At 44.6% G+C, this 61990-nt stretch overlaps 1 protein-coding gene and 2 long non-coding RNA genes across 3 annotated transcripts; all 3 read right to left on the bottom strand.

Annotated features, from left to right (window-relative positions):
- Positions 1 to 1333: 1333 nt before the first annotated feature.
- On the bottom strand, positions 1334 to 10308 carry LOC128072447 (cytochrome P450 2J2-like). Its single transcript, XM_052666286.1, has 9 exons — positions 10093 to 10308; positions 8406 to 8568; positions 7657 to 7797; positions 5709 to 5869; positions 4858 to 5034; positions 4359 to 4500; positions 3686 to 3873; positions 2817 to 2955; positions 1334 to 2203 (listed from the first exon to the last, which is right to left on the bottom strand). Exons 1-9 carry the CDS (start codon positions 10291 to 10293, stop codon positions 2025 to 2027), a joined length of 1491 nt encoding a protein of 496 aa, XP_052522246.1. The 5' UTR covers positions 10294 to 10308; the 3' UTR covers positions 1334 to 2024.
- An 11052-nt stretch (positions 10309 to 21360) lies between these two features.
- Positions 21361 to 34366, bottom strand: LOC128072491 (uncharacterized). The gene is made up of 3 exons (XR_008202284.1): positions 34197 to 34366; positions 23859 to 24075; positions 21361 to 23381 (listed from the first exon to the last, which is right to left on the bottom strand). It is a non-coding gene; the product is annotated as an uncharacterized LOC128072491 (long non-coding RNA).
- A 25675-nt stretch (positions 34367 to 60041) lies between these two features.
- Positions 60042 to 61900, bottom strand: LOC128072520 (uncharacterized). Its single transcript, XR_008202323.1, has 3 exons — positions 61838 to 61900; positions 61668 to 61717; positions 60042 to 61222 (listed from the first exon to the last, which is right to left on the bottom strand). It is a non-coding gene; the product is annotated as an uncharacterized LOC128072520 (long non-coding RNA).
- Positions 61901 to 61990: the final 90 nt, after the last annotated feature.

Genomic DNA, 61990 nt, shown 5'->3' with positions numbered 1-61990 from the left:
TTTTTTTTTTTTTTTTTTTTTTTTTTTTTTTTTTTTTGTGGAGAGATCTTTAAATTATAGCTTTTCGATGTAGGTAAAGGAAGATTGCAACCATTTATTCCCTCTCAGAGGGAAGCGTGAGTATATAAGGTTCCGTTAAGGTAAGAGGAAAAGTCGATAGGAGGGAATAGAACAGCTTGTGTTTGCTCACGCAGTGCAAATAAAAGAGCTGTACCCATGCTCCAGAGGTCAGACTAGAAATGGAGAAGTCACTGTCCGCTCCAGAATGGCTTTAGAAATTCCATACGTGAAAAAAACAAAATTCCACAGATATGTCTTCTGTATCAGGAATAAAATAAACGTGCCTGTAACGGAGAAAAGTTAATTGAAAACGCAATAGGATGAGAGTTTGGAGTGCATGAATGCCGGCATGGGATGTGCAGAGGACTCTCCCCTGCGGCGCAGATCTGTCACTGCACAGCAACTGCGCGGCTGCACAGCGCTTGCCTGGGAAGGCGTCCAAGCCCAGTGGAAACGAAGCCTGATGTAATCCTGTTTTCCCGTTAGCTATCCACTATCCTACAAGAGCGCGTGTAGAAAAGTCACTTACGAAAGGTCAGAGGGAGAAATAGAAAGAAAAATATATATATTTCTCGCAAATATATTGCAAACAAGAGCAGATAGGAGGCGGCATGGGCTTTTGAAGTATTAAATTTGAGTTGCAGACTTGGAATAATCTTCAAGAGAGACCCTCACATGGGCAGAAGAGAATGTCCATCAACCGCAGCCCAGCGCTGTGCTGTGGAAATGGCCCTGACCTGCGTTGGAGGCAGATCTTGGGACTTCCCACCAAGCAGCTTCCCTTAATAACTGTTTTCAAGGTTGAAGCACAAGAAGAATAAAATTTCATCCAAAATATGTGGTGAACACCTCGAGAGCTGCAGCTCCTGCCACAGAACCACAGTGATGCATTAGTGGCACAACGAGGCCACACATCTCACTGGTTTTAAGGCTTTATTGCTCTCTCACACCTTTTTTTAAAGTTTTAATAACAATATTAAAAGCTAAAATAACTTTTGTTACTTATAGACGTTAACTGTATAATATATAAGGGTTGCTCCAAAAGTAGTGCCTCCTGCCTTAGGTCAGCCCCTGACAACAGAGGCAGCTGTTGGTGGTATGGCAGTAGAGGTTGGAGCTTCCCACCAATACCCTATTATTTTCATTGCAGTGGTTCATTCAGATGGCAGCAGAGGGGCAGTCTGCCAAAGTGGCATCTGAGATGAAAGCACATACAAAGCAAAGGTGTATCACTGAATTCCTCTTTATTCAGTGCAGCCCAGGCCAGTCAAAAGTTTGGACACCCATGGGCCAGCCCATAAGATGCTTCTACCATCTTATTTAAATTCCTATATACATATGGAAGGGGGAAAAAAAAGAAACGATGTTTATGCTTCCTCTGCAATGTATTATATCTAGGTGTTGACTTTCCATTGCAAAGCAGAAACAGTGCTTTGTGGGGAACACACGCTGCACCAACCCTGAGGTCAGGATCTGCGCTGGCAGCTAGCTGTCCATTAAAGCAATGGGCATGAGCCTAGGACTCATATGTGCAGACAGCCACCCCTAGTGAGCAGGAAGGCCCCCAAACACACAGCCCATGGCCATTCACTGTACAGCAGCATTGAGTTTTAGTGATTGCAAGGTCTCTGAGTGATGAACGTGCCCACTATAGAAGAGACACAGCAAGCACAAGTGCCCATGGCTTACAACTGACAGCCACTTCCTTGGTGTTGCTGAGGGAGAAAATGAACCAATAAGGCTTTTGAATTCATGTATTTTATCAAACTGATCAGGGAAAGGAGTAGGAGCACAAGGGGATATGTGTGTCCTAGTGCTTGTCCTCACTGAGGCGTGCAGAATGCAGCCCTCCTGCCCTCCCCACTGTCCACACACCACACAGGGCTGCCAGCTGTGAGGAGTCCCAGCACTGCAGCCTGCAACCTAATGGGACAGCTGAGAAGGGAATGCTTTCCATCTTGCCCTCAGCAGCGAGGCAGGGCGCAGAGTTGGAAGGGCTTGGGGCAGCGCGTGAGGCTGATTGTGAAGGCAAAGCTCAGCACAGTGGCAGACGGAGCCTGGAAGGTGAATTTCTGCAGCAGGGAAGTGAAGAAGATGAAGAGCTCAGTCCTGGCCAGCTGCTCACCAGGACAGGCACGCTTGCCTGGAAGAGGAGCAAAGAAAACCACATTCAGTCCAGAGTTTAAGCATCACCCTTAATTGCTATTCTCACAGATGGGAGGGTGTTGTGCAAGGGGGTAGATGGGCTCAGTGGTGCCATGGGACACAGAGAAGGACAGTGCTTGCAGAGCAAGGGCGATGGCCTGGGGTCTCTGCAGCCTCCAGGCTCCTTTCACCCATGCTGCATTGCAAAGGCTGCAGGAGCTTTTCTTCCTAGCAAGGTTAGGTGGCAATGTTCACCCACACATCGTGCAGAACACATCCCCAGAAGTTCCCAGCTCAGCAGAGAGATGAAACCGTTCGGATAAGCAAAGGGGGGACACTCAAAAGAAAAGAAAAGAAAACAAACAAACAAAAAAACCCACCCATTTACCCAACTCACGCAGGAGGAAAAAGCCTTGTTTTTCATCCTGCAATAACAAATTGATCTCCCTCCTGCCCACAGCAGTCAGTATTAACTACTAGGGGATTTTCACTGTGGGAAATGCCAGGCATGAGCTGTTATCAGACTGGGAACAGTTCTTCCCTACTCCAGTGGGGTGAAGAAAAAGCATTAAAAAAAAAAAAAAACACCATCTCCCCATTCATCTTCTTACCTGCAGAGAAGGGCAGGAAAGCCTCCCGCCTCCTGTACTGGCCGTTCTCCAGGAAGTGTTCAGGATTAAAGGTGTCTGGAGTCTCCCACACGTTTTTGTCAAACATTATTGAAGTCAGGCTGGTCAGCAGCGTGGTACCCTGAAAGGATGAGGAAACAAGAGGTTCCATGAAGAGCCAACATGCTGCCAGCCTGGGTTACTATTAGCTCTTTTCTACACACACGAAGCAAGATACTTCACTTTTTTTAAACACACAAGATGTTTTTCCAAACCAACATGGTTAAACAAGGGCAAAAGCTTGTATCTGGTTTACCTTCCTATCTTCCATTAGGAGAAATTAAAAAAAATGCTCTAATCAATGCGCAGCAAGATGCCCAGAACTTTTAATTTTTAATTTGCCAAGAAGCAACTGATCATGTCTGTGCAAGAGACTCAATCTATCCAAATCTCGTATTTGCTTTCATAATGTCAGAACAGTGTACATTCATCAATAACCATTACTTGGCATTTATCAAGGGCTATTTTAATAGATGTTCTCTAATACTCCGTGGAATTAACAAATCCAAACTGCTTGCTTTCCTGTGTTTCTTGGACCTCTGCTTCCAAAATTCATGCAAGTCATCTTCTGTAAAACCTGAGAGATAAGCCTTGAAAAAAAATATGAAAGCAATGACCAACAAAATAGAATCTCACAGTTCCCCTCCATAAAGAGGTGAGATCCAAACAGCCCTACAGCATCTGCCAGGACTACTCCACAGATGAGAGATGTTGCAAGATGCTGCAGGTTGGTGCCTCCAAGTGAGGTTTGGGATGGGGGCTGTGGAGACCCCATGCCGACAGGTGAGGGGAGGGCTGTGTCCTGGGCATACCTTGGGCACGTGGAAGCCAGCCAAGGTGGTGTCATTGGTGGACATCCTGGGCACTCCCAATGGCACGATGTTGCCCATTCGCAGCACCTCGCTCAGCACTGCACTGGTGTAGGGCATGTGCTCCTTGTCCTCCATGGTGGGCCGGCGGCACTGGCCAATCACAGCATCAATTTCAAGCTGCACTTTCTCTACAGAAACAAAAAATATATATACATACGTGTGCTCAAAATCTTCTGAATGAGAAAGCCAGGCCACAGGCACATCTGTTACAAGAAGGAAGGGCAGCAAGATGTTGTACTAAGGTGAGGGATGGGCTGCTCAGATGTAATAACAGTAGGTGTAGAAAAAGCAAAAAGAATTCACTTACCTCAGGAAGGCCCATACAGTCCTTGAATAGGCAGAGATCTCAAACAAGATGCTCTCACCTCCTCTGCCAACCCTTAAGTGAGGTCTGTGAAAGAGTGACTCCTGGCTCCACCCTTTCAAGTCACTCAGGTACATTGCATGCACCTGAGCTCCCCCGTGTTTGCCCTGCCTTCCCACCAGGTGCTCAATCAGTGGTTCAAGCAGTGACTTAGCACTTCCACTGCACATGGCCTGTGTGGTGAGCCTACAAACAACTGAGTTTTCTGTTTCACTTATCTGGTTTTGGGCTATGTGATGAAGGCCCTACCCTGAATGTGGGGATACACAGCCATGTAGAGCAGAGCCCAGCGGATGGCGGTTGCTGTTGTCTCTGTCCCAGTCAAGAAGAGGTCCAGTGTGGAGCAGAGCAGATTTTCCTCATGGAAATAGGAGTTGGTGTCATCCTTAAACTTACATAAAAAAAAAAAAAAGAAGTGCTTATTAGAGAGGGGATGCTTTCAAAAACCCAACCCAAAACCAAAACACCCTCCTGCAAATTCTCATAGGAACATGAATAAGTTCCCCTAGAGCCCTCCTATGCCAGTTGACAGAATGAGAAATAGAAGATAAAGTGTAAATACTTCCAAATGAAAAAAAAATATATAAAAATCGATGTGTTTTCAAAGCGATCAAACTCCTGCTGCTGCTAAAAAGTCAGACATGAAAGAAGTAAGGGAGGAAAAAGCTCTTCTAACAAAATTGCCTTGAGTCTTGTCTGCTCGTTTTGGTGATCAAGCTTTAAGTGGCCTTAGGTATTTCCCTCTCACCTTTTCTATTTCCTTTAAGTAACAGTCAATGTAATCTCCCAAGTCAGACTGGTCCAAGTTCTCCTTGTGTTTTGCAATCACTCCCCTCACAAAACGCTGAAGTTTCTGCCAGTGCCTGAAGATTTTCCTGAAGGGCCCTGGTAGCCATCTCATTATCAGAGGGAAAGCATTATACAGCTGGTGAGAAATCAAACAGAGCACAAAAGCACTTACTGGGGTGAAAAAAGGTCAGGTCTCACAGTTGAGATTGTAGTACAAATTGTTAGTTCCACTTGCTCAAAGGATAAATCAGTTTTGAGACGAAGGTCAATTAAGTCAATGAGGAGGAGCCCACTGGTGTTGGGGTTGGCAGAGACCATTTTGTCCGGTCCAAGGTGTGTGGCAATATGGAAGCTATGGCAGTTCCCAGAGCCATCTATTTTGGTAATAAACTTAGGATCTCATTCATCTTGTCACACAACACAAGCAGTGCAGAATTTGGTTGGGAAAGTGGTAGAAGGGAGGAGATGGGAATTTTGACTGAGTGCTACTATTTTCTTTTTGTGGAAATGTAGATGTTTAAAAGGTATTTTTTTCTTTCTTCCATTGCTCTTCTGTTCTGCTTGGTACAAGGTTGACTTTACAATCCCACAATCTTTTTTCCTCCATGTGCCTCAGTCATTTTAACTCGCTTGCTTTCTTGATGGATTTAATGGATTAACCCAGCCCCATGTAAATTAATACCCATGGTCATTTCTCTTACAACACGACTCTTTTTCTACAGGGAAAAGCAGATTACTTCAGTACCTTAGAAAATCATTTCCAAGCACTTACATGGAGCTGAAATTACAAAAGCAGCAGTCTGGTTTTACCTGGCCCCAGAAGCTTCCTATCAGCAGCAGTGTTTCTGCGAGCAAGTGCAGTAATTCCTGGAAGTTGCTGTCATGGTAGTCGAAGCGGTTCCCAAAAGTTATGGAACAGATAATATTTGAAACAGCACTATTAATTTTGTAATGAGGGTCAAATGGTTGCCCTGAGGGGAACAAAATGAAAACTGTGAGGCTCAGTCTTCAATCTCAGATATAGCACTCTGTACACAACAGATGTGAAAATGGGGTAAGGCCTCATCTACTACCTACTCATGGTGATGCTGAGACTTCACCCTTGTCTTGGGATCCCCACTACCTCTAAAAGCTAGGTGCTGTGTGCCCCAGCATCCTTTCTCCAAGGACATCCCCTTACATCTAGGCTGTGGCAGACCCCAGAGTTAGCACAGAGCTTCTGAAACAGGATCTGAGCCTTTTCCCAGTGGTAACAAGTAGTTATGGCTGTTGGGTTTGTTTGCTCCAACTCGTTATTGGAGTCCATCAAACACCAAGAGAAGGTCCCTCCAAACCTTTGCCTGGGGCAGAAAACTTAAGACCAATCACATTGCAAATATGTCATTGTATTGGCCTTTGGCCGCACATCATGGGGAATTCAAGCAGGAAAATCCAGCAATAGCTCACATGGCCAACAGACATAAATCATAGAATCATAGAATCACCAAGGTTGGAAAAGACCTAAAAGATCATCCAGTCCAACCGTTCACCTATTCCCAATAGCTCCCATTAAACTACGTCCCTCAACACAACATCCAGCCTTTCCTTGAACACCCCCAGGGTCGATGACTCCACCACCTCCCTGGGCATCCATTCCGGTGCCTGACCACCCTTTCTGAAAAGTAATACTTCCTCATGTCCAGCCTGAATCTCCCCTGCCATAGCTTGAAACCATTCCCTCTGGTCCTAATGATGCACGTTGGCTCCTAAAGGATCAAAGCATGGCGTGATGCTCATCACATCTGCTTTCCTCAGGAGAGCTATCGAGCAGAGGCTACCATCTCCCAGGGCACACTTAGAAAGCCCACATCACTACTTGCCGTGATAGGAGAGAGTAATATCTGTAATGAGTCCAGCATGGCTCTGAGCTGTGCCGGCGCAGTGGGGAGCATCATGTTGAGATGCAAGGCACCATGCACAGCACTGCTCATCTCTCCACTCTGAGAAAGTAATTAAGCTGGGCTGGTGCTCAGATACTGGAGTGATGGACAAGATCACTATTTGTCATTACTAATGGGAAGAAAGGCCCGAAACTGCAGCTTAATTAGTTTATTGATTAGGACTATAAAGGACTATAATCAATTGGCAACATGAAGTATTTGGCCTGTTCAGAGCAACTGCAATTAAAATGGAGCAAGTTCAGTATATAATTTCACAATTCCTATTTAGATCTTTCTTGTTTACTATATATAGCTCCATAGAATTAGCTAAACCCCATCTGCTTCTATTTAAAGCTGAAGTGCTACATCACCCATATACCAACATACAAATTATTCTTACTAATATCTCTCTGGCACTTCTTAAAAGCCGGACCATAAAAGAGCAAAGCACACGCTTCATCTGTGCATGATACAAAAAGAAAGCCTGACTAAACAAGTTTTAAAATACTTTGCAAAGCCAAGGACAAGCAGAGGTTAACGGAGCCTCTGAGCGAATGTGCTTGATATCATGAGAGCTGCATTTCTGCCTTTGCAGCTATAGAAAGGGCTTTCTTAGACACATAAACATACCGATTTTAATAAGCACCGAGTATACATTCGTTTAATTCTAATTAGGAAGAATTGAAATGGCAGGCCTAAAAAGCACAATCTGGAAGCCTAAGATAGAGATTTGTGCTACTGCGGAGTTGCTCTGCATATTAGGAGTCACACTGGTGTGAATTCATCTGGTAAGAGGCTGTTGAAAGCTTTGGGCACAGTGCTGCCCAAGGACCGCCTACCCTTCTCTTCCTCCATTGCCTCCACGAGGTACTGGCTCTCTTCTTGCACTTTTGACTCAAAACTGACCACAGTGTTTTTCAGCGTCGCTAAGACAAACTTTCTCTGTTGCCTCCATATGTGCCCATTTGAGGATATGAGACCTGTAGAAAAACAGACAAACAAAAGCTAGCTCTGTGTGGAACGTGAGTGACAGGATTCAGAAATGGCAATCGGTCTTAAAAACCCCAAACCAAAGCAAGTAAGAACAGCAGACATGGGGAAGCTATAGCTTCGCCTGGGAATTAAAATTCAAGGGTAATTGGCTTATGCTAAATATCTAGCTTTATGGATTTTCTTCTTTGTCACTTTGCGTGGGAAAAAAAGGTGTAAGCCAAAATACTCTGAGTACGATCACGCTGCTGGCAGAGCTGCTGCAGGAGCAGCAGAACCCGCCTCTGGAGCTACATGTAGCCAGGGAAAGAAAGTAAAGGGGAGATAAATCCAAGGGGAACACTGTTCAAGAGGCACTGGACAGCCTGCATTTGTTTCTTGTCTTTCACCTGACTCAACACATCACGTTGATCCCCGTGTTATCCCTAAATCCCAGACAGATTCAAATATATATCTGTGAGATTAGGCTGAGTTCAGTTCTTGTCTTCCTCTACAACGGGCTTTTATTGGCACAGTTACTGAGGGCTGAATTCAGCCTCCTTCGCTCTAATTGTTATCATTGCAAATAGATTGCCAAAATCTTGGAAGCTATACTTACCAAAGCCTCTAAAAATTTCTTGGAGAAGTGGAATATGCGGCCGATCTGCAAATATTTCAGCCTGGTGGACAAGAGCTTCTCTCACCATTTGGTACCCACTGACTACCACAAAAGTCAGACCTCCGAACTGCACGCTGAAGATGTTCCCATACCTTGCAGTAAGCTGAAAGAGAGTCCATTACTCTCTGAGGGCAAGAAGACAGACAAGACCCGGGATCTAACTTTGAATTTAGTTCTTGGAGCATTGGGTTGGGCTTAAGAAAAATCCAAACCCAAGTCTTCCACAGGTCCCACCCAACCTAAACTATTCTGCAAAGGCTGGAGATGGCATAAGAAATATTATAAGTGAATATAAGTGAATATAAGTGAACTGTAGTGTGGCAGGGATGATTTGCATGTTGGCTTTTACCAGGTTGTTGTGTCAATTTAACTTGAACCCAAGGACTTTTTGACTGATGGGCACCTGCTCCTTCCCTCTTCTTCACTGAAAGAGTGAAGGAGAAGAAGGCTCCACCTGGGTCACTGAGACCAGGCTCTTGCTGTTGAAAGCAAGGCACAACACAGTCTATTTCACCAACTTTGTTTAAAGTAGTGAGATTTCTTGCTCCAGCTGTCACAGTTAGAAAGTGGCTCCAACTGCTGATGCTCAGAAAACTTCCTCTAATTTTAAGCCTGAATGCATTTATAGCCAATTTATAGCCATTTTCCTTGCATGGACATTGCTAGCATTAGCCTCTCCTCTTCAGCATTTAGCTCCCTGATGTATAAGGGCAGAGGACAATTATATCCTCTCTTGGGTCCTCATTTGCCAAGGAATTCAATGTGCATGCTCCTTAGTGTGACTCTGCAGGAGAGGACATGCATGGTCACCCTGAACTCACATGGTGGCTACTGAAATGAGCCTGGGATCACATGGGCAGCTCTGCCAGTGCTTGCATGCAGATGAATGTGATTAATCTTATTAGTAATAATTATAAATGTTAAAATGACCTGAGCGTACTCTGTTCCCTTGAGGATACCCCTGCTAATGGCTGGGGTAGATGAGATGGGGCCCTCTTTTAAATTGAAGCAAGAAACTAAATGTCAATCGCCAGAAGGAAACTTGCAACCAGCACGTCAGAACCTTATCTCCCAGTCTCTCAGACAAGGTACTCCACATGTATCAATTATCACTGTTGTTGGCTTTGGTGGGAGTCAAAGAAACCTTTCTAAAGTTATCACTGCCTCTTCCTGTGACACAGAAGCAGCCACAGAGGTGTTTAACTTTGGACCTTAGTCTTTCTTTCAGATGTAATGGTGCAAATTGCAGATCTTTGGGCACAGACAACGACAATACAATTTTCAGAGGTGAAGTTCCTTGTTCAAAGTTTGTTTCCCACTATCCCTCACCCATCCTGACCCATAGCCTCCAAACCCTTTCTGGGCTGAAGCACACAATGATTGTGTTAAAATGGGAAGAAAAAGGAGGAACATGCAGACTTTCCTCTGGTACAAATTCCCTTCTGATGAAACTGTCCAACTCCTTTGGAAGAGGGGATGGTGGTAAGGGATAAACCCAATAGTTGCCTACATTGTTATTATACAGCTTGTAAAGCAGAACTAGCCTCCGTTTTGCCTTTGATAGGTGACAAAAACCACTGAAAATGTACAATATTAATAGTAGGAGAAATGTCCATGAAGATCTTACCTTCTGCATCTCAAGATGGAGAGGTTGCCTTAAATCCACGATGGTTCCCACAAGAGGAAATAGCTGTGGCCCTGGAGGGAAATTCCTGGGACGCCTCTTCCTCACAAAGTCAATAATCAAAAGAAGCATGACAAGAACCACCAAGAGCATCGAAGCGTTCAGCTTTTCCAACTGGGAAATGGGCCAAAAGCGAAACTCCATGTTGGTTGACGAACTCCCGGTTTTTCGTCCCAGGAAAGCACTTGATGCTGGTGTTAAACTCCTGTTAAACAGGAGTAAGGACAGACTAGTGAAGAAAAATAACGAGGATGCCCATGGCTCACTGGGACAGGACTTGCCACGGGCAAGCTGCTTTGCATAGACAGCTTGTGCCCAGTGCAATCTTTCAAATCTTTGGCTTTACATCTCGGTCAAGGACCTAATTTCCTTATAGAAGAAAATTCCTCCCCTCTGCCCTTAACAAGGAGCTCCTTTATACAGATACCTAACCAGGATTAGAAGCATTACAAACATTTGAGGTTAAGAGAAAGCAGCTTACTGTCACGGAGTTAACTAGATCAATCCATGCCCATGACAGGGGGCCAGTAGGCCCCTGCCCCCCTGGGCCCCACAAAATAGGAAGGAAAAGGGAAAGGGGGTAGGAAGATGGGAGCTGGGCTCAAGGAAGGGAAAAGAAACAGCGGCGATGATCTATGCAGGAAAACTTATTTTACTGCGATATCAGAACGCAAGATAACACAATATAATACAATCTAATTGAAATTGAGACTAATAAACCAAATAAAATAGGGAAGAGGGAGAGTTCCTGAGACCAGACAAACCTGAAAAGCTTGGAATGGCTAGGAAAGCATCCTCCAGCACCCACTGCCAGGCAGTAAGAGACCGCCCAAATAGGAAGGGCCAGATTCCATGACTTCTATGGCATACCTGGACAGGTACCTGGAACTGGAGCATTAACGCTTTAACTTCCAGTGCGCTACATGGTGTTACGATGTGGAACACCGAAAACCAAAAATCACAAAGCCATGACACTCACTTAGCTAATTACATATGGTGGGCCTTGCGTAAGTTAAAAAGTGTAAGGCATCTGAGGTGATGGACAGCATGCAAGTTGCCAAGGGGCTGATCCTGTTAAGCTCTAAGCACTGTCTGGGAAGGCCTAGATGCCTTCAGCATCCACCAAAGCCTGCTCAGCTTTGCTGGAGTCAGGTGAAGTTCGGACAAGGGAAGCACTGTGAGAGCTCTAGGCTCAACTTAGATGAGAGTTAAAGGAGCTTAATTCTGAGAGTGAGAACACAAGCTCATGTGCTTGTTGGCTAAAGGAGAGATTGGAACTTACTTATTTTAATCTCCCTGATTTCCTCAAAGCCCCTCTGAATAAAGCTTCATGCTGTCCAGGGGAAGGCTGCAATGGACCGACAGTGACCTTCATGTCCGTGAACCACCCTCGTGTCAGCTGCCAATATTTTAGCTTTGATGTGTTTCCACATCTTTTATATCTGTCTATCTATACGTATGTCACCACTTAAGAACTGCACTTCACAAGCCACATTTATAATGATGAAGAACTGTCAATAATGATTTTAAAATGGCTGGCCTAGAAATTATGATGAGAATGTTAGTAGAGCCTGGATCTGTTCAGCCAGGGGAAAAGAACATTGAGGGGGAATCTGATAAATGTTCATAAATATCTATGGTGGGAGGTGGGAGGCAAATGCATGAGGGCAGGCTCTTCTTGGTGGTACGTAATGATAAGACAAGGAGTAATGGTCCAAAACTTGAACATAGGAAGTTCCATGTTGACATGTGGAAGAACTTTTTTATGGTGAGGGGAATGGAGCACTGGAACAGGCTGCCCAAAGTGATGGCAGAGCCTCCTATGGAGATATTCAAGACCCATCTGGATGCCTAGCTATGTGACCTATTGTAGAGGACTGCTTCAGCAGGGGGCTGGACTTGATGATCTCTTGAGGTCTCTTCCCACCCCTGCAATTTTGGGATTCTATGTATGGTAATTTTTTATTTTCTTCAACATTTTCTAGAAGGCTTTAATTTTTTTTAGAAAAACAAAACAGCAACACAACATCACATATTCATGGGAAATAATCTTTGGGCAAAAGATGTTGATTTCTATTTCTCTTTACTGTCCATATGCTTTTCTACTTATTGACTGCTATGCTGCATACAGACTGCATGACAGATTTGCACCTTAGTTAGCACAGGATGTCTTCTTAAGGGTGATGCCTATCTGCAACCCAACACTCTTAGGTTTGAAATATCATTTACAGGTTTTGGGATTGGGCACAAACTCTGGATCCATAATGGGAGGAACATTGCACATCACTGGTTTGTACTGTACCATCTCTGTAACACAGCTGTGAGCAGTGGTGGTTGGGCACTCATTGCTTCCCCTTGCTGGTGCACCTGGGCTGATCCCTTACCTCTTTACATCACTGCACCCTCTCAGTGTGGTGCAGTGGAGGCTAAATCAGGATAGTGGGCTCGTGCTCTTCATCCTGGCATCAGGGAGATGACTCGGTTGGTGGAGGTGTCAGCCTACAGCATGCTCAAAGGGACTGTGATGATAAGGCGTCAACTTCTGCTAGCCCAGTTTCACTCCTCTGTTCTTCGCTATGCCATATGATTTGTCAGCATGCACACAGAGTGCAGATCCCTCTACCACTTGTGGCTGCTGTGAATTGGGCTACGTGCAAAGCCAAGGTGTTAATGTGTTCTTCTGGGTGGTGTTGTGGGGGTGGATGCATCGTGGTTGACAGGAGAAATGTTATTTTTAGCTGGAGGAGCACATTTTGCATGTACTCACATGTGTCTTGTCAGTCAGAAACCTCATGCCTATTACTTTGCCTTGAAGATTCCCATGTCCAAATGAATCTCTTCACAAAGTCCCTAACTTGATAGATTTATTAAAAATCAGAGAAGAATACTCCAGCATTACCATGTCTCTCCTAATCTTAGTAGGCAGTAACACCTGTAAGTTACCATTGCAATGGTGCTGTTTCAGGTCCCAGCTTTTAATCAAATCAGAGCACAGTGATGTGTAAATCCCCAGAGAACTCAGGAAATCACAGCACTACGGCGTATGGGCAAAGAAAAATTGTTGGACAATTCTTATTTCTGTAGTCTCTGCAAAACCTTGTCACCTAGAAGGTAAGCCTGTGTCCCTGGGCAGCACCACAAACACAGGAATATAAACCCTTTGTTGTCTAATAGCCAAAATGTGAATTCATGCAGGATAAGGATGGTATGCCAACACCTAATAGGGAGCAGGTTGTAAGCCCACTTTCCTCGTTTCCTCCTAGAATGCTCTTCTAACCATGGTGTAAAATTTTTGGCCATCTCACCTGAGCTCATGGGTATCGGGCAGAGAGATACACTGTGCCATATTGCATGGACACACACCCAACACTGCTTAAATATTAAGGCATCTTGATCAGCCAACAGACAGAAATTGGCCCATATGCTTTGTACCTTCTTCCCTGGCTAGATGTCTAACTGTGTGCAGAAGGTTTTGAAACACAAAGAGAAACATTCTGTTAAAAACTCAATTACCATTTGTTTTTCAAGATATAGTATCCCATTATTTTTTCCAGAGAAGTGAAATTCAATAAGGTTACAACAGAATGTAGTCCAACAGTTACCGTACTTCCAGAGCATTATTTAAGCTACAGAATTTCTTAATGATTAGAAACATATGTAGGAAAAATCACATGCAAAATGAGAATGACTGGAGACAATTTTCCCCCTGAACACTTTTTCTGCAGTCAAGTAACAGCTCTGTGGTTCCCCTTGCAGCTTGCAGGACCTCCAGGGGATGCAGGAGGTATGGGATGCCCACCTGGCCATGCCAACCAACAGGCCCCGAAAAGTCAAAGGAAGCAGGGAATATTTTGCTGCTTCTTTCTTTCTTTCTTTCTCACATCAGATCCCCAAAAAACGTTTTTGCTAGTGAAGAACTCCACTGTGTGCATGGGGTCACGTCCCAAAGGGCTTTGTGCACGCACAGCTGTCGCTTCACGATCCAACCCAGGTGAGTCCAAATGGACCCAGAGGTGATGGCGGCTTTGGACATTCATTTCCTTTTAGGATTTGTGTTATTGGAGCTGGTGAAACCTACGGGAGATTTGTAATTGCAGAAAGTGAGGAGCTGTGAGTACTGCAGCACCCGTACCTCCTGGAGCAATCTGCGGAGTATGTGCTTGAACCCAGTGCTAAAAGGAGGAAAAGCCAAAGTTCCACACTTTGGTGTGACTTCACCAGGACAAAAGCTCACCCATGGGAGCTCAGGGCTCAAATATCTCAGGGAGTCAGACTCCAAGCCCCAAAATCGGGGAAGAGAGTCCCCTCGTTACTTCTATGTGTGCATGGCAAATACTCAAACCTCCAATTTTACATCTTCCCTTTTTCCTACTTAGGAGTAGATGCAAATACTCTCCTACATACCTCTCACTTATTACCTCCGGGCTGCAGTGGAGCTTCCAGAATGGATTGAAGTTGTAAAACAGGTGGCTGTCACTGTGAATGGTTAAACTAAGGTGTTTTGAGCCTAAGCTGAACAATATGAGTATACCTATGAAGTGGCCCTTGGTGCAACCCAGGAAGGTTTCCAGAGGATGGCACATTTGGTTCCCTTCTGTAACAAACCACCATTTCCCTTTTCTGCCATAGAAGACATTTGTGCTGAAGAGCTTTTCTTCACATTTCTCAGCCAAATAATTACACACAGGTAACAGGAAGCACATGGGGACCCGTCTGTGCCTCCACACCCCAAACACCTTCACTTTTTGGTCTTCAGGACAAGATTTCGTTCATTGGTTTCGCCAGCTCCGTGCAGTGATGTGCTCACGTGGCCACTTCGAGGCAGATTTGGGGGTGCTGGACTGTGCTTAGCATCGGGTTCCCACACCAGAGCTCTTCCTTTGGCTCTCGGTAAACCTCCAAAATTCTCTCCTTCCTAAGATGCACCTTTTCAATATTCACAGAGAAGAGTATAGTCACATATTCCTCTCAAAGCCACAAGGACTTGACTAGAGCTAAAATGTCATTTATGTACATATCACAAGCGTTTTTCTAGGCACAGATGTCTTTCTGGTGCCAATATGCTGTTTATGTACTTATCTGTCACAAGCACATGTCTACATACATATGCCCTGCTGGCAGAGGCACAGAGCATTTTGAAACTCTTATTAGACTGCTAATGAATAATACGCATACAAAGGAGAAAACAGAAGGTGGATCTATCAGGAACAGCCTCTTTCTTAACTACCTTTTAATTGTAGGAGAGGAAGAAAAGAGATGAATTTTGATATGCTGGCATCTGTGAAGGCCTGCTTAGCAGCACCGAACGCCATCGTTTTAAAAGAGGATTTTTCACAGGTTTGGGTATTTGGGGGAGAGAGGGAAGGAGGGGGAGGGGGGGGGGATTTAAAAAAAAAAAAAAAACACACAAAATTTTGACACTGAGAGTATTGCAAATCCTGGTGCCAATGATGTACGATAGTGTGATTGTCACCATGGAATGCTGAAAAGCCCGAGCAGCTGTTTGGCATATTGACAGTGCGAATTCGGAGCGTTTTAAATGCAAATGACAGTATTCAATTGATCGCACGAAAACAATGGGTCATAGCCTTACCTTTCCTTGGCTGTGCTCTGAATAATCAGTCTGCAAATCCATGCACAATGGGGATATTGTAGGCGTTCTGGGGATTTTGTTCCCTGCGTGCACGGGGGTCGGTGCAACGCCTCTTTTTTGGGCAGAGCTGAAAAGAGGTTGTGCTGCCCGGTCCCGAGCATGGGGTGAGGTGGTGAAAGGGGCATAATTTGCCCCAAATCCACCACGTCCTAAGTGTCAGCCTGTTTTTCTTCACTTCTATCCTTTCCTGCTTGCCCTTTAATCATTCCCAAGGGTGGCTGGCTTTCTGCCCGACTTGTCTCCATTATACCCTGCTGCAATCAATATGGCAAGCAGAAATCAGCGGGAGAAGGCATATTCTGCTCTCAGTGAGAGCCAGTGGGAGGGAATGAGATCAGGCCAGCCAGCTGCAACCCCGGCCCAGAAGGCAAACTGAAATGTAGCCACAAAGCTGCCGCCAGGCACCTCAATCTTGCTTCTTCCACTGCATCCCCTGCCTGCGGCCAGCAGCAGGTAAAGGCCTTTCCTCTCCCAGGCCAGTGCAGTAGGGAGGATAAGCACGAAAACCTGGCCCCTTTCCACTGAAATCAGTTTATGCAGTGGTGGAAAGAAAGAGGTGAGGGGCCCTCCTGATGGGAATGGGAACCTAAAGTGTCACTATGGGCAAGGCTGGGATGTGCTGAGAAACTGATGGCTGGTTTGGGTCTCCAGGTCTGGCCATATGGTAAAAGGAAGGCAACTGCTGTCAGTCCTGAGTATCTCCATCCTGAGATTTTCTAGATCCGCTTTTCTTTAGAAATAAAGGTAAAAGAGATGCAGGAGTACCTTGGGGTGAAGACACCACCCAGGCTGTGCCCCCAGCCCATAGAGGTAGGGGTTCACAATCAGCATATGTGTGACATCTACATTGAAGAATTTTAATTTGATGAGTTTCTTCCCTTTCTTTATTTTGTTAGCCTGAGAGCGTTCTCAGAACCACAAAGCTGTGCTTTACTGTCTCTCTTTATGCCTTCACCCACTCTTTGCAGTTTTAGTCATGAGCTTTGGGAGGTCGAAGCTTTTGGATCTCCTTACCCTCTGGGTATCATTAGAGTTGGAAGGGACCTCTAAATGCTATCTTGTCCAACACCCCTGCAATGAACAGGAACACCAACCATTCCAGCAGGTGCTCAGAGCCCATTCAGCCTGATGTTCTGATGGCTGATGTTCTTTAAAACTCTGAACGGCAGTCTACACAGTGGTCTCCAGAAACCACTTCCCCTCTAACTCACCAGTTAGAAAATGTTCCACTTTAAATGGGGGGTGTTCATGAAGAGCTGGGGGCTGGGTGGTATCATCACAATTGTTTTCAGGCTTTCCTCATCTTTCCCAGCAACTTGGGACATAATGATGCACAGGTATGAAAATCAGCTGAATTCTATAAAAGGTTAAATCACACCAATTTCAGTGTTCAGCCTTTCCAACTCTGAAGGAAGGCAATGAGTAAAACCCAACATCATTATGATGTTTGCATTTCTAAGATAAATCTGTTTACCTGTAAAACAGACACATTAAAAAGCAATCAGCCAATACAAATAATTAGTTACAACGTAGGCACATGGTTTGCTTAGCCTCTGGAACAGGGCAGTTTCTTGCTTAGCTTGAACTCGTTGCTGATGGATGCTCGATGAAAGGTCTTGGAGACTCTGTGCTCAGCTAAACGCTGGGGAGAAAAAAAAATGATTACTTCAGAGAGACATTGCTCAAGTCAGCTCTGCAAGAAATTCATCACCAACAGCATTGGCACTGCACATCAGCAGCGGCGTATGGAAGCTGAGCTGCAGAAAGTAACAAAGTGAAGGAGAGGAATGCCTCGTACCATGAGCATGGGGGAGTGCATCATTACCCAAAGGGATAATGTTCTTCTTTAGAAAGCTTTTCTTTGGTTAAAGGTAATGCTCATGGGGGGATTTACTTGTGATCAGAAAGCCTTTGTTTTCTGTGAACAAAGAGAACTAAAACAACTCATATTGCTGATGGATAACCTTTTTATCAAACTATTTAAAGTTCGTTATTATATGAGCTTGCTATGAAACAGGCAGGACTGGCTTCTGGTACCCAAGAGCTCAAGAACCGAGCAGTTGTCCGTGGAAGGAAATGTGCAGCTTATCTGTGCTTAGCCCCAAGTGTCCAAAAGGACATGGTAAGACAAAGAGTAGGGGCTGCTGTGAAGGCTGCTGCCTCCATCATACATGCCTGAGCAGGATGCTGTTCAATATAAACCTTTAAAAGAAGTAGATGGCTGCATCTGGGCAGGAAGGCCAGTGCTTGGTCTGAGTCCTTCTGAGGGAAGTCCTCCTGAAGGCGAGCAGGAATTGCAATCTCCTTTGCACCAAAGTCTTTTTCTGAGACCTTTTATCTGGAAGGTGGAGTCCAGAAGTCTGCAAGGTCTCATGGACACACAAGGAAGCACTCAACTTCTTCTTGAATAAGAAAAAAACCCTCTGTTTACACATAGCTCTTCTGCTTAGCACATCTGGAGCACGAGAGAAGTTTGTGTTCAGCTAAACAGAGGGTTTGACCTCGCTCTTTCTGGAGGAGGATAACAATAAAAGCACTCCGCAGTTATTGCTTATGATAACAGGATCAGTAGAATTTTTCCAATCTTCCTGCTGCTGGCAAACGGTAGAAGGCAAAAGTCTTGTGGAGACAGAAGGAATAAAAGCAAAATTTCTTGCAGAAGACTGGAAAAGTTTCCCAAAGCATTTTTCTTTAAACTTAACCACATGATTTACAAGCTTATTATTAGTTCTTCCCCCCCCCCCGCCTCCTTTACATAAAAAGAGAAATTTAAGAAGTGTAGATTAGCACATTTTTGGATATCCTCCAAGCTCTCCATTCCCCTGCAGAAAGGGTTATTTTGACAAATCAAAGATCCCTTTTTGGGTGGCCTGGAGAGATGCAAATCTGTGCTCCGTGCGGCAGAAACGACAACTCCTCGAGGAGAGCTTCCCTGCGCCTCTCAGACACACAGAGAGACAAACGCAGTGCACCTTCTGATTGAGCTGCAATAAAACACTGCCTGGATGTTCCTGAGAACTCCTCCCATTTAAGGGCTCTGTGTCTGCAAGCACCCAAGGTCAGGCTGGAAGGGGCTCTGAGCACCCGATGGAGCTGTAAGTTTCCCTATTTGCTGCAGGGGAGTTGGAACAGATGGCTTTTAAGGTCCCTCCCAACTCGAATAATTATTTGATTCTATAAACATGGGCTGGGAACTGCCTTGGGTGCCACCCAGAAGCTAGCACAGCTTTCTCAGTAATGGAGCTCTTGGGAAGAATCGTGAGACCATCTTCAGTGGCAACCAACAATGAGAAGAATTTGTTTGGTGGCAATTTATTCTTCACTTTGTATTTATCTGCTGCTTATCACACGGTCCTAGTGTTTCTGCATTGCGTGATAACTTTCAAAGATGAGCAACACCTGGGGCACGCAGGACAAGTACATTTGGAGAAAATGCTGGTGATCGAAAGGAGTCGTTGTGAAGAGCAGCCACTGCAGCAGGGTGCGTGCTGCCGTGCTTATTCTGCTAGCAAAGTGTCCACTTTTGCAAAAAACCTTAGGTGCATACATTCACTCACCATGTTGGCCAACAGCAGTACAACTGGAAGTGCCCTGCTGTCACCCATGCCTGTGGCACCAAGGTAAAAAACCTAATGCCATCCATGGAGCATCCCAGGTTTCTCACCAGGTTTTGACCGAAGGGCCACCAGTGATCTCCATATATCCAACCATAAATCCTCATGGCCTCAAGGCATATGTTCACATCAAGGGATTAAAATGTGTATTGGAAGGCTAAATAGGTCAGTGGCAAAAGCACACAGAGGCAATGTAAGAACAAGTCAGACCACAGTGAAAGAAACAATTGTCCTGGAATGGAAAAATATGTATATTCACTCAAAGGAAATCTTCGTAAACAGGTTGAACAAGACTATGAGGCTGGAGGAACAGATGGGAAAATGGAACAAACAGATGGAAAAATTCTATTTCTGAAAAAAAAATTCTATTTGTAAAGCTATAGCTACTTTCAATGAATGCTTCAATGCTAGAGAGCTGAGGCATCAGAATATTCATAACAAGGCCACAAATTCATACATCTGAGATCAATAGAATGGCAAGTGTTTTAGATAGGTGAGTAAGGTGCTTCTCAAACAGCCACGTTCATTGTTTTTCCATACTTAATGCCTCTATCCGCACGGATGGTTCATTGTACTTACAGGACACTACTCACTTCAAGATTAAAAAATAACTGACAGCATTTCATCAACTATTACTGGGTAGAAAAGGAAGAAGATCACCCTGCTTTTTGCCACCTCACTGGAGGAGAGGAATGGATCTGAGCTCACCGACACCAGCAGAAAAGTCCTGCAGACGAGGGCAGGAGTGTGAGTCCTACAGCGTGAGTCCACCAACTTCATGGGGAGCCATTTCACTTCTAATAATGTCTGTCCTTGGGCAGTTGTCCTTGAAGTTATGGCGGGGAACACCCTGAGAAAAAGAGGGGAGATGTCTGATCGATGAGCAGCTTGAGCTGGGAAAGCAGTGTTAATGGGTGGGGGGGCTTTAATCCATCTGATTGCAGCTTCGCAGCTGTAAGAGAGGAGAGAAGTGCTCCACTCCTCACTTCGGGTCCTTTAAGTCAATGCTGGGCTTTTAAGGACTCTATCCCATATCTGGGTCTTAGCAGCTTTGCCCACATGTTTTTCTGCCGTATCTCTGGGACTCATAAAAGCGTCTTTAGTGCTGAAGTAAGTTCCCCTGTGAGGAGGGGCTGTCAAAGACGGACGCTAATGTCATTAGCAGGTTACAAGGGGGAAACAAGAGAGAATTTGCTGCAGATCCTCATTTCCATAATCTTGCCTCGCCATCCTGGTTGTCAGCTCTTAACCTCAAATCCTTCACCTCCAAATCTGTGGCACCGGTGACCTCGGGGATTTGCTTCCAAAGTGGTTTCTGGTTTTAGGGAAACTAATCGAGGCTTCGTGTGACAGAAGACAAACTTGGTCTCTGCACCCAAATGTGAAAGACGGGCCCAGAGTGCAAGCGAAATCTTGCAATCATTTTTTCAAGCCATCTGCCCATCTGCAGTCCCACAACAATATCCGTTCAGTGCTGGCTTCCCTCTCTCTCTCACAGGAATAAAGAAATTACCATAAACAAAGCAGATCAAGGGCCTGTTTAAGCCAAATGCAGCCCAGACACATTGCTTCAGAAGGGGAAAAAAGGAGCTGCAGGGGAAGTTTCTTCCTACCTGCCAGTGACTCCAGCGATGCCAGACACTGCAATTTGGACTGGATGTGTGCATGGGCACTTGGTTTCCAGGGTATTTCTGTGGCAATGGAAAGTGAGTGCCACAGAAGCCAAGAAAAAGTAAAAGGAAAAGAGAAAGAAAAAAGAAAGAGAGAAAGAGAAAGAAAGAGGAAGAAAAAGAGAAGGAAAAAAAGAAAGAAAAGAAGGGGGGGGGGGGGGGGGGGAAAGAAGAAAGTAAAAAAGGAAAAAAATAAGAGAAAGGAAAAAAAAAAAGAAAAAAAAAAAGAATAAAAGCAACTGAATGGTTTTCCAGCAGTGCAGAAGAGAGAGAAAGAGGATGAATACAAGAAAACAGGATAATTGGGATGGACACAAACAGCCTTTTGGTCTCATAACACTTTGCATTGCATACGACAGTCTAACCATTCTGAATCATTCTGTTTATTTTGGTGTGTAAATCTATTGTGAAAAAATGCATCATCTCCAAGAGTGAGCTCTGAGTTAGAGAGTCTGCAGCAAACTGGCAGGGCATCTTGGCACAAGGATGCCCTGGAGGTAGGGAGGAGCTGGACCAGTCCCTGCGTGATACCGAGAAAGGGAGGCTCCATAATTCAGTGCCTTGGTTGGAAAACATTGCCAGAAGTCATGAAACTAAATGCTTGAGCAGCCCTTCAATGGATCAGATAGCAAGTTTTGAGAGAGAAAGAGAGAAAGAGGCACGTCTGTGCAGGGAGCAGCTTGTGCAGTGGTGGCTGCTGGGGCTGTGTGTGAAGCTTCCCAGGTGCCAAGAGGGGGGACGGAGATCTGCAGGAGCCTCAGCCTCATTATTTTTATGTTCAGCTGCCTAATTACTACGTGTCAGCTGTCTGTTGGAAGGAACGATGCACCGCGGCCTTTCGTTTGGGAATTTGTAGTGACTAATGGGCCTGGAGGGAATGACTAACGAGGAAATGTTAGAATTAGTAAATATGCATCACAGTGAGATGGGTAAATGGGGGAACGTGACAAATGAGCTCGAGGATGTGAAGGATGCAAGAGCAAAGGGCCGGCCCCCCAGGAAGCCCTGGGACCCACTCAGAGGGAGGGGAGGGTGGGTGTAGCAGAGGTGCAATACCTGAGAACATCATGGGCTGGTAGCAGAGACAGAGACATCCTCCAAAACCTTCCAGCCAGTGCTGAGCAGAAATGGGGGAACAAATGCATTCCAGCACCGCAACAGGACCGCAGCCTGCATCCCTGCAGGACCACAGTTGCTTCATTTGAAGCACAGCACCAATGGTGATCCTGCATCGGCCTCAGCTCCGTCCTACATCAGGACCTCATATGTGTAGAGGTACTGCCAGACCTAAATTACTGTGATGGTTTCATTCATCCTTTTCACATGCAGAAATTGCTTTCTGTTGGCTGTTTCAAAGAATCCTCCTAATTACCAGCTTTGCTGTGCACTGGTTCAACACCTGTGCTAAGGAACACCTGCAGGTTCATTCTCACAGGCAAGAACAATGGGAGACAGCATCACAGAAGGAACTGAATTTGGGGATAGTCTCTGCTATATTGCAAGAGATACATATAATTCTCAAAAAGTACAGCTGACGGGTGTTTCTGAATGGCTGGTAGTAAGAAACTTGAAGAAAACTTACTGAAACTGGTAGAATTTTCCAGAGTCCAAAACTCATTAAAACCAGTAAAATCATCCAAAGGTAGGGGAAATAAGAAAGAAAAACAGCCCTCTTCTGTTTTTGGTTTAAAATCTCATTGAGATCATCTGGCAGTCACTGGTCTGCTGCATCTGTCCATTGCCAGCATCAGCTGTGAGACATTCTCCAAGCAGCCTGCTGAGATCCTTTGTGTCAGTGTCACTGCCTTCATAAGAATAAACTGCAGATTCAAATATTCTTGAGCAGAGGGTCAGAGAAATTGGAATCACATCTGCCAAAGGATGCTGAAATGTGGTCTCATTTGCACTTGTCCGATCAAGCCCCCCACTGCACCCAGCTTTCCCATTTTATTTAAATCACAGCAACATTATTCAAATCTCACCCAATTGAAAGATGCAGCTGCTTCTATTTTTGGTGCTCCCCTGTTAGAGAATAGGAAACAAGCAACAATCCTGCCCTGTTTTTGGTGATCAGCAACATTGTGTCTTCAAGATGGTTTTCATTCATCGGAAACTGATGGCAGGGGAGCAATAGTTCAGGTGCCTCTGTCCTTTAAACACCACAGAACAGCTGTGATGCATGCTTGCTCTACTACAGATGTTTCAGGAAGCTGGGGCAAATTTTCAGGGTGCTCAGAGCTGGATCACAGATAAGCCTAGAATTATGGAATGGATCATTTTCCTTTTCCAGCATGCCTGAATGCAAAAAGAAAAATATATTTAGGGAGAAAAAACACAGAAATCAATCAGCTAAGTTATTTGATAAGATACTAAATAATCTAAGTAACTCTTGAGTTTGTTTGTGTGATGTCTAAGTCCTGCAAGGAAGTGAGGTGAGGAAGGAGTGACACAAAGTCTTTATCATTATCATTCTGTGTAGTAGCACATCTCTGCTGGCTCTGGGTTCATCTGGAGAACTAGAAAGCCAGGTGAAAGAGATGATTTTTAAAGAGCACCAAATGCACAAACACAGGGATCAACAAATGGTCCACGTCACAGCAAGACCCCAGATAGATGGAATCTTATCTCTGAAACACCAGTATTACCATGGATCACAGAATCATAGGAAAGGCTCAGAATCATGGAAGAGACCTCTAAGACCACCAAGCCCAACTGTAACATGTCCCCACTGCCCACATCCCTCAGTGCCACATCCCCACGGCTCTTGAATACCTGCAGAGACAGCAACTCCACCAGCTCCTTGGACAGTCCACTCCAGTGCCTGATCACCCTTTCTGTGCACATCCCAGCACACAACGTGGCATCTGGAGCTGAAGTTACACGTCCACATCATGGAATCCAACCACCATGGAGCTGGGAGGACGACCTGTATCTCTTGACTTTCAGAACTGATCGTTTTACCAACGGGCACCAACTGGTTGACACTTGACTGAAACAACAAAAAACCAAAATATTTATTTTGTACAATACGTACGCCCTGATTACAATTGATTCCCTAAGAAAATATTTCAATTTTACCATAACGGCTTTATTTTGAGGCTGTTCAAACAGAGAAAAAGGACTTCTGTTTTTCCACAGCAAAATTTGATGTTTTTGAATGTACTTTTTTTTTTTTTTTCAGTTGGAAATTGACAGGATGGAAAATCCACAGCTATCTCTACTTATAACACATCATGGTTAGGTGTGTGTGCATAGCACTTAACACAGCATAAAACATAACATAGCACATAACACATCCAGGTGGGTGTGCATATGGCATGGGCGCAAAAAGTAAGTTTTAGAGACAAAGTTTGAGGACACAAAAACTATTGGAAAGGAGGCTTAAATAACATTCAGATCAGATGGTAGGAAGAAAGTTGTATTTTCTTGCTCTTGGGGAAAGTTGAGACACAGCCACTGTTTGACACTGAAAACATCTGGAAAATCTTCACTTACTATCAAGCACCCAGAGACTTGGTGCAAGAAGTGATGCCACTTCTTCAACATTTTTGGGGAGCATGTAGATTTCAATAACAGCAGCAGCAGAGTTCCCCATGTGCTGTTACTGACTGATTTTCATTTTGACTCTTGTAAGTGGAGGCATTCTTCCACCCTTTTATTCAGTAAGATCTTCTAATATTTCAAATTACTCATGTTTTTTGGGAGGGATCTGTTTCTAGATGCCAACATTTCCTGCTGGAATGCCTATTCCTGGCCTGGCTTTGCAGCATGCTGGCAGCAGAATGGCCTTTCAGCAGCAAGGTGCCTCGGGCAGGGCCAGAATGAGGCGATCGCTTTGTTCCAGAATGGACCTAACTACTACCTGAGCCTAAGGAAGGAATTCTTTTTTAACAGATCACCCATAAAAGAAATAGTATTTGCTGAACACTCTGGCAGTGTCATAGTTAATGCAGACATTTCTGGTGGGGCACTGCCTGAAGTGGGTCAGCCATTGGCCCATCTGTACCTCCTCACACTGCACCTGGGTGCGATCTCCAGCAGCCCAGCTGCTGTTTCCAGTGCAATCAAAGCCGATGCAGCAGTTGACTCCTAAGATCTCTGATAGGGAGATCTCAGCTGTGGTTACCAGCTGGGCCCTGCAAGTGTCACTTTCCAAAAAAACCATCTGCTGCACTGAAGCTCCAGTAGCCAAGAATCTGCTACTTACTACCACAGAACTGCTCCAGATTTTTACAGGGGTAACCACTAGAATTTACATTTTGGGAGGGACGGAGAAGGTGGAATTTAGAAACTGTTACTTTCAGTGTTGAAAAGAAATTTTCATCTTCCTGCACTGGTCCAACGCTGTCTTTTTCTCTCCTGCTCTCTCATTGTGCTGTTTCATTTTCAGATAGATGCCCTTACCTTCCCAGAACTGTTGGCCATCTCATAGCTTTTCTCTTTTTCAGCATTTTGTTTTGTGTTTCTTACCATTGTGTTTGCCTGCAGCCTGGCTTTCTTTTTTTTCTCAGATTCAGGCTTAAAGGCAGAGACAAACCAGCTGAGATTCACATCTCCCTGGATGTTGTATGTCTCCAGGGTTGATGTCTACACTAGAGCTACTGGTCTAGACTCCCTTTGGCACGAGTGGAGAGAAATAAGTGGCCAAAGCATGATTTATCTGACCTACCTGAGGCATCTGGACTTAGTGGGATGCAGTTACTGCATTGCAAGTGTCTATTTTCCTCAATTAGAAAGCAACAGAGAAGTCAACATCAGGAGAAGACTCCTGTGTCATTGAGAGCAGTTCTTTAAATGTTGCTCATCTGCCTTTCCTTTAGGAAGATCCTGTGCCTTCACGAATGCCTTTCTACACACGTTGGGTCAAATGATCTCCAGGCACCTTCTCTCCCAGGAGGTACCACCAAGGATGTGGAAGTTGGCCTGGTAATCTACTTATGGTTGATTCCAAGGTGTTGACTTAAGTTTTCTCCATGCAAAACCTAAAAAACCATCAATGATAATATTTGGAGAGTGTGGTCTTCTGTGCGTGGGGAGGTAAGCTTCAGAATGAGGGCTTGTTTGTAGAAATTGAGATTGATCATGATGGATGAAGGACGTTTCTAGCCCAGGAGGCAGCTGGTTTCTCCGTGGCCAGATGGCCACAGGGTCCAGGCCAAACTTCTCACCTTGACTGTGCTCCAGCAGGATGATTAAAACTGACTGAACTCAGAGTTTGGCCACTATATGAATACTAAACACTCCAGAATGATTCCTAAAAATTATTGTATGACCCAGCTTGACATTTCACTACTGGGCTTGGAAAAACCTGAAGGGGAAACTGATAGTTTTGAAACAAAGGCAGCAATAAGAAGTGTTCCCCAAGAGGAAAACACAGAGTCATTAAAACTGGACTGGGATGGAGATCCTGGAATGCACCTAACATAAAAGGAACTTTTAAAACATGCAAAATCTGAGCTCAAATCTGCATCCTGATTTCAAAAAGAAAAACCACACATTTCAAAAACAAAAGCACTGGCTATAAGCTTCTCAAGAATTAATGGTTCTTCAGACTTGGCTTGGTTCTGAAGTACTGATGTTTGAGCCACCTCTATTAATTACCCATAGGCACAGCATATGATTATCCAGTATTATATCCCAAGCGACTGCCTTAAAACACAGCTCAAGTTCACCTTCTGTTAAACCTCTCCAAAACAGATGTGTGAAAACCTGTTAGCAGCAGTAATCTTTTTCAGGTTACTTTAGAAAGGCAGCTGAGCCTGGTGGCATCTCAGGAACTTGCTGCCAAGTAAATTTATGGTCCCTGCTTCGAGGAGGGGCATGGGGGAAGTGTGGGGGGGAGGGAGGGGAAGGTGGGGGGACCAGATCTATTCAAAGTGGCAGAATGGAGGTCTGGTACCTATCTGCTCTGGTTGTCTGGCATTAATCTGGAGGCAGGTGTCTGTTAAAGCTCCCAAAATCTATGGGTATCTTAGAGACAGCTGAGAGAGGACACAAGCGTGAGAAGGGAGTCAGCTCTGAAAAATCAGTCCTAGGTACGTGGTACAGCCTGAGCACCTAAAAACAGAGCTACAGAAATTGCTTCTTTACTTGAAAAAGGAAGACCTTAGATCTGTGAATAATATAAGTTTTGGGAGCCAAACAGAAGGACGAACCTTGTTAGCATAGAAAACTAGGAGAGAAGAGGAAGAGAAATAAAAATACAGGCCAGTTTGCTTGTCTATGAGGTTGACAGAAGTACATAAAACCTCTCAGGACCAAATCATCCCACCAACCAGTGCCAGCAGAACCACGTTGGTCTGCAATGCTGCAGTGAGGACTCAGCCAGAGGGAGGCTCTTCCCCAGCTCATCTGCACTTCGTTAGGACTTTGTAGACTGCTAAATGAGCACCAGACCACAGCGTGAAGGCACATTGTCTGGGCTCGGCTGATCACACTATGTGATAAAAAGGAGTGTTAAAAAAAAAATAAAATAAAAATGCTGTTCTTCAGTAAACATTGGAAAAGGAGGCTGAAGATTAATTCAAACAGTTTGGATGGCTGGAACAAGAGAAACAAGCTGAGCATTTCCAAATATGGGCTACCTTTCTCCAGCATCAAGCCAGGAGAACCTTGAGGCATGTGAGCCAACTGAGCTGCAATTCCCTTGGTAACAAGGCCTTAATTAAAAGCTAAATTGCACATACATAAAAAAAACAGCACAGGGCTCACTTCAGCCATAGAGGTCATGAAATCACAGGCAATCGTATGACAAACATTAAATCCAAAGTGGTCCAGGGAACAACTGCTCTGCACACACTCACTCAACACAAGCCACAAAAACACTTCACAAAATGCCATAACGAGCTTAAGGCTTTTAGTACAAATAATTAAAGCCACAAATAGGAACACCAAAGGAAGAGAGAAAAGGAACCACCAAGGACTCCAGTCTTCCACAGCAGGAATTTGTGCAGTGAAAATGCCAAATTAATTCTAAGAGGGACACGATACCCAGTGCCCCTGCCAACCCCAGTGTCTTGTTTCCCTACTTTGCTCCCCCTGCAAACTCTGATGATATGAACTGGAGGAAAAAGCCTCTCTCATTTCAAATCTGGCACTCATTTTGCCCTCACGTATAATCAAAACATGCCAATGAACACTTGAGTTGTTTTTCTTTAATACCGTTAAGAGCAATAACACACCATGTTCAACATCCCATCTCCAGCTGCTTTGGAGAAAAAGCAAAAAACCCCAACTCAGACACCAAACTATGCACAGGGGCTGTGGGGAGAGGAATAATTAGCTGATTCATGTGTTTCCTGCATTCAGTTTGGGTTTTATTTCCAGGTACAGAGCACTGACTTTCAGCCCATCGGACAGACCCAATGCCCCACTGCTTGCTGCCCCAAGCCCAGCAAAATAAGCATCTGATCTGGTGTGTACTGTGGCACTGAGGACGGATGCAGATGGTCCCACCTCACTGTTGGATCCATGAGGTCAACATAGTGATTTATCTCTTGGAGCACAGCAAACCATAGGGCTCAGCTGCTGTAATTTGGGGGCACTCCAGCTACAGCCATGGACAACAGCAGCAGATTCTCTTGGTTTCTGCACTGTTTTTTGTCTTTCAAGATCAGCAGCTTGCTAGGGCAGCAGTAAGGAAATCTACAGAAGTTATAACCTTTATACGTGGTAAATCATATCTGTTGTCCCCATTGGCATGTGCTGCCATACAATGAAAGGTGACATCCCTATGTTGGCATCACTCACCCCACCAATGGCATACAATGAAGGACTCTGGATTTTGAATCCAGAACACCTCTTAATAGACTTTTTCTTTTTCTTTTTCTTTTTTTTTTTTTTTCCTTTGTGCTTTGGCTGGAAGCTTGCAAGACCTTTTCATTTGAAAGAGATGCCAGCCCAAAGCTTGGCATGGTGCTTGGACGTTGTGGCACTGCCAACCGCAGGCTACTTGTAGGAGAAGTCTCTGTGTTGGGTCAGGACACTTCCAGATCCTTCACCCACAGAAAGGACAGCCTTTCCCATTGGCTTATTGAATCACCTAGGTGTGAGATGTGGTAGCAAGCTTCTAGAAAAACCAAGGGAACAGGAGAAAGAAGCCTCTCGTTGGAAAGAGCGGTGTCAAGAAACTCCAGAAACAATTTTTTATCTGCAGAAGGGAACACATCAGGATTAAATACACAAGAGAAAGAAAAATAAGCTTTTGCCAAATTTTCTGAGCTTCACAGGGTGGAAGCCTGAGCGTTGCTGCAAGCAGGAAACAACATGTGGCCATACTACTGAAATAAACAATGTACTTTCCCATCGGCCACAGAACAATACAATTAAACACAGCCACTGGCAGCAGAAATACACTTGAGACAGAGTTTCCCAAACTTCCCTTCTTCTACCACTGCCTGCATGTCATGGACGTGTTCTTTTTGCTTTGGTTTCTGAGATAGGAACAAAGCAGCCCCAGCAGCCTCATCCTGGTGCAGTACAGATCTATACAGATTTTCCTCCAAAGGTCCTACTGGTGTGGGTGCGTTCACAAAGCTGTCTGTGAAGAAGCAGTAGCTATGAGTGTTGTTCTCCATCTCTTGACGCCAAGCACTGGGCTCCAGAGGAGTTCTCCCACCCCACGCACCCAACATGAGATTGCAGCCAGCTCCTTCCCATGCGCTGGGTGCTCACACACCTCCGCCCAGAGCTGCTGCAGATGGGGATGCTGCAAAACACTGCCTGCCCAAAAAGATGCTTCGCTGGCAGCAGCATCTCATGCTGGACCCTTATTCTGTTAGCAGCAGGGGTTATGACAACACATGCCTTTGACCACAGGGAAGGGGAGAACACAGTAGGCTTGATGGGGATGGATTGGGATTGGACTTGATCTTAGAGGCCTTTTACAACCTTAATGACCAAAGACTTCTCTTCCAGGTGAAAAAGTGTTGCTTTGCTATGGGTGTGGGCTATTCCTGATGCAGATAGCTAGGAATGAGTGGAGGGAAAGGTGACTGCAGCAGAAGCAGGTCACACTCCTGCAGCTGAGATGCAGAATTAAAAATGTCCTTTTTCAGGGTATCCTTAAACAAACCCACGAGAGGAGCCAAACCGCCCCTAAACTTTCCCCCTCAGCCTGTAATTTTCAGACAACAAACCAATCCTTTCACTTCTTCCAAAGGAGCAAAGAGAAAGGCAGAGAACTGGAAAAACCCTTTATAGAAATATCAGCTGTTCCTCCTCATTCCCACCCCCAGTTCTGTTTTTTGACAAGTTAAAGTGAGGCCATAACTTATTCTGCTTTGTTCGACAGGGCTAATCACACGTGACTCTAATCACTCATGATGTTTTATTGATTTTAAGCACATTTAATCAGAAATTGGCTCCGAGTTAGATTCCTGCTAATTACTGAGAAGCAGCATTTTGAATGACTTCACAATTGGACTGCAGATTAGAATGGACAATATGTACTAAAATAATGATTCATGCATTCAGCTCCCTGGATTTATTTTGTTTATATTGGATTTTTTAATCTTTAAAGACATAATTCTGCATATGGGCAAGCAGCATTTAAAACCCTTCGTGAAATGGGTTTAATTTAACAGGCTAGGCCTCAGCCAGGGGTGGGATGTGTGGGGAACAGTTTATCCCCTGTAATTCTTCTCTGGAGGTCACTGGAGGGGCTTGCCCTTGGTCTCACCACACATGGGTGGTCGATGCTGTGGTGTGGGGCCCCTTTGGCATTCCCACCCCACTGAATTCAGTCTCCAATGCCCAAATCACGCTTCCTCAACCAAGCTTTCAACAACAGAGGGTCCAGATATTCCCAGAAACATTTATCAACCCAGTATATACTCTCTCACTGTAGATCCTTGTCATCCCCTGGTAACCGATTCATAGTTTTAATAGTGACAGGCATCTTATCCCATCAGTGCCTATGTTGGATACCCATGGCATAGAGACTTCCAAGGGAAATTTTCCATGCTCTGAAACATCTGTGGCCAAGCACGGGCAGTTTCCCACTATGCAAAGCTTCCACTGCACCTCAGGGAACACCAATCCACAGAGCCACAGTGGAGCTGGAGGCCAGCAGGCAGCCAGGGCAGAGACTACCATCAATGCACACCAGTAAGAAACTTGCCTTTTACACGAGAACAGAAAATTTTCCATTTCCCTCTATGCTATTTCATTTTGGCTTAAAGAAACAAGAAGCCGCACTGGGGAAGGCTCTCCAGCTGAAAAGGTTTCAGCTGAAGTTTTCAAGTTTTCAGTTAAAAAGTCAAAATTTTCCAAGAATTTTTTTTTTTTTTTTTTTTTTTTCCCCTTCAAAACAGCACTACTAGGAATGCTTGCTGCAGTCTTGCCAGCCAATGGCTTTCACACAAAAACAAGCCCAAATTCAGAATGATGCACAGAATACCCTGTGATAACCAGCGTCTGAAAAGCAACAGCTCTGAAGTCTCCCTTTCTGCTCCCACACTCCTTTCCACAGGTCTGCGACACGATGGTGCAGTGGGTGGAACTCGCTCACAACTGGTGTGAAACCTCACTTTCACAGAAAGCTGGGAAATTCACCCTAGAATCACCACTGGCCTCCAAGGAATGAGCCTATGGCTGTCAAACGATGGAGATATTTATTTAAGCACAGTTATACTGCTTGGATATAAAACAGCGAGAAGCTTCCCTTTAGGAAAGACTCGGTCACTATAAATGCAGCAAATAATTCTGACTTTTGTGCTATCCTACCCCACAGCCTATCCCATTCCCTCTGTGCCACTCCATTATCACTGCAGAATAGGATTTAGAGCATGACGTAGGGCAAAGGGATAACCTCTTACGTTGCAGAAAGGAAACATCTCTTTGAATTAAGCCCCTTTAATCTTTCTTTCTCACCTACTTCCACTCACTGTTTTGTTTCCTTTTCAGCTCTTTGAGTTGTCTTTCATTCTTTCTTTCCTTTGCATAAAATCCACACTGATCAAATACGTTCTGCAGAAGCAATCCATCAGCATTCCCTGATGTGCCATTGTCTGCATCAGCACCAAAGCCTGCAGAGGAGATGTGTGTGATGGAGGGCTCAGGTTCTGCCCTGTCTTCACACCTCTCTCCCTTATATCCCTTCCAAATTGGCTTCGAGGTCTTCAGAAGGACTTAGAAAGATGCAGAGTAGCATTGCCAGTTTACCTTGCACTGAAAGGAGCTGTGCAACCTATAAAGCTCACTGTTTCCAACATTTTTGGGTGTAGGTGTTCACAGCCCTGAAACGTGTTGTTTCAGTAGTTTTCTGAATGGACACAAGTGTCAGGAAAAGAAATTTGCATTCTTCTACTCACTGGTGACTCCAACTTCAGAGTCTTCAGTGAAAAGTACAGGCATGAAATTATTCTGAAGTTACAGCACCTACAAGACTTTTAGCAGATGGAAACCTGAAAAAAGATTACTTCTCAGATGCATTGCTCATTTGTTCAGAGCGATTAGTAGATGTAAAGCCAAAAATAGACACTTTTCCTTTGATCCTTTCCAGTTGGATCCTGTGAGTAAAGACCCAAAGCACGTCTTCATATTCTGCACTCAGAAATACTCAGAAAGTGCTGCAGCCTCCCCTCGAAACCCCACCAGCATTTCACATCTCACCTACAACACTGTATGTGGAGATAAGCCCCATCAAAGGACATCAGTGAGCACCAATGCGGCCCAACCCCTCACATTTTTCATCCTCCTGGGGAAAAGAAATCACAGCCAGGCTCACTTAGAGAACGGAACGCGTCTCAGTGATGTGCTGGTACTGTTCTCATCTGGTTATTTAATCATCTGTTAAAAAACTGCCCTGAAATGAGCAACGGATGTCCTTGCAGTCTTCTGAAATCCACAGCCCTCTCTCTGACACTGCTGGTGCTGAGATTAGTCCTTGATATAAAGCCTAATGCAAAGCGTGAGGAAGAGAAGTGGTTTCTAGGAGAAATGGATGGAGAGCCACAGCAGGAGCTAAGGAGGCATAGGAGGACAGAGGGACGGGCGTTGCTGCAAATCTTCAGCACTACCAAAATGACCAAGAGACAACAGGGGCTCCAGCATCTCTGCTAATTGCTCTGAAAGAGAGGTGATCCTCTTAGGGCATAAAGCTGGCTGAGCACAGAAAAGCACCCCAGCACCTCTGCTGAGCGACTAACCATATTTAGATTCCTGAAAGCTGGGACTCACACTGCTGTACAACCCTTGTAGCAAAGCTTTAGCATGAAAATATAATTCCAAACACAACTAGAAACAAACATTTCCTCCACCCCACAAGGGCACACACTGGGGCTTGTCGATGGATGGCAGTGCTGCCCATGCTGGGCGCAGCCTGCTTCCAGCTGTACATTTAACAAGCCTCCTTCTTTATGCTTAGCATTAGCAACGATATCCTGCACTAGAGATTAGGGCTAATGCTGTACATTATTTCCAGCAAGGGATTAATTAAATCTCAACATTTCTGAGAGGTGGCCGGTATAAAGGAAGCCATTCATTTCAATGAAAACCAAGTTAGCAACAAGTTTCTCATTTCTTCCTAAAGTTACTCCATGATGGAATGACACATAAGCTGCTAACTGCCTCTTGCAAATACCTTAAATGCAGAATAATATATCCAGCAGGGACAGTGCCTAAAAGTGGGGAGCAGGATGTCAATAGCCAGTGTCTTGTGAGTGGGAGGTTTCCCCCAAAAAGGGGGTAGCTGCACTCAGAAAGCCCCAAAACTCAGCTAAACCCCAGGTTCCCTGGGGCTCTTTTCAGGCAATAGTTCCCTGGTTTAAACAGATCCCCCTGATCACATTCATACTTCTATGGACAGACCTAGGAATCGTGGAGGAACTGTTCCCATCACCATGGGGGTATTTCCGTGGTGCCTCAGCTTTTTCCAGAGCAGCTCGAAGAGCTGAAGCTGCTCATAACCACTCCATTCTCTTTCTCAAAACTTGCTCTTTCTTGTCTGGGTTTGTTTAAACTCACTTTTTTAGCGTTCACCCTCATTCTGCTTTCTGTCATCAAAATCCTGATTGCAATTTTGAGGGCTTTGGAGACCTACAAGGTTTCCACAGCTCTACCTAGTATTAGAAGAGACTGTTGCCCACCTGAGTTTCAGTACTAACGCACCTGTTGCCATGCTGAGGAAAACCAGGAGCATACACACAGCCTTACACAAGGACTTTCTTCCTTCATAGCAGGAAAACAGGCTCCAGGACCATAGTCACAAGGTGGATGTGACAGGAGAACTGTAACTGGAACACCAGGAGCTTGCATTTCCAGCTTAGGGGCTGGCCAGATTTGAGACCATCTCACTTGTCACCCAGGTGTCAGGGGCTGGGTAAAACCTTGGGTGTGAGTAATGGGGATTTAACACACCTGCAGGCAGGAAAGACAAAGCCAAATCCTCTGCAGGCTGCAGCAATGTGGCTGCTTTATTGGCTCCCTTTTGCTGATCCCTCCTTGCAAACACATCCTTATGCTCCCTGAGGGATGGACACCTCTGAGTCGTATGAAGCTGCATTTCACAGCACTATATTTTGATATTTGATCATTTAGATTTCCACAAGCTATTGGTGAAAGGACCACAAGGCTAAACTTGCTTACAGGCTTCACAAAAACTGCCTTTTGTTCAGACAGGTAGCATGGGTTGAAGTATGACCATTCCCCAAAGCAGTGCTAGTGACACAATAACAATGTAATAAACACCCTAAGTCTGTAAACAAATAAGAAAACAAAACTTTAATAAATAATAATAATATAAAAGCTGGAAATGTAAAAGCCCTACAGGTGCAATAGTAACTGGGATTACTCATGCATTTTGTGTCCAGTGGGAGTGATGTTTCCATCAGTGCCATTGCACAGTAAAGCTGCAAAACTGGCAGTTTTTGCAAAAAGCCACGAGATGGCGATGCAATAGAAATTTCCATGGAGAGGAAGAGCGTGAAGGATGAAGAGGAAGGCCTGTGTGCTGAGGCAAAGTAAAAGACACTTTCACAGCAATGGGAGTTTGACATTATATTCCTCCTGGTTGTTGTTTTTTTCTTTTTTTTCCTCCTTTTCCTTTTCCTTGGGCTTACGTTGGTTCATGTATTTATTGTGCATTTCTTTAAAGATCCAGGGTGAACTGCAGCCCTTTTGAGTTTGTTGCATAATGGTGATATAAAAAGAGCATTCTTCCCTTCTCTAGCAAAACACCCCAAGAGATATGTCAGTCATTGATAGCTGTGCAGAAAGAAATGTTGACACAAGTGAAAAATTAATTAAGATTTTTAATTAAAATACAGAGAGGCGTGGAGAATGGAGAGACAGGGATGGGGTCTCAAGGAGCAGCACGTGGGGCGGGCGTTTGAGAGCAGCCTTTCCAGTTTGCCCTCTTTGTCCTCAAAAGCCATCCTTACCTACTGCAGGGCAATGTGAGCATCTCACTGAGTCCCACAGCGCTGCACAGGGGACTGCAGCCCCATATGTGGGGAGCAATGGCTGTGCAGAACCCAAATGATGCACATAATATGTATCCTTACACATGTTTCTTACGGGTCCCTTCCAACTCAAGATATTCTTCTATGATTCCATGTTATTTATATTTCTCTTTGTTGAGTCGGATGAGTCAAAAGCACCAAATGTTGAGCAAAAATTCGATTCGGATTTGACCAAATGCAATCAAACTTCTCTCATCAAAAGTAGCCTTGCAAATTAAAACTCCAATCTGCCCTTTAAGTCACTGCCTGAAAAGGGGATGGTGGAGAGTTTGTGGAGATTCATTTTCCCTCTAGTTTATATATAACTTGCTAAGCTTTTTATTTTTCAAATGAGCTTACTATGTCCAATTTAAGTCAAAATTTAATGATCCCTGTAGTAATTCATTTAAGGATACAGCTTCAATAAACGCTGTGGCATAAGTCAGGGAATAACTGTCCTTGTCCGCGGTGCAACAATTAATCACCTTTATTAAAATTAGGACTGGCGGAGGAGATTTGCATAAAGTAAGAAGAGTTGGAGCCTTCTCAGGGCTGCTCAGCACCATTCAGACTGAACTTGTGGACTCTCTTCCCCACATGTTGGGTCCTCTTTCTCTGTGTACTCTGGGAGCATCCATGCCCCAAGTGGTTGGAATGGCTCATGTGTGATGATCCAAAAAGAGTTAAAAAGGATCAACATCCTTAGCACAGTCCAGGAACTTGCAAAACACTTTTGGAAGGAAGGGGATGTGGGAAACTTCCTAATTGGGAGTATCTCCATGCTTTGGTGTAAGGAATTTTCTGGGAGAGGTATTAATTGGAGGGACCACCTGGAGGTATTTTATGTTATTTTATGTTTATGTTATTTTATGCCTACGTTCTCCCCAGCGCAGCCCCACAGCTGTTGCTCAACACAGCTTCACCCCATCTGCAGGTCAGGGACAGCAAAAGGTGCTGGGGCTGCCCCAGTGCAATGACCCTGCATGTAGTGCTGGCCAGCCAGCAGGGACCAATTAGATCTCTGGATCCAATTAGCTGCAGCTGTGATTTGTGTGCAGCCCTCTGTACATATGGCTGGGCTGAACTTTCCCTCAGTTTCAAATGTCCCCCTGTAACGCAGGCAAAATGGGAGGAAGAACCATTTGTCTCTTTTTTTTGAGAGTCTTTATGATGATGGACGGTGAACCTTTTACATCATTCACCAACTTGCAAACAAATTAACTACCTTCATCACCTTCCCCTGATAGCCGAGCTGGCAAGCACCGGCCCAATGTGCTGTAATGGGTGCAGAGAGGAGGGGATGTGGGTATTTCATTGGATATTATCAACCAAGTTTTCTGGAATTAAAATATAAGTGAAGTCAGATGCTGTGGCTTAAGTGTCCATGCATTAACCAAGATGGTTTCAGGCTCATGTAGCCATTTGGGCTCTGGCCATTTGATGAGGACTGGGAATTGTTACTCATTCTAATGAATGTTGGGCATCCAAATCCCTTTGGCGGGACTGAAATATTTCACCCCTAATTTCTCTGTGCTCCTCACTGCTTGTGGGGCCAACTCTTATAGAGAGCTCCAGGAAGTCCATTCTAGCGTTGCTGGTATTACCCACACTTGGTTTCCTCAAAGAGCTCGGAGCATTGAATCATAGGATCATAGAATGGTTGGATTGGAGGTTTCAACCCCTGACATGGGCAGAGTTGCCCCCCACCAAATGTGGCTGCCCAGGGGCCCATTCTACCTGGCCTTAGGCACCTTCAGGGATGGGGCATGGAGCTGGGTGGCAGGCAGAGGAGTGGTGCTGGCTCCTTCCTCCCCATCAATGATTCCAGCCCAGAAATAGAAGATAACAGAGGAGGGCACCAGTGGAAGATGCAAACGCTTTACAAGGTGCTTTAGAAAAAGAAGTTGTCTATCTGGAAAGTATTAAAAAGTCACTGCTGGAGGAAAAGCCCCTGTATGCAAACAAATCCTTGAAAACATTGCTCAGGGTAGAAAGTCTAGAAATGAGACAGGGAAATATTTTATTGCATAGTAAATAATTCAGTGTCTCTGTTGCCTGCATGAATTGGAAGTGAAGTTACTGTGAGAATTAGGAAAGCAGGAGAGCGGCTGGTATTGACATGGCATTGCTCTAGGTTCAGGTTCTGGAAAAAAGAGAATTTCTCCCTGTTTGGCTGAGAAGAACCTGGAGAGGACCCATCCCTCTTCCTTCTGCTGATGGGCAGCTCAGTTTGGGCAGTGCTGGCTACAGGCAGGAAGAACCACACGATGCTCGCTGCGGAAGTGGAAAATTCAGCACAATTAAACTCGGTCCCTGGAAGAAGATCAACATGTTTGCAAACCCAGCCCAACTGCTGAAGTTACAGTAGCTGATCCACAGAGAGGAAGAATGGTTTTGTGGTTAAGGCACTTAAATGTGATCTGAAAAGTCTGGGTTTAATTCCATCAGCCACAGCCTCCCACACACTCTTGGACAAATTGCCTGATGTCTTTCTGCCCAGCTCACTGTAGAAGAGGAGGGAGATCGCTCTTCCTTTCAAAACACATAATCCTTTCCTCAAAGATTTTCCCACTGCAGCTACATTTTCACATTGCAGACTGAAGCAACAAGTTCCAGGAGCACAGCACCTTGACAAGGACAGCAGCGTTTTAGTCTCTTTTGTGGAAGGAGCTGAATTCTGTGCATAACAGGAGCCCGTATTATATCCACAGTCTGCTCTTCTTCCCGGGTTGGGATTTGAAACCAATTCCTGCTTTAGAAAAACAAATCACAGTGCAAAACTGGCTGAATTAACTCAGCAGACCGCCGTCGTGAGCACAGAATGCCCCACATGAAAGTCCTCTCCAGCCAAGAACTGTCCTTTGGGAACTTGGCACTCCTTCCAGGCTGCGTGTCAAGGAGACCGAGTAACTTTACATCAACACAACATGGATTTTCCTTCTACCAAACTACTATGCAATCTGTAATTTTTAACCTCACAAGTTTGAGATTGTACCTTAACATTTGCAAGAAGCAGATGGCTTCTGCATACTGCCAACCTGTTGTTACAAAAGCATCTTCCAAGAATTGTTTTCTACCCACAGTCGCTAACCATAATTAACCTTTCATATGATTTAATAAACAGGAAAAAATATTTGCCATCTCATATTAATAAAGAGAGCTCTTCAGGACATTTTTTCCCCCCCTCCTAGAACAGAGAGCTGTGGAAATTTTGTTGTGCTCTCATTCTATCAGCTTTTAAACTCTTTAGGGATGCAGCTCACCTATGCAGATTAAAGCTGTAGAGGACGGCATAACAGCGGATGCACAAAGTGCCTTCAGGCACAACACAAAATGACCTCTTCTTGAGGGGAAAAACAAACAGGGAGGAGTGAGAAGAGCTACTGTTGAGCCTGGAGAGAGATGCAGCCCCAGCGTTACCCAGGGAGCCAGCTGCCTCTTCCACCTTTCCCACTCATGTGATTTTTATGCCTCGTGTAGCTCTGAGTGGTAATAATGGTCCTGTAGTGCTTTGACCTTTTCAATATTCAGGAACTTTCCTAACCATTCATTTTTGGATGGGGAGCTGTTCATATATGCACCCAGCAGTGACAGACACCTCCCAAGTCCCTCTGAGGGAGCTAAGCGCAGAGTTGTATTATTGCGATGATTTCACTAATGAATGAAAATGAAGATGTTGGCTGAGACTTTTCTCATATTACGTGGGAAATTAAATGACAGAAGTAAGTGAAAAGCTGGCACGGGGGACCCAAGTACGTCTCTCAGATCCTGATGGGTCTTTGCTTTGGCTTAGGACATCAAAGGCTTTCTGAAGAGCTCAAACTATAAAGGAAATATTCTCTTGGCTTAACCAATTTCCATAATGGGGATTAGGGAACACTGCTAGGACAGGAGAACTTCCTTTTTAATTAGTGCTTCTTGTAACTATTGAATGGTCACCATCACTTGGTGTGATAATGCACCCTTGATATTACAAACACAATTACGATAACCGCTTGGCTATTAAAAAAGCTATCACGCACACAAGGACTGTTGTGTTGCTTGAGCTGCAGCTCAGAACTGGCTCCAGGAGATGACTTGGGGTTTCCTGTCATGCCCTGGTCCTCCAGGTACAGCGGAACTCACAGGATGCTGTTTCATCCCTGTTTGCATATAGATATGACGTCAAGATCAAAAAGAATCAATTTGAATGAAGGTGGATGCACATAAAATTGAAGCAAATCTAAGGAGAGTGACTCAGGAGGTGGAAACCAGGAATGGACAGCTGCATGATTAGAAAAGCTAAAAAAAAGGGTTTTGTTTTCTGAGGCAGTTATTTTCTTACAGGTGTTGTGATCTCCAAACTTATACTTGATAACAGTAGAAGTGAAAAAAAAATGCAAATATGATTATTTTAATATAAATGGTTTAATAGAAATGGTTTCTCTTTCTGCTGCTTCTTGTCCTCCGTTTAGCTGTTCTGTTTGTTAGGTCCCGATTTCCCTGCAGAACTGTCCAAATCACTGCTCTGAGCACTGCTTGGATTTGTTGGATTCAGCCCAAATCTCCAGGACAAACATTTTGCTGCCACAAAGCCCCAAAAGCCCCCTGCAACTCCTATCATTGCCATGATGGCCAAATTGAGCTGGGGGATGGGGCTGGGCAATGTGGGGAGAACGTGCTTCTATCCAGAGATGAGTTGAGAAAGATCTGCGGTACTCTGAAGACAGCAAAGTCTATGCACAACTTTGCCATTGCTGTGGCCCCTCTATTTTAAAGGTATTTACTTCTATGGAGTAAATGGAATGTTTTTATCCCTCTTGCAGCTGCAAGATAGGAAGAGCTCTGCCACTTGCCCAAGTTTGGAGGTGTTGGGCAGAGGTTTGCTGCTTGATCTCTCAAACTACAGCTTCCATCAGTAACCATTGCTCCCAGCCCTCCCCAGCTCTGCCCCAGCTTCTCCAAGCCAGGGGAAGGAATTGCTGTCTCCCACTATTTTATCCTAAATCTCATCATCTTTGAATTCTTTTTTAAACTCCCTCTCTCTGAGGAATTTTGAGGGTGTGGGAAGCTACATTTTTATTACAAGGAAAATTAAGCAATTGGCAAGAGGCTGAAGAAGAAACACAAGAAACCCTAATGTTCATAGAAAGAATTGAACATTTTAAAAAACCTGCTGCTCTGAGGGTCATCTCCTGATTTACATGGGGTGACTCATGATTTTCAAGCACAGTTGCTGGGCAGACCTCACAGATCGCCGCCTATGTGTGAATACTAATTTCCAAACGCATTCAGCTCCCCATCAGATGCTGAGGAGCACGGGGCGTTTTCGTTTTTTAGCCCTGTACATTAGCCAAATGAAATCAAAATAAATATCAACGAAAACACTGCCTGGGACATAAACCCATCCATTTGCAGCCCGGCCATATGCCTGCTCTACGAGGCGCCGGGTTCCGCTCTGCTCTGGCTCTCTGCTGCCAGCCCCAGCAGGCACTGTGCCCCGATGTGCTGGGGTGCGGGAGCTCATTGCAGGGCCTGGATGTGTTCTCCTCTCCCCATGCACCTTCCTGAGGCTTATTCCTGCCTGCAGGCAGCTTACTGCTGCCCAGCTCCAACCTTGGCACCGGCACTGCTGCTGTAGGATCAGCCCCGCGGCAAAGTACGGTTGCTAAGAGGTGTTTCGTTCTTTGATTATCGTCGGACAAAGAGAAAGGTTTTTGTGCCCAGGGAGTTGTTTCATGGGGAGGCCAAATGTTGGCTCGCTCGCTGTGCATCTGCATTGCTGCCACCGCGTGTGCAACCTCCCCGCAGAGCCATGCACGGAACTCAGGATGAATAAAACACAGCACAGATCTCAGGATGGAAGAAAAAGCAACCCGATCTGTGTCATCTCATGAGCAGAAATAGTGATTTCTGCTTTCAGAACCGGTCCAGTTTGGGGCAATGCGATTAGAGATTCAACGTTTTCCCACTCATTATTATTTAGCTCCCTCATTTGAATGCTCAGGTTGGAGGGATCGCTTGGAAATTACACACGCAGCCAAATTTCTTCCTTCCCCTTTGACAGGGCAGAGCTGATGGTTATTGTTCTTTTCTAGCGGCATTATGCTGTCCTTGATTTTTGTTTCAAGCAGTCTAATGGCATGATGTCAAATCCTGCTAATTGGTTTAGGATTAAAATGCAGGGCCACATCACTCTCTTGATTAACCAGCAGCAAAACTGCTTTTGTCTAACGATCGTTTCGGAGGAGAAAGAAAATAAAGCACGGAAAGGAAGCTTTGGGCTTTTGTCAGTAAAATACATAGGAAACAGCTTTTTTGGGGGGAAAAAAAAATGCCACAGCACAGCCCAGTAAGTTTTGACTTGTAGCAGCTGAAAAGCAGCAGTGCTGGGAAAGATTGCAAGAACTGTGCTTTCACCCAGCATCAGCATCCCGTGCATCACTCCAGAGTGCTGCATCCATGGCTGCAGCTTGCAAGAGTTAATGAAGATGACTGAAAAAGAAGCGGGGATGACTCAGTCCCAGTTGTGTCCCTCTGACATCAAAATGGCTCCAACCCAAGTGTTTGCAGCAGCAGAGTGAGGGCAGACCTGCTGGAACCCAGCACAGGGTCAGGCAGGGGGATTTCACTCTTTGGGGAGTGAGGATGAAGGATTATTGCAAGGGGAAGGGGGCTTCAAGTTGAAACACTGACAGCAATAACAACCTACTGCTTCACGAACCACTGCCAAAAACAAAACCACACCAAGAATCTCACCAAACTACCCCCAAAACTGTCCCCAGCCAGCTGAAGGAGCTCATTTCCAGGGAAGTGGGTGCATGATTTGCCACCCACAGCCCAGAAAGTCTGAAAGGACTTCAGGACTGAAGTCTTCCTGAATGCTGCTGAGCAGCCCGGCTCCTCTGGGGGGGTGCAGAGGACTTTATGGGGTGGGCAGTGATGCCTGCGGCATGCCTTTGATCCTGGCTGCATGAAAGGCAGGGAGTGAGCTTTGAGAAAGGGAAAAAAAAAAAAAAAAAGAAAAAAAAAGAAATAAAAGGGCCCTTCCCACCTACCTGCTTGCATTCAATGGGAAGCTTTATAAGCGCTATAATAGGGGTTTGTGTGTTCCTGCTGGGATTTGTTCTGCTCAGCTCCTCCGGGATGCTCAGATGGGGCAGCGTGGTGCCGGCCCTCCCTGCTTCAAACAGAAATCAAGTCTGCTTTTTTTTTCTTAACTTATTTTTTTCTGCTACAGAAAGCACTGCCCCACACACACATTGCTCTGGCACAAAAGTGACGGTGGCCAGGACTGCTGCAAACAAAAGTAAGCTTTCCTCTGGGCTTTCACAACAGCGTGGTTAATCCCAGTGCTCCCCAACACAGCATCAAATCAATCAAACCCAAACGTCCCCGCAGCAACCACCCCACCCAGCATGGGCAGCAGCCCCATCTCAGCCCAATTCTGCAGCCTGGAGGTAAAGCATCACTGACTCCAGAGGCCATTCTGCTGCTCACCTGCTCTGTGACCAGACACAAAGCGGGTTGTATTGTATGCACTGCCAGCTTTGGCACAGAAGAGGTGACATTTAACAAAGGCGACGCTCAAGAAGGAGCCCGGTGTCAGCACCAAACAGGTACAAAAAAAGCTGAAGTTCTTGGCTGTTGTGCAAGGCTTTCTGCTTTGCAAACTACGACAGAAAGAGTGGAAATATGTTTTGTCTGCTTTTCCCTGACTCTGGGACTCCAAAGCAGGAAGATGAGAACATCCTGCACACATGTTAATTAGTCATTCCTGAAAACCAAATGTCACAGCGCTCATATTTAATTCCAAGAACAGACTGATGAATATGTACGTACCGTTATATTTCATTTACATACTCTGGGATTTGTTAGGAGACGCCTAATAAAACCATCTAAAATGAATTAGGTCCTATCCTACCAACATTTATTTTGAGTACACATATATCAGAGTAACATTCCCAACACTGTAATGCGAATTTTTTTTCACAGGAGCAAAATACATATATTACATTTCATAAACGTAGAATGTGAGTTCAAGCTTCTAAATGGGATATTATTTATATTGATGCAGCAAGCACACAAAAATGTGGCACTCTCCTGTCTTCAGCTTCTGCGTTCGATTCCATTTCTTTAAACCTGATTTCCTCCCCCATTCCCAGAGCAGGCAGCATCCAGGTAGCTGCAAACCAAGAGTCCTTCCAGCTCGAGGGGCCTCACAGGGATTTTTCCCCTTGCAAAGAACAACCTGGTTTGCAGGTGAGGGAAAATACAGCGTTTTGGCTTTCCCTCTTTCCTGCCCAATGCCACACACCCCAGGGACAGGAGCAGGCAGGCACATCACCCATCCTGCAGGGCTGGAATTCAGCTCATTCTGCTCAGAAGGTCTGGAACAAATCTGGCGCACCCACCCCACACTGTCTGGTTGTAGGGCCGAGCAGTGGAAAGCAGTAAAATCTCATTTCAGTCTATAAAAACCTGCAGAGATATTTGGAATGTGCAGAGGGAGCAGATCTCCCGAGTAAAGCGGGGCGATGATTAAAATAGGCACTTTTGGGAGCGTAACTGCAATTTAAATACTGCAGCTTTTGTTTGCAGAGGGTTACAGAGTGGCCATGGTTTATATTCCGGTGACAGTCACACAACTGCAGGGGCTGTTATGGGAGCTGGCGGCAAGAACATGTGGTTTCAATCTAAAGTCTTCAACTTAGAGGATCGGCGTTACTCCAGCAAAGATATTGCCAGTGTCTCTGTGAGTCATAATTCTAAATCATCAGGAACCTGAACGCTCCTCATTAAATGATTAGAGAGAACGGTAATGAAAAAGCTAAAAGAAAGGATAAATATACGGACGTAGAAGCAGCAACATCTATTTTCAAAGCGGAAAAAAATATGGCCGCCCTGACAAAGGACAATAAACATATCAAACTAATTCACTTTTTTTTTTTTTTTTTTTTTCAGCAGAGAATGTAACCTTAATAAAGCAGCAAATTTTAGATGGCAGAGCATGATTGCAGCTCTTCTGGACCAGGAAAGGAGGTTTCCCATAAACAGGTTATTGCCACAGATCCCGGTCCCAATTAACTCTATATTTATGCCCCACTTTCTGAGAAGAAAGCAATCCCTGAGTCAGGATGCTTGTTGGGGAAGGTTTTAGCTGGGCTGTCAGCCCTATTTCCTTACTGTGAACTTTGCACAACTGTCTCAACTCAACCTCCCAACCCCAAACCCACGAGGAACATTAAACCCTGGTGGGGACACACTGTGCCCCCATGGAAGGTGAGAGAATCTCCGCAGATGAACACTCAGTACGGCTTTGCCAGGTGTTTCATTGACAACAAGCCACTGTTGGGCTGGCTTTTAGCCCAGTTAGATCAACCTTTTTTTTTTTTTTTTTGACCAGTTTTGACCAGTCCTGAAATGGGATCATGGTTCCCGATATACTGCTGTCAAACTGCTGATACCTCGTGCTTACATGAGCTGCACTGGATGTGCTGCAGTTCCAGTCTCTCAGTGCCCATTTGGGAGCAAAAATGTAGAAAACAAAATAAAGAAGACTGGAAAAAAAGATGGCTAGATCTATTGGCAGAGGCATTACGTAGTGTATATACAAATATAAACACATGAGATGCTGCAGGGGAGAGAGCCTGACTCTATTGATACATTGGCAAGAACGCAGGGTTATATTTTAAATGTGGAAAATAACGTGGTGAGTCATCTTCCACACGCCGGCTTGTGATGCTCTTCCCTTTCTGCTCTGACCCAGGAGGGCACCGCACACAGCCTGAAAATAGGCAGCAAGATTTTAGGCTCCTTCACAGGTGATGCAGAGAGAAGATTTTAGGGAGCACAGTGTCTGGCTAAGGGTAAGCATCATTTTCTCTTCTTCCCACCAGTCTCCTGTCCCTATCCAATCTTGGCTATCTAATGTAAGCCATAGGGCCTTTTGTGAACTACCACCACACTATGTTCGTGTTTAGGATATCAGTGACAATCTTTTTTTTTTTTCTTTTCTATTTGCACATTGCAATTTGATGCAGAGATGCCCCCAAACCCGCCTGCTCTCTGTTCTCCCATTCCAACAGCCACAGCCACGCATGGGATACCACGACCGAAGGGCTTGGCGTGAGCCTCAGCTTGACATCAGAGAACAATCCCTTCTTATTCTGCTTCCATATGCATGTGGATTGTGTAATACAGCAGTTACACAACAGTCAGGACTTCAGCACTTTCACTATGATTGCTTTTTAATAATTCCTCCTTCCATGGAAATAGAACTGAAAGCCCGATGCAGAAACATCCCTAGGGCTGCTTGGTTTTACCCTGTCCTTAGCACAGCGGTGAGACAACTCCAGGCACTCTGCAAGTTGCACAGCCCCTGTAAGATGGATGTTTATGCAGCACCACAAGCACCTTTGGTGAGCTCACACAAGCTTTCCCTTGGATAATTTGTATGACAGAGAAGCTACGGGGAGGCAATACCTTTGGAATGGTTGATTAGAGGAATATTGCTCATACACGCAAAACATAACATTTTTAATCCCATCCTCATTTCATTTTTAAGAAGAATAAATGATCTCTGTATCTTGGCACATGCATCATTTTGAAATGGAGCCATTACTCTGGACAGCTTTTTCACAATGGCTCACATAATACGGCATGAAAATCATGTACGACTCCTGCATTCGAATCTCAGAAGGAAAATAAAAGGCAGTTAAATTATAATGCAAGAACCAAGCTATGAATGGATGTTGTACTCAAAGAGTCTAATGTATGAGAGGGGGAAATGACAAGATTTTTTTTTGCCGTTCTAGATATTTTACCCCTGCAGCAAGCTCAACTGTCACATGTTTTCAGAGAGGTCAAAAGTAGTCTATCTGTCTTTTTTATGCAAGTTTGTGAAAGGAATCTCTCCTCGTGGAGTTTTACAGGAATTGACACGATAAACCTAAATGGCTCCTTTACAACTGTTAGGGTTTTCTGTAAACACATGCTGTCCTGCCAGCCAACCAGCTTCCAACCCGGGTGCTGAGCACAGCAGATGGTCCTCCCTGCCGATACGCACGGTACTAATTCATATTTCAATACACAGCTTTGCTGCATAAATGGAGCCGCAGCATCTCACAAAGTTTTTAAACTCCCAGCCACCAGTGATTTTGGGGTTTTGAAGTTGGTGGCACAGGAAGGTGCCAAAGATGAGGTGACCAGCTGTAATGTGAATTGATGCTTTGGAGCTGGTTGTGGTGCTGTGATATGTTGTAAACATGAGTCCTGCAGTGCGGCGTCTCATGCCAGATGGGAACCATGGCATGGCAGAATTAATAGAGAGATAAATGCAAAAGCACCAACCACAAGTCCTGAAAGGTGGACACTGTGGGAAAGGTGAGAGCTGATGATAAAACAAAGCTGAAAAAGGGACTTGCAGCAGTCCCGGTAGAGGCATGTTGCCATTAGCATTGCCATGTCAGATGCTAAGGGCTTTCATTGTGAATGCAGATTTTCAGGATGCATGCAGGTCTTTGGGATGCATCCTAGGGAGATGGTAAAGTTACCATCCGTGGGGGTTTTCAGGAAAAGAGTAGATGTCACACTGACTGACATGGCTTGATGGGCGCAGTGGGGATGGGTTGGACTTGGTGATTTTAGAGGTCTTTTCCAGTCTTTAGGAGTCAATGATCCTTTGGTTCTATGTTATAATGCAGTATCTCAGACAGCTCTGCCATTCTGAATGTGTGCAGGAATGACTGTCACTACCAACACTACATTGTAACAAAACCTTCTTCAGCTCAACTGGATCACAGCCCTTTCATCTCCTGCAGCATCCAGTTATTGCCTACTGGGTTGAGGTAAGATAATGCTATACAAGATTATCACCTTTCTGCTGGGCTGCCACAGCAGCACACAAGGGGAAAAGAAAGGGGGAGGGAAAAAGAAAGCCCTTGTTTAACAGAGAGCATGGGGTGGCAAATTTGCAACGCTTAATGTACCATGAACACCACCTCGTGCACATCCCACAGCACGTCAGCCCAGAGATCACGGCTGGGCTCTGTCGAACCCATGCTGTCACGCTTCATCACCCTACCTCAGAGCTGGGGCCTTTGGGTGTCACCAAACTGAAGCTCCAGGAGTGAAGCCAGAGTCCCACTGCTGCTTTGCATCAGGAGAACGAGATGCACAGCTGGTGTCCAAAACAGTCTCAAGATTGGGATATATTTGTCCCAGTGTCCCCACACTTTATTCACTTCTGTCCTCCTCCAGTGCTGACAACCGCTTACACCAGAAAGAAAAATAAAGAGCTAAAAAACAGATGGAGCAGAGATCCTCTGCATGAATAACCCCCTCCTTCCAAGGGGACTGCTTCCTGAATTTCTGTCTTGTTATGTTTTTGTCAAATGCTGAGCCTCCTCCACTAAACCATGATAAGTTGGGCAACTTCATCAAATTCAACACTCGGTAGGAGCAGAACCTCTTTCTTAAACTCATTAAATCTTTCTCCCCAAGGAGAAATGTGAATTAATATTCACTTTCTCTCTCTCTTTTTCTTTCTTTTTTTTTTTTTTTAATGTACTTAATTCCTATTCCAGAGACTAAGCAGAGACATTTCCAAACCCACAGTTTATTTCTCTGGCCATAATGGAAAGCAAACAGTCCTGAAAATTTTGTTGGGGTGGGGAGGGGGGGAACAGAACCGAAATGGCCCTAACAAAGGAGAGCAGCAGTTGATTTCATAAACCATTTTGGCTTTCCTTAGCTGAAGAGTCTCAGGTGTGCAGTTGGATTTGCTCTTGCAAAAAAATAAAAAAATAAAAAAATCCCACAAAAACTAAGCATTTAAATGCCTCCTGTGTTATTAAAGGACAGAAAATTAAAATCAGGAATTGCTGCAGAATGCAGTTATGCAGTAGCTGAAGAAAACATAAATCAGCAGGGAGACTTATACCAGTCTTACTGCTTGATCACAAATTAAAACATACTGGAGTGCAATTACAGAGGGTCCTTTGACAAACATGCTGTAGTACACGAATTAGCTCTGTGCAGACACACACACGGTGTTGCAATAATACAGTCCTTTTATATTCTAGGCAGAAAAGCATGGGGTTTGTGCGTGCTTATATTACATTGCTACAAGGTAATGCACACACTGCTATGCTTTGCTATTCCAAATAGAAAATCTACTTACCATAAATCAGATAACTCCGTTTCACTTAGACTTACAAGTTCTCCCTTGCACACCTGCTGCCAAACAGGGGGAGAAAGGGGAAGATTTCCAGAGGGAGATGTGGAAGCTAATGAGGAACAGCCCTGTATGTGTGCCAATTCCATGGGGCAGGAGTGTGCTTGGTGCATGGGATGGGGGACAGTGGAGCTGGATGCTTTGTCTTCAGGACTTAATCTTGGTGATCTATTCCAGTTTCAAAATGTTTCAAATTACTTAAGATAGACTTACTTCTATCTCACACATCCAACTGCAAACCAAGCGCTGCCACTGGCAGCTCAAAAAGTATTCCCCACATCCAACTGCTTCTGTCTGTGCCTACCACTGAACGCATTCGCTGGCAAACACAGCACTGCTCAAATCTGGTGTTTCTGAGGCCACGTTACTTCACGTTGTGGATGCCAGGAGCCACGTTGCTGCCGAAGACCCATGGCAGAGCAGGTGGATGGACCAAGAAGGACAGTTGGGATGAAGCACAAGTGGCACAGCCACCAAAGCTCACCACATATGTCCTCACAGCCTGTCTCATTTCTCCTGCAGACAGGGCAGATAGCACAGGAATACATTTTCTCAAATTCTCCTCCTCTTTCTCCCTGGAAAATCCTCCCAGAAAGCCATGGCTGCCCGCGAGCCCCAGGGGTGCTGCTCCCATGGGCAAACAGTGTATGGAGGCAGAAACACACCAGGAAAAAAGAGATTGGATGGGAAGAGAAGGAGAAAGGAGGGGGGAGTGAACAAAAAAGCTGGGAATGTGTGAGTTAACTTGGTGTGTTTGTTCGAACCACTTCCTGACACCCGAGCGAGTCATCTGAATTTAACACATTTCTCTTTTGCATTTTGCAGCTCACCTTTAAGAGAGCACAAGGCGGAGGAGGTGGGAATATATGGACTTCAGCCCTTCCCATCAGTTTCCCCCTGTTACTTTCAAAGATTTTCTATTTAGAAAGGAAGGCTTTTTTTTTTTTGCTTTTTTTTTTTTCCTGCTGTTCATACTTTACACATACTTCCCAGCCAAAATATCTTGCTTGTATATTTTTTTAATTTAGCCTACATTACTCAAAATTGCTCCAAGAATAATTAAAGAGAGTCACTTTCCCCATCTCTTTGATTTACCTGACGTTTTATTTCTAAAGGACATTACAAGAAATAACCATTAAAAAAAAAGATATTAACAATTAAAGAAAAAAATAGCCCCGTGTCGTCCTCCTTCTTGTCTCAGTCTAATGAAAATATTTAAACTGCATGGCTGTTTATCTTCATGAAAAACACATGAACAAAACAAAACCCCCAGTATCCGAGTGAGATTCTGTAAACAGGACAAAACATTAACTGTGGAAATACATCATGTAAGACCTTTATTTCCTTCTAGCCCCTTCCAGGCACCAAACGAGCTTTGCATGCAGATTTCGTTTCGGCGCGGTGGAATTGTTCTCATAACTGTTCTCCAAAGCCCGAGCTCTGAGGTCAGCCCTACTCACTCTGCAATGGGATAAATATTAACAAGTGTGACTAACCCATTCCTTGCGCCCTTCTTAAATTTTCCAGAGTGTGGCAGCAAGCATGAAAGCAAGAGATCAAAACTGCACGGGTTTTACTGTTGAAAGCGGATGTGAAGAAGGATGCAATACAGGCAAAATCCAAGCACCTCGGAGGAGCTGGTCTATAACACCAGCAATAAAAATGAGGGAATTACTAGACTGAGAGAAAATTACCTTGCCTCCCTGCTCAAAAATGAGTAAATTTTCACTCTTCCCTACAATAATATTTTATGGTGCAGTATTTTATGGAACAGTGCCCCAAGTCCAAACTCAGACTTTCATTGCAGGTCCCAAAGCACACAGAAGAGGACAGAGGTGGTGAGGAAGGTGTACGCAGCAGCTCGGTGCCTTCAGGGCACAAGTGATGGGGCTGCAGCGGCCTTGAGGGCCTGGGCTTGCTCTTGTCTTCACAGATGAAATTGCTTCAGAAACTACCTAGCTTTCTGGATAATCTCCCTTCTTTGCATGCAGTGCAGCCTCCTCTGAGCCAAGCTGCCCTTCACACTTAGGTTTGTAAGAAGACCAGTACAGATCTGATTATATATCCCAGATATTTTTATGGGAAGACTCTCAGGGTAATGAATCTGGCATTAAGTAAAGCACTTAGAGATGCTTGTTATTACTGCAGTTTGATATTGGAAGAGCAGCAGCAACGTACAGCCCTGTTTGGAGAGGCTTCAGGCACTGGAGATCACACAAGTCAGTTCAAGCAATGCAGTTTTGTCCGTGCTGTGTGAAAAGATGAAAAAGCTTTAGATTGCCCTTCTGGTGAGCGAGACGTCACAAAGGGAGTGGAATAAAACAAGGAAAAGAGTAAATACAGCAAGGAAAAGTGTAAATACAGCAAGCATTTTTGCAGAGCTTTCCAAAACCAGATAAGTTCTGTGGAAGAGCGAGGGACCTCTGACCTACCGAAAGTTTGTCAAAAGCAGATTGCAGCCTTGAGAATATTGTTATCCAGGGTCAGGTGTAGTCCTGATGAAGTCAAGGAGAATTCAAAGCCAGTCGAATAAAAAATAAAAATAATAAAGCACAGAAACTACCAGAAGAAGTATTTAAACCTGAAAGAGATCTTATTCAAGTGATCAACAAAACCTGGGCTCATAAGTTTCAAAGCTGTTCACTCATAGTGCACAGAGCTGTTATTTTCCAGAACGTGTTTAATTCTCATACACATTCTCTCAAATGAAAGGTATGCCATGGATTTCGGCACCTCCTCTGCTATTACTCCACTGACCCTGCAAGAAATCATCTTATTCAGTTTGTTTCCACACCTGGCTTTCTTCTCCTGCAGGATGTCAAAACGCAGAGCAGAACGTACCCAAGAATATATATCCTTTTCTCTCTCCCTCTTTGGCTCTCAGTCTGGTGAATGGATGTGCATTTTCAGGGTCTATGGGATTACTAATAAGAAAGGCTGACAAAGAAGAGACATGAATTCTGGTCCTGATGTGCACAGCTCCTGTTGCACAGCCTAATTCCACTCTAGTCATAGCTTCTTAAAGCTGAAGTTTCTTAAAGATGAAAAGACAGGAGGAGGAAGAGATGTCATTTATTGACTTTCACAATTCGTGGTCTGTGACATCTCCCATCATCTGCCAGACTACAGGAAACCCCTCTGCCACCTCCTGCAGACATTGAACAGCAGAGGTGGATCTGTTCAGAGTTGCCTTTTGTAAAAGTAAACCTCATGCTCAGAACCCAAATCTAAATCTTATGTTTTTCCAACCTGCAAAACATCTGCATCTGGGTTTGGATTTCTTCAGTGCTCTTCACTCTATATCTGCTAGTTATTTTAACTCTTGATCTCCAAGACACTCCTGTGTGCAGATACCAAATACCAAGCTGAGATCATGGAGAGTCAAGGAGGCACCTGCTGAGCAGTGTTCAGTGCTGTGCACAGCTTACCGTGCCCTCTGTAGGGCAGGGAGATACCCAGCAGCAAGGCAGAAGGAGCCTTGGGGGGAGGCCAGAAGGAAAAATCCCAGGAAACCTCTCGTAACTTGCACAGTTTTTAAACTTTGCTCAGATAAACTGTGTTCTATTAAACTTTCCTTTGGCTGGCAAAGGACTGACTGAGTTGTTGTGGAGAACGGCCTTGAGCAATTAGAAGTGAGAACAGCATCTACAAATCTAAGATCTGGGAGATGAAAATCTCTTGCAAAAGACGCAGCCCTACAGAGTTTCAGTTATAGCCTTCTCAAATGGGGAGAACCAAATTAAATGAAAAAACATATTGTATATTATCTTAATTTATATATGAGATTTTAGACAGTTCCAGATTTTTGGATTAAATACAATACCATGTGGCTCCATTAAGCTTCACTGGCCTTTTAGAATATTATTGGAAGAAATAATATATAACGGTTTGAAAGGTTTTTGGATGCTTGGTGGCATCATTATGCAATTTATTAATATGTGGGCAGAGTGACTAATGCCTCTGAGGATATATTTTTAGTTTCAAAAAAATAAATATAAAAAAGAAAAGCATGCTGGGGGGAGCAAGAAAGAAAACTGGTTTGTGCTAGCAGCCTGCGGTGGCATGCATCATTCTGTCTGTCCTCCGCGAGCCCACAGCTCGCAATAAACCACTTCTTTTACTTATGGCTTTTCCAAAGGGGTCTGGGGACTCCAGAAATTGCATTTTGGTATGACTTGGGAAGCTAGCTCCTTCCGTGGCATTGTTCCCCCGTTTTTAAGGCTGAAAGGGACAATTCAGATCGTCTTGTCTAATGCTCAGTAGAAACCCACAAGAAAATAACTTCACACATACACTCACTAATTGAGCCAACCAGTGTACGTTTCACCAGAGTCATCTGGGCTGGCCTCCAGTTCTTCAGTACGAGGATGACAAATTCCCTGCCCCCTTCAACACTCTGTCCCAGCACTCAGCCCCCTTTCTCTCTCCAATCTCTGCGTTTTGCCTTTCTTAAATTTCCACTCACTGCATCTCGTTATGTTTTCCTCCATTAGGCTATAAAGGCCCTTTGTATGCAGTATTTTTTCCTGCAAAGGCATTTACTGCACAGCCAGATCGCTGCGTGATCTGCTTTTTGCTACACATAACCGACTGGAGCTCCTTAAGTCTCTCTCCACAAGATTTCCTCCTCCAGCCCCCAAATCATCCTTGTAAAACCCAACCGTAGGCTGAGAGTTTACAGCCTCTATCATGACTTCAAGTCCCTGAATCTCAGGTTAATAAAGTCTCTACTTTTTTTCATAAGGCTTCTGTGAAATAACTAGAAATAGTCCCGCGGGATGTGTTATTTGGACATAACTGCTTCCACATGGGCTGGAGGTGCAGCCCGGCGAGAGGAGCACGCCAAGCAGTGGGAGAGCCCTCGCCTCCCTCCTCACCCCTCTCTTCAGCCTCTCCCAAGTCGTGCTGCTAAAACCAGTATTTTTCTGGGAGGGTTGATCCCGGTGGGCATTTCCCAGGTCTATAGGAAGAAGCAGCTCCCAAGGAAGCTGCAACAGCCAGCTCCAGGCCTGCTCCAGCCCCACTGAGGCCAGGTCCCACCTCTGATGGGACCAGAGGCACTGAGAGTGTCTTGGCACATCCCTCTCCACAAACTGCTCCATCCAGGGAGCTGGAAGGACAGCTATAACATCTCTCCCAGCTCACCAGAGCCCCTCTCTCCTTCCAAACTAATAGGATTAAAAACAAACACCACCAGTGGAGGGGGACAGAAGGAGGAGAGGTTCTCCTCCATCCTTTTCCAGCGTTGGTGTCCACATTTCGAAGCTGTTTCTTACAATAATTATTTTATTTGCTGCTAAAAGACAGGAGAGGCTCACAGGAGGCTTGGCTTTAGATCTGTGAAGAAGACATCCCAACACTGCCATAATTTCAGCACAATGGCGAGCCATGGTGAACGCGAGGCAATCTCCTCAGGCACTGGAGTTACATTTCACTACTCCATGGATTCCTGGATGGGATAATATCTGGCCTTTTCATCAGTTGCATTTGATTTATATGTGAGAATACACAACAGATTAGGAGCTTGAAAGAAATGACAACTTAGTTTTCATTCAGCGTGGCCTTTATGTACCCCAAAGGGACAAACTTACTCCACTTAAACTTAAGATTTTACATGCAATCATGACTGATAAAGCACTCTAATGAATTGGGTCATCACCAGCCTTGTCACTTCTAAACAATTTGTTTTCTGGTTTGATCTCTTTGGTTTTGCTGTTCAGCTTTGCTTCCAACATCAGTGATTCAAGCACAGTGTTGAGTCCTTTGACATATGATGTTCAATTCTCTTCAGGCCACTTTCCATCACCCAAAAATGCCAACGCGTGGCCTGAAATCTTCCTGCAACTTCAGAGCTCCCCAATCTCACCTTCACTATTTAGCTTGAAAAAAAAAAAAAATCACCTCTGATGAGAGACCTTCAGTTTAAAAGCAAGTGTAACAGGTGGTGCAATCAGAGTAAACTGCATTGCTAGTGAGTTATCCACAGAAACACATAAAGCCTATGGTTTAGAAGAACTTGCCTTTGCTTAGTGAGATCTAGTACTGGCGTTACAGCCAGAAAGTCCTGTAGGCTTGTGAAAGTAGGCTGCAAAGTCTCTTTGATGAAAAGTAAACTCTATGGTCAGGTGTACAATTTTAAGTTTTCACACGATAAGCTCAACTGCACAAAAAAAATCTTTAAAATATCAGTGTTAGGCAAAGCCTATGAGCGTGGATGTTTAGTGGGAGTGGGCAGGAAAGGGTCAAAAATATAAATGCATTTCTATGGAAAGCAAATAAAAATAATTCTGAAAGGGAAAGAATATTAGTGGACGTTTCCTAATGGTCACCATTCACCCTGATCATTCTTTGCACTCCACTTGCCAAAGGCATACGGTTTTAATTCTGTTTGTGATCAATGTAATGTTTAGGATTTCATCTACTTGAACGATTCTTCAGGGACTGGTTGCAATAGCTAAATTTTGGGCCTAAATTGCAATTTTTTTTATTTATTTTTTTTTAACCTACAATTTAATCTAACCAATGAGTGAAACTGGAAAGGATAAAATTAGATTCCTGAACCTTCATCTCTTTCTAGAACCAGACACGAATAAAACTGTATCCAGTTTTGTTAAATATTTTTTCCACATCTGGTGTTCAGTCAAAACCATAAGAAAAGTGCTGGAAATCTCACAAGAAGTCTCATACTCTTGTGATTTCCAGTCCAATTTTTGCAGCCACAGGAGATCTGTATAGTTCAGATAAGAATCCGAAGCAGAAGCCAAACCCAAACTGCGAACCTCCTGAGGCTCACCCCACCCACAACAGCTTATGTCTTTACCCATCATTTGCAGCAGATGTTCTCCTAAATTCTCCAGTGAGATAAATTCCATTAGAAGTTTCAGGATAAAGATTATAAGCTATATACAACGCAAAATAAAAGTGTCCAAAGAAGCTCATTGTAGCCCATTAAGCTATTGTTAAAGACCCTCGTACAGCAGTGTCTATTGATTACAGTGGTTTGCTTCTCCTTACTACTCGTTTTTCTGTGTTGGGCTTTTGGGGCTTTTTGATCTAAAGGCCACTGACGTCAATGAGAGTACTTCCATTGTCTTCAGCGGGCTTTGGATCAAGCCCTTGACAAACAGTTTCTCCCATAGGTCAGTCTGTAGAGTGCATGTTACTGCCAGCAGATTGTCCCTAGAACATTTCACTGTAGATTTACAGTCTTTATAAAATTTTTAAATGAAGTTCTATAGTTAGATTCATATGGTATATCATAAATTACAGCAGACTCTGCAAGCTTGGGTTTGAGAGCTTTTTTTTTTCTTTTTCATTTGGCTCTCAGGGAACATATAGTTTTTTTCCACAAGAACTTTCCTCCAAATGCTAATTTTACCTGCTTTTTGCCATTTGTGCAACAGAATGTGTGTGTTTCTCAAGGCTCAGCTCCCTGGGGAAAGTTTGTGACTGTGGCAGAGGTGGTGCTGTGAGCAAGCAGAGGCCCACCAACACCATCCCAGTCCTATAGGGTAGAAGCAGCCTTCCTTTGAGCTCTACTTTGATGCCGTGAGACTAGTAGAAAGGAAAAGCAAGCCAGAATTTCGAGCATTCTTCTATCTTACGGTTTAGTTAAAGCTGAATGTTGATTTCTATCTATCAGAGGAGTATATTCCACCTGATTATCCCATCAGACCACTGAATAACAAACTCCTGCAGAGGGAATGACCTTCAAGCAGTGCCTCATGCACACAAACACCAATTTTAACTGTACCTCTGCAATCTCCATACTTCCCAAGGTGGCTAGGCAACGTGACAGGAGACAAGGAGACAGCCCTCAGGAACCCCAGTCTTCATTCAGATTTCCCATCACCAGAGCCTAAATTAAAGAATTCGAGTGGCATTACCTCGTCCATCTGCAAAGTGGGAGCAATAATCCTACAGTACCTCCTCAGAAATGCTGCAAGGCCATGAACTCTGTCTGCACAGAGTAGTAGTGTTCAGTAGTAAATGAAATCTGTTTTCACTTCTAAGGCTATGGCATAAATTACTATAGGCAGAAATCCAGCCTAGCAGGGAATGAATTGGATGGGGCCCACTCAGTTTCTTCCATCTTTAGCTTTGATTTTCATTGTTCTGTTTCATTAGCAGAATTTTCATGTCTTTTTTTTCATTTTCTTTTTCTCTCCTGTTGTAATTTTTCCTAAGTTGTTAATTTGCCAGCAGAGAGAATGGCCTCGTAATTGTAAGCCAACTTCTCCAAGCACCCACAAGTATCTGAACAGTTTTTAGCAGACTCAGCATTTCTCTCTCTGCTTCTCAGCCCTTGGATATACAGCAAAAGAGGATGAAGAAAGTGCGTTGCTGTGTTCCTGCTCTCCAGCCATAACCTGGCCACTTGTTGTCTGCTCAGAATGCATTTAATTCTGCACACCATGCCTTTAAGGGCCTGCTGATGAATAGCAGCACAACTCCCACCCAGCCAATGAGTCTGGCTGTCAATGGAGTCAAAGAATGGCAATTGGCACTGCTGGTTTCCAACATCATCAAAATCACCCTTCTTTCCACATGCCCTTGGCTAGTTGGATGGTCCATGGCTATCCTGAAAACAGACATGACAAGCCTTTCTTTCCTCTGTCCTCAGCTTTCTTCATTTTATCTTATGCAACAAGGGGGAATGGTTTTAAACTGAGACAGGCAATGTTTAGGTTAGATATTAGGAGGAAGTTTTTCACACACAGGGTGGTGAGGCACTGGAACAGGTTGCCCAAGGAGGCTGTGGATGCCCCATCCCTGCAGGCATTCAAGGCCAGGCTGGATGTGGCTCTGGGCAGCCTGGGCTGCTGGTTGATGACCCTGCACACAGCAGGGGGTTGAAACTGGATGAGCATTGTGGTCCTTTTCAACCCAGGCCATGATTCTATGATTATCTGTAAGAAAATTTATTGCCTCTGCCCATGTCACCTCCACAAGCAGGAGACTGGAAGGGATGCGCACATAATACCATCGGGGGGTATCAGAATGCTCAGGCAGGTGACTTTTCCAGCTCTCTCCTTTGCCCTCCCAGTTCCTGATCCCTACCGGAGCTCGTCTCCTCCACTCTTGGCCTCTTCCCAGTCACCGTGTCAGAGGCTGCCTTTATGCTGCAGATGAACAGATGTTTCACCACTGAGAGCTGCATCCTCTGACTCATGAAACAATTTGAAAGAAATTAACAGCGACAAATTTGTTTCAAATCCTATTTTCCCCCCAGTAGCAGAGTTTGTGACTGCCTATGAGCGCTCCCACTGGAAAGAGAACTGGAAAGATAAAAATAGATGAGACGAATGAAAGATTACAGGATGAAGTGACGGCCACTTCCCAGCCGAATAGGATTCACTGCTCAAGGCTGACAAAGTCTCTGCTGAGTCTGGAGTTTAGCAGCAGAGAAACTGCTCCATAATTTTTGTTCAGCCATGCTCTCTGGGAAGTAACACCTGGCCTCGTAGAATTTCCTCAGGGCCCTGAAAGAGTAGATGTTTGATGATGACCTCTGCAGGAACCTCTCCAGGTGACATCCATCAGGTTGCTGGGGGTGGATGACCGGGGTTTTATGGAGCAAAGTGAGAAAAGTGAAGTGGAAACCAGTGCCTAATGCAGCTGTGGTGTCCCATGCCTTCCCTGCCTCATCATCTAAGATGCCCTGAAAACACCACCCAGCTGTTTGCTGCAGGGAATTAGGGAAGGGCACACAGTAAGACATTATTTATCCACACCCAAGCTTTGGATTTCCTCTGAAGTTTGCATTTGTCCATCATGAAGACACTCCTTAGTCTCCACTTTTGAGAAAAGAAAGCTCAGGCATCGGGAAGTTAAGAATTCAATCCTAGTCTCCAAGCCAGAAATAAAGTTCATTAGTCCTCCATCCACAGGGAGCCCTTTGCTTCCATCTCATCTGAACTGCCATACGACAGCCCCTGTCAAAGGCATCTCAAAAGAGGAGATCAATTTTATAGTGGTTTTACTCTTTGAGAGCACAAACAAGCCCTCCATTAGGAACTATAATTTATCTGACTGTGACCACTGACTACAAGTCTATGAAATATAGCTAAATGGATTGCATAGAGCCAGAAAACTCAAGTATGTATGGCACACACATAACAAAGCTCTGCAAATCTGAAAATGCATAGTATCAGCAAGTGCTCTGCTTTTCTAGACTGATTTGTAGGTAGGTAGGCTTAGCTGAAGGCTGCGGTTTCTAAATTGGACATGGTTACCTAAAACTATTGGAAATTTGAATTGCATGTCAGATGTCTGGAATAAATGGACTCAAGAGACATAAGAAAAAACATGTGGCCTGGTATTTTTCTCTTTTTTAATGTCTTTTGGAAACTGTTTAGATATCATCTGGGGCTTGTATAGTTTCTTTGTTTAGTAATTCTGAATTGAAATTCTTTATAAAGCTTTGTTAATTAAAAGGTAAAAACTTGATTGTTGCACAGAGGCCTCCATCCTGAAAGATGCCTGTACGCTTTCCAAAAACATACTGTACTTTCCAAAGAAGAAAACCATCCTTTGAAAACCAGGCAGCTCAGTTACGTTATTTACCTCAAATCCACCAAATTTAAATTCCAAAACGGACCATTACGGTCTGACTCTCTTTCTAGCTCTGCCAATAGCTGTCATATCTGAGCTCCTGCATGACTGCAAAGCTCCCCCCGAGGCCCTCGTCGTGAGGCTAACCCAGGGCTGCACATCTTTAGCATGAACATCCGATGCAATTATGAAGATTACAAGCAATAGATTTCCTGCAAATTGCAGCCATCTCTGGGGTGAACTATGTCACCTGCTCCACAGCACACAGCTGCATCCTCCCACCATGTAAAACCAAATGGAGACACGAAGGCACCTTTCTGCAAGCAGAGCAGAATCTGAGTCAGGAGCCATTTGAAACGCCTCCCACCACAACACAATCTTTGTTCCTAAAGGAAAAGGAATTTTGGATTGGTCACTCTTGGAGACAAGGCACAGCTTTCTCATGCTCACATTGAGGTCTCTCACCTCCAGTTTTCACTGCCACAACCTTCATATTACTGTTTGCTTATTTGAATTCAACACAACCACCTGGCCACTCTTGCCCAGTAAGTGCAGGGACAATGCAGATCTGTTTTGGAGCTTTTCAGCCTTTTTGTTTCCTTCTGTGCCTTCTGTTTCCAGTGCCTGCCAGGGTGCAACCTCCTAATCTCAAAGCATGGGACACAACACATAGTGGGACACGAGAATGGTTGGAAAAACAGCTCATCCCCAAAACTCAGTTAATTTTGACCTAATATTGTTCTACAAAGTCCCAGTGACTGGAATAAGAGACTTGAGCTATACAGCTCTTAATCTAGCAAGGGTGCAGCCTTTTGCAGGGGTGTTGGACTAGGTGGCCTTCAGAGGTCCCTTCCAACTCTAAGGATTCTCTGATGCTACACTAGGGCCTACGTTGCCAAAAATGGCAAACGAACAGCAATAATGATTGTTTGCTCAATGGGATCTCTTCCTCTCCAGGTTTTTGAATACTATGGAAAAGGCAGAGAAACTACATGGGCTGTCCAGGCAAACCCTGCATCTCTTGTCAGCAAAAACATGTGGTAGTTGGTGCTGCTGAAGCTATGTTTTCTGAAAGCTTTAAACTACAACAGTTAAAGCAGAGTTAATGACAACATATAAATGCCACTGGAACAAAAAAATACTGCCTTTATATTTGCTTCTTTTGCAGGCATTAAGGAATCTCCATCCCGCCTTAGCTTTTGGATATATATAGGTCTGTGCAGATTTGGCAGGGCAAAACCACCATGGTAAGAAAGGACAAAAACTTCTGGAAGGGTTCTGACACCCCCCTTCTTTCCCACTCCCAGCACACAGGCATGCCAAAACAGTATGGTTTCTTTTAGACCCACGTAACTAAATGAGTGATGAGGAATTTCTCACCAATATAAAAGTGAATTATTTGCAGCTTAAAATAGAGCAGTGCCTTTGTTAGGTTTTTTATTTTTTATTTTTTTTGGAAGCAGCATGGCCAGGTTGTCAGCTGGTGTCAATCAGCCTCTTCTGGGATACAAGGTTTTGCTCCCTGGGGACAGTGAAGTCCAACCACAGCAAACAGGCCTGAGATTGGGAAGGGTCCTTTATGGTGACCAGAGGAGAAGCAGTTTCTGTAATACTTTTTTTTTTTTTTTTTTTTTTTTTTGGACAAATTCTTGTGTTCTGACAGGAATCTTCACCCAGGGCATGAGGGTGACTGTAGGGAAACCCACGCAGATTCTCTCCCAGTGCAACAACAGACAGTCTGGGCTCATGCTTGCCAAATGTTGAGAGCAGCAGCTCAATTTACGAGCCCCAGAAGCGCACCACGATCCAGCTGATGAGCTGCACAGCAGAGGAACCAGGGTTAGCTGAAGCACTGCAGGAAAGCAGAGGCACCCGATGGGGGCCAGGAGGGCCAGCTGGGCTCAGAGGTGTACAGATGAAACCAACTGCAGCACAGGGAAAAATTAAATAAATAAGTGGAACAAAATGGGGACTGGGGGCTTTTTCCCCCCGTCATCTCCTCACTTTTTAGGGGTGAGAAACACTGATCACTCTGCAGTGCCTGGTGCTGGCTGAGCTTGCAGCAGGAACACCTGCGTGAGCAGGGCGCAAACAAAGGTGTGCAAGTAGGGGGGGCTGGGGAGCAAGAAAGCCGTAAGGGAGGTGAATAAATAAAGTGCAGCAGCAGGAGAGAAATCTTGGAGGAGACGTGGAAAAGAGGAACTTGTCCACAGGGTGTCACTCTTGACCCACACTTGGGTCACACAGGCTAGAGATTTCAGTCCCCCAAATGAACCTCCAAGGCAGCAGAAACCTCCAAAAAATCAGAGCAGCACTACCAGGCAAGCAGCTTATACCCCACCTGCCCTCCTGCCCCACTCTGCACCTTACCTTGGCCTTTTCCAAGAGCAGGATTTGTTTGGGGATCTTCCTGTACGGAGCTAGAAGGAAACCCTCGTTACCAAACTCTTTTTCACCATTCTGCCCCAAGCCTACCACTCCATCTTAGCCTATTTTAATTTATTTTGAAATTCCTCTGCCATCCTATACCATCAGCCTACCTCTTCACTATAGAAAACCTCCTGGTTCTCAGGCTCTATCTCCAGGAAGATGCAACAGTACTGCTTTACGGCAAGTCCTGAACCAGCTTAATTTAAGTGCTGATAAGCTTTAGGTCGTTACTGCTTATTGGAAACAGGTTCTTCAAATTGGTT

Source organism: Tympanuchus pallidicinctus, unplaced genomic scaffold (genome assembly GCF_026119805.1).
Source record: "Tympanuchus pallidicinctus isolate F22 unplaced genomic scaffold, pur_lepc_1.0 scaffold7, whole genome shotgun sequence".
In the NCBI taxonomy this organism is placed as follows: domain Eukaryota; kingdom Metazoa; phylum Chordata; class Aves; order Galliformes; family Phasianidae; genus Tympanuchus; species Tympanuchus pallidicinctus.
Note: the sequence above shows the minus strand (reverse complement) of the source record. Positions and strands in the feature narration are given on the sequence as shown.

Excerpts from the sequence above, each read along its gene's own strand:
- LOC128072447 (XM_052666286.1), bottom strand. The coding sequence starts at position 10,293 with ATGGAGTTTCGCTTTTGGCCCATTTCCCAGTTGGAAAAGCTGAACGCT. Across the intron at positions 8,569-10,092 it reads TCCATCTTGAGATGCAGAAG|CTTACTGCAAGGTATGGGAA; the intron begins GTAAGATCTTCA and ends ACTCTCTTTCAG. Across the intron at positions 5,870-7,656 it reads GGCAATGGAGGAAGAGAAGG|GGCAACCATTTGACCCTCAT; the intron begins GTAGGCGGTCCT and ends TGTTCCCCTCAG.